Source organism: Electrona antarctica (genome assembly GCF_951216825.1).
Source record: "Electrona antarctica genome assembly, chromosome: 11".
NCBI lineage: Eukaryota > Metazoa > Chordata > Actinopteri > Myctophiformes > Myctophidae > Electrona > Electrona antarctica.
The window spans coordinates 4,768,929-4,823,091 of NC_136792.1; the positions used below are offsets into that span (position 1 = coordinate 4,768,929).

At 43.8% G+C, this 54,163-nt stretch overlaps 3 protein-coding genes across 5 annotated transcripts in view; 1 reads left to right on the plus strand and 2 right to left on the minus strand.

Annotated features, from left to right (window-relative positions):
• Positions 1-8,304: 8,304 nt before the first annotated feature.
• LOC306932750 (high-affinity choline transporter 1-like) lies at positions 8,305-34,108 on the plus strand. 3 transcript variants are annotated; one of them, XM_079514661.1, is made up of 9 exons: positions 8,305-8,528; positions 19,745-19,935; positions 26,825-26,938; positions 27,115-27,270; positions 27,900-28,048; positions 28,400-28,555; positions 29,630-29,783; positions 30,967-31,199; positions 32,572-34,108. In XM_079514661.1, exons 2-9 carry the CDS (start codon positions 19,752-19,754, stop codon positions 33,127-33,129), a joined length of 1,704 nt encoding a protein of 567 aa, XP_079370787.1. In that variant the 5' UTR covers positions 8,305-8,528; positions 19,745-19,751; the 3' UTR covers positions 33,130-34,108. The 3 variants fall into 3 exon arrangements, with proteins under 3 accessions (XP_079370787.1, XP_079370786.1, XP_079370788.1); XM_079514660.1 differs by lacking the exon at positions 8,305-8,528 and adding an exon at positions 14,575-14,804; XM_079514662.1 differs by lacking the exon at positions 8,305-8,528 and adding an exon at positions 14,575-14,804 and having other exon boundaries at positions 30,967-31,184.
• Positions 34,109-37,711: 3,603 nt separating this feature from the next.
• On the minus strand, positions 37,712-39,523 carry LOC306932999 (interferon-inducible GTPase 5-like; the record flags this gene model as incomplete). Its single annotated transcript, XM_079514969.1, has 2 exons — positions 37,712-38,469; positions 39,136-39,523. The coding sequence occupies 2 exons, from the start codon at positions 39,521-39,523 to the stop codon at positions 37,844-37,846; spliced, it is 1,014 nt and encodes a 337-aa protein (XP_079371095.1). The 3' UTR covers positions 37,712-37,843.
• An 11,415-nt stretch (positions 39,524-50,938) lies between these two features.
• The window catches only part of arrb1 (arrestin, beta 1), a gene marked incomplete at both ends in the record, with an annotated part of 31,007 nt that continues 27,782 nt past the window's right edge, over positions 50,939-54,163 (minus strand). The window contains 3 exons of the mRNA XM_079514314.1: positions 50,939-51,044; positions 52,857-52,905; positions 54,075-54,145. Of these exons, the coding sequence (XP_079370440.1) occupies positions 50,939-51,044; positions 52,857-52,905; positions 54,075-54,145 (226 nt within the window). The remainder of the gene's footprint in view (positions 51,045-52,856; positions 52,906-54,074; positions 54,146-54,163) is intronic.

Below are 54,163 nucleotides of genomic sequence, written 5' to 3' on the forward strand. Positions count from 1 at the left end.
CGATGGGGAATACAAGCTAATAGAAACTGCAGGCTTTCTATTCCTGAAAAGTTGCAATGCGAAAATGGAAGCCGTCGTTCTCACGATAATGAAAATCTAAACATTTTTGTAAAAAAAATCTTGTTTAAAAAGAAATTTGCCTAATGATGATGTCTCTGGAGGACGGTTTCTAAACTGCCCACAGCCCTCCTATGAGACACAGACTGAGTAGAATAAAATCGTGCCATTTTATCATGAATATTAGTGAGGGCCTATTATATGAAGATAGGTTGAAAGTGGTGAAGTGGTCCTTTAAGCAACTTTAGGCACAGGGGCTAACATTGGCACAGGGGAGGCCTATAGCCACTTCCCTTTGCAGTATCAGTGTATTGGTATGTCTCAGCAGCACCAATTCAACCATGAACATTTGATGCACATTTTAGAGCCCTTAATGGTTAATGTGGTTAAACGCTAACGTGACATGGATGCGTTCCAGGTCTCAATGGATTAAGTTGACAGAATGTTTGGACAGTGCTTATACAGTACACAGCTCCTTGGTGGTTGAGCAACAGTGATAGGAAGGGATATTGTTTCTTTTCATATTTATAACCCCAAAGCACTGCATTTGGTGTTCATTACAGAAATGACAGTCAAATCCTCAGTATTAATTTAACTGTGAGAATGTTCAAAATTTAGTACGTTTTTTTCCCTTACTCCAATATTCCAACAAAGTGACATGTTGTCAATTTCAATTCAATGTTGTATGTCACTCCCATCCATTGATAACCAAGCTGTTGACATTCCATGACAGGCAAAGAAAAGATACAAGACTTTAGTATTATGAAAGGAATTAGATGTCAGCACTTTGCCTTCCATAAGCAGCTTGGGTTTGCTAACATAAACCCTGGAGTGAGACTTCTAGGCAACCCTGGGCTGGCATGGTTCCAGGGGTTATAAGGGCGTCCAGGCAACCCTGGGCTGGCATGGTTCCAGGGGTTATAAGGGCGTCCAGGCAACCCTGGGCTGGCATGGTTCCAGGGGTTTTAACCCATTTTGGGGCGGGAACCTAGGTGTTAGCATTATGTTATGCTTTAGCTATTGAAAAATAGCAGATCTACAAGCTCATATCGCGCCACCGAGTGGCACGCTACGAGCTTGTAGGTCTGCTATTTTTTTTAATCGAAGAACGACTGACATATAAACATAGCTTTTTCAGAAAACTGTCAGGATGTAGAAGACATTTTTAGAATCTGATCTCAGGTCAAAATGGGATAAGGGCGTCCAGGCAACCCTGGGCTGGCATGGTTCCAGGGGTTATAAGGGCGTCCAGGCAACCCTGGGCTGGCATGGTTCCAGGGGTTATAAGGGCATCCATGCGCTAATTGGAACGATGAGAGCTATAGGGACCCCCGTCTCTCTCTCGGCCTCTACAGGTTTTTTCCCCCAGACCTCTGGCTGCTTCTTCCTGTCCCACAATGGGATTACAGGTTGTGCTGCGCTGAGAGAGGAGAACCAGGGGTCTCACATCAGAGACGGTGCCCTGGGGGTCTTACACAAACCCACAAGCCCCTTTGGAAGAGCCCTAATCAGCCAAATCAGGGAGGGTAAGCAGGGGGTGACGGAGGAGAGGAAGGGGAGAAAGGAGATCAGTTTTATTAAAACTCTGATCCCTTTGATGACACCTGCCTGTCTTATAGCATAGTATAGTATCTGTACTGCTGTGTTATAATATCGTGCACCCTTATTTTGAAGTGTTTCCTGTTGTCCTTGTAACCCTGTTACCTCTGTTGTCTCACGTCACCCTGCCCTGTGATTATTGATTATGATCGGCTCACCTGGCTGTGTTGAGTTAGTTCCCGAGTGAAATTACCCTCATGTGTTCTGCTCCTCTTTGCCTGAGTGTGTGTGTGTGTGTGTGTGTGTGACTGTGTGTGTGTGTGTGTGTGTGTGTGTGTGTGTGTGTGTGTGTGTGTGTGTGTGTGTAATAGTGTAGTAAAGGAGTGCAATAAAACAGTAAAAAAGAAAGAAGAGTAGAGCTCCGAGACTTACTTTATTTTAAGACTACAATTTTGCAACGTTTCGACCGTCTAGGTCTTCATCAGAGAAAATGAAGACCTAGACGGTCGAACGCTGCAAATGTGGATCATTGGATTAACGGAGCTTGCCATAGCTCTAACCTTAAGTCACCTACACTAGTATGTGAAGTGTGAAACCTTGAAACGCTCTGTCACCCCTTTCCCTGAATAACAGAGCCTAAACAATTTAAAAAAGGAGACCTGTTCTTGCTGGAATACTACCAGCCCCCCCCCCCCCCCCCCCCCCCCCCTCGCACAGAGAAGTTATGTTGTGACTTGCGATGGTCATAACACTGATAAACCCAGCGGATCCTCGTGTGAACACTGCCCCACAGAAAACAATACAGAACTGTATATTGAATTCTAAATCTTGATATGCCTGTTTTGTTTTTCGGAGCTTGTCAATTGATGATGGTTATTTTAATAATAAACCCAGTTGTGGGCAATTAGGCCGTTGCTCAAAACAAAAAAATAACAATCAGGTGGTGATATAGAGGTCGATAACGGACTTTTCCTACATAGTAAAAATACATGTGCGTTTCTTGTTATGGTTTACTTTGTCCTTGGAGCAGCTACAGTATAAGGCGCGATTCATACTCCTATTTTAGAGCCGAATAAAAGTCGGTTAGGCTCTGTAGAGCCTACAATGTGACGTAATTTGAGGTTCGGGTGGCGGGTACCGTCCTAAAGTCGGCTCTTCGGTGCTACTGAAAATTTCTGACGAGCCGAAATCATTTCGGCACTACAGCGGTAAAATAGGAGTATGAATCGGCCCTTAGTGTGATTCTGCCCTGTGCTCTGGGCAGAACTAACTTAACACTGACCTGAGTGTTATTGGACTTCTCTCCATGATATCATGTTTACATAAAGTATACATCAGCACCTGAGAATATTGTCTTGACTCCTTATATATTGCCTATTATTGATTGATCGAGAATTCCACGAGAGCAGACATGGTTGTTTCAGGTTGACCACCCAACTTAGCTGATCTGATGGATCAAATCACTACATCTCGATCCCTTCTATACACACTCTGGCTTCTCCCCTCTCTTCTTATCCGGTCTGTCTGCTATTCAACCAGGCATCGTCGGACAGCATGGGTCAATCTTTCCGCATGCAAGGGGAGGCCGCCCCCCCCTTGCATGCCGAAAGAGGGACCCATGCTATCCGACGAACTCACGCTCGTAAGAGGGTAAGAGGCCACCTCTTACCATTTATCCCTAATATTTTGCCATATTTTACTCTTGAAAAACATTTTAAAATAGTTCAACTAGCCGATCTACATTGACACATTGTGAACTTGTAGATCGGCTATTTGAACTATTTTAAAATGTTTTTCAAAATAGTAAAAAATAACAAATACGTTTAGGGATAAGGCGTAAGGGCAAGTTATAGCTCGTTATACCAGATAGCACACCTGCCATGGGTGGGCAGGCGTGAATTCAGGAAGCTGCGTCCATTGAGAACCCAACTTAGAACAGGCATATTGACCATTAAATGGTCAATATGCCTGTTAGGGGAGAGCTGGGAAGCTGCAGCTCACGGTTTAAAACAAATTAAACCGTGAGATGCAGCTTCCCCTCTCCCCTAGTCTCGGAGACAGACTGACCCATACCACAACTGAAGACAATGGCGAGAGATTTACAAAGCCGTTAAAGTTCCCTTTAAATCCCTCAGCTTAGGCTAAGCAAATATGTAACTACCTTGGGATTAGCTGGGATGTCTAATCAAGCCGCAGTGTGAGTGAGCTGCATGGGACTGGAAGTACTAATCAATCCACAGTGTGAGTGAGCTGCATGGGACTGGAAGTACTAATCAATCCACAGTGTGAGTGAGCTGCATGGGACTGGAAGTAGTAGACTAGACTATTGGACTCAAATGATGTCTTATCTTCATAGGCTGTGCAGACTTAACAGGAAGGTCAAATCAACGTATACATTTAAACCGGTTACTATTCTCGGGTTAATATTTGGTGAAAATAGCAGATCTACAAGCTCATAACACATCACAACGAGACACATTGTGTCCTTGTAGATTCGGTGTAATTTTTTGGAGATTTGGTGTAAACAAAATAAGGGTCCTCCCTGGGGGACCAGTCAATGAAGGGTTAAGGGTCCTCCCTGGGGGACCAGTCAATGAAGGGTTAAGGGTCCTCCCTGGGGGACCAGTCAATGAAGGGTTAAGGGTCCTCCCTGGGGGACCAGTCAATGAAGGGTTAAGGGTCCTCCCTGGGGGACCAGTCAATGAAGGGTTAAGGGTCCTCCCTGGGGGACCAGTCAATGAAGGGTTAAGGGTCCTCCCTGGGGGACCAGTCAATGAAGGGTTAAGGGTCCTCCCTGGGGGACCAGTCAATGAAGGGTTAAGGGTCCTCCCTGGGGGACCAGTCAATGAAGGGTTAAGGGTCCTCCCTGGGAGACCAGTCAATGAAGGGTTAAGGGTCCTCCCTGGGGGACCAGTCAATGAAGGGTTAAGGGTCCTCCCTGGGGGACCAGTCAATGAAGGGTTAAGGGTCCTCCCTGGGGGACCAGTCAATGAAGGGTTAAGGGTCCTCCCTGGGGGACCAGTCAATGAAGGGTTAAGGGTCCTCCCTGGGGGACCAGTCAATGAAGGGTTAAGGGTCCTCCCTGGGGGACCAGTCAATGAAGGGTTAAGGGTCCTCCCTGGGGGACCAGTCAATGAAGGGTTAAGGGTCCTCCCTGGGGGACCAGTCAATGAAGGGTTAAGGGTCCTCCCTGGGGGACCAGTCAATGAAGGGTTAAGGGTCCTCCCTGGGAGACCAGTCAATGAAGGGTTAAGGGTCCTCCCTGGGGGACCAGTCAATGAAGGGTTAAGGGTCCTCCCTGGGGGACCAGTCAATGAAGGGTTAAGGGTCCTCCCTGGGGGACCAGTCAATGAAGGGTTAAGGGTCCTCCCTGGGGGACCAGTCAATGAAGGGTTAAGGGTCCTCCCTGGGGGACCAGTCAATGAAGGGTTAAGGGTCCTCCCTGGGGGACCAGTCAATGAAGGGTTAAGGGTCCTCCCTGGGGGACCAGTCAATGAAGGGTTAAGGGTCCTCCCTGGGGGACCAGTCAATGAAGGGTTAAGGGTCCTCCCTGGGGGACCAGTCAATGAAGGGTTAAGGGTCCTCCCTGGGGGACCAGTCAATGAAGGGTTAAGGGTCCTCCCTGGGGGACCAGTCAATGAAGGGTTAAGGGTCCTCCCTGGGGGACCAGTCAATGAAGGGTTAAGGGTCCTCCCTGGGGGACCAGTCAATGAAGGGTTAAGGGTCCTCCCTGGGGGACCAGTCAATGAAGGGTTAAGGGTCCTCCCTGGGGGACCAGTCAATGAAGGGTTAAGGGTCCTCCCTGGGGGACCAGTCAATGAAGGGTTAAGGGTCCTCCCTGGGGGACCAGTCAATGAAGGGTTAAGGGTCCTCCCTGGGGGACCAGTCAATGAAGGGTTAAGGGTCCTCCCTGGGGGACCAGTCAATGAAGGGTTAAGGGTCCTCCCTGGGGGACCAGTCAATGAAGGGTTAAGGGTCCTCCCTGGGGGACCAGTCAATGAAGGGTTAAGGGTCCTCCCTGGGGGTCCAGTCAATGAAGGGTTAAGGGTCCTCCCTGGGGGACCAGTCAATGAAGGGTTAAGGGTCCTCCCTGGGGGTCCAGTCAATGAAGGGTTTTGAGTGGCAGCTCATTGGAGCAGTATTTCTCAACCAGTGCGTTGAAAATGTGTTGCACGATGTTCTGACATGGAAACACTATTTCCATGTTTGAGCAATAAGGGTCAAAGAAGGATCTACTTTGCTTCGCTCCACTGGGAAAGATGGTCTATAGTCTATACTCTCCACGTTTTAGATTTTTTTCCTTTTTGTTTTTTTCTAAATTTTTATCCCACGATTTTGCAACACATTTTTTCACCCAGTGCTATTCCTCTGCCAACCTGGGGGGGGACAGCGGACTGGCCTCATGCTTCCTGCTATGCATGAGGCCAGTCCCTGGGGGACCAGTCAATGAAGGGTTAAGGGTCCTCCCTGGGGGACCAGTCAATGAAGGGTTAAGGGTCCTCCCTGGGGGACCAGTCAATGAAGGGTTAAGGGTCCTCCCTGGGGGACCAGTCAATGAAGGGTTAAGGGTCCTCCCTGGGGGACCAGTCAATGAAGGGTTAAGGGTCCTCCCTGGGGGACCAGTCAATGAAGGGTTAAGGGTCCTCCCTGGGGGACCAGTCAATGAAGGGTTAAGGGTCCTCCCTGGGGGACCAGTCAATGAAGGGTTAAGGGTCCTCCCTGGGGGACCAGTCAATGAAGGGTTAAGGGTCCTCCCTGGGGGACCAGTCAATGAAGGGTTAAGGGTCCTCCCTGGGGGACCAGTCAATGAAGGGTTAAGGGTCCTCCCTGGGGGACCAGTCAATGAAGGGTTAAGGGTCCTCCCTGGGGGACCAGTCAATGAAGGGTTAAGGGTCCTCCCTGGGGGACCAGTCAATGAAGGGTTAAGGGTCCTCCCTGGGGGACCAGTCAATGAAGGGTTAAGGGTCCTCCCTGGGGGACCAGTCAATGAAGGGTTAAGGGTCCTCCCTGGGGTCCAAGCTGCTTCTTTTCACCTTACAGGGGAGCATTTCCCCGGCCAGACATAGTACGTGGAAGGACCAGTTCCTTATTTCCCCTCCATCAGGTCGCCCAGGCTGGCCAGGGGGCGGGGGTTTAGAGACCAGGATTACTGCATGTTTTTTGTGAGGGTACCTACCCTAGGGGACACGGGGAGAACATGCAAACTCCACACAGAAAGGCCCTTTCGCCAACCCTAGCTGTGAGGCGACAGCACTACCGACTGTGCCACCGTGCCCCCTGATCTTTGTCTGTTTCTGACAGTGAAAACGTAACATTCAAACAATGGAAAATGGAACCATGAATTAATCTAGAAATGCCTATAGAATCAAATGTAACGGGTGCATACAGAAATATTCTTTTGCAGCCCCACCCTTGAATGGGGCACATTTGGTAGCTATTTGATTAATAAATAACAGAGAGAAACAATGGAATGGTTAAGGTTAAACACAGTTTTGATGTTTTTGAGTGGTGCAACCACTCCAAGGAACAGCAATGTCCGTGTTCACCACCTATGTGACTCGTGTTAACCTATGTGACTCGTGTTAATGTGTGTGACTCATGTGTGACTCATGAGTACCAGTAGGGGCGCTGTTGTGGCAGAAACAGAGACAGAGAGATGCACTGTTGCCTGCTAATGAGAGAGAGAGGGGGGGGGGGGATTTGCACCACTCAGTTCACACGGGTGTGATTTTTTTATCTTTCTCATCCAAAAGAGGAAAGTTGACAGTGAAAACATAACATTCAAAGAATGAAACTATAACTATGAATTCATCCTGGAGGTTTCATTTATGCAAAGTCATTGCTGTCCATACAGTAGAGTACAGTATGTGGGATGTTTGGTCATGCTTCAGTAGACTGAAGCATTCAGCAGTGTTGCCATGTCTGCTTATTATAATCGACTTTGGGCTTGTTTTTCTGTAAAGTTGCTTCTAATTAGTATATACTTTTTTTGGCTTGTTTTTAAAGTGTAGTTGCTTATTTGGGCTTGGATTATTTTTTATTTTTTATCTAATTAATATGGTTTGTCTACAGACCCCCATCTGACCATATTTTGTGCCAGGGATCCCACCCCTGTACCAGATGTTTTCAAATGTTTCAAAAATCATTCCACATTTTCCCCCCTTTCAAGATTTCTTTTTCTTTTTTCCCCTTTTTTATAGCAGATCGATCACATAGAGTATATAAAAGGATAGAGACTGAACTGGCGCGAAGCTCCGCCCCCCCAGCTATTCATGTCAGTGGAAGTTGCTCAGTGGCGTTTTGAAGCACCCGGAAGACTGCCAGAAGTACCGTCTCAGAACGTCTACTTCCGCATTTGACCACCAAATTTTGGTGGTCAAATGCGGAAGTGCAACCGAGCGCTCAATGTTAAAGCCCAGCTGCACGGGGTTTCCCGGTCATGAATCCACGGGTCCGCCTGTAGTCCCTCCTCCTACCACTAGGGCCCAGAGCTTCAACGTTGAATAGCCTCACTGGCCCCTTGATCGATCAGCTTGTAGATCAGATACACTAAAGTGCTCAAGTATTCCGACCTTGTTGTCATAGACCTAGTTGCTTATTCCTCATGCAAAATCTGGCAACACTGGCAATCATTCTTCAGCCTGTTCTAGGGTAGCCTCAGTAGCCTACCCATGCAGGCTTTTATCTTTGGTGTCCTCGTTGTTATTATTAGTCCAAACTAAATATATGCTGGACGGTTAATTTCAGATATTTTTTCTCGTATAATAGTATTAATGAATTTGGTTAAATATGTGCCTAGTGTAGTGTTTTCATCGGTCTGTGAAACATTAAGCAGACTGGAGCTGTAACTACTGAGGCCAGTGTATCCCTGATCACACCTGGACTTTTTGACAACGAGATCTACACATCTTCTGGATTTCAGACCAAACAAGGTTATCTTATCTTGTCTATTTGTATGATACTATATTATAGATCACTTGTTTGTGTATATACTGTACATTATGTTTGAAAGGAAGCTATAGAATTAGAGAGGATGTCAAAGTTTTGAAGGTCCGGGAACCCCAGGGTCTGTCAGAAGGTTTCCTGGAGGTCTAAAAAAGATTCTAAAAATGTCTTCTACATCCTGACAGTTTTCTGAAAAAGCTATGTTTCTATGTCAGTCGTTCTTCGATTTTTCAAAAATAGCAGACCTACAAGCTCGTAGCGCGCCACTCTGTGGCGCGCTATGAGCTTGTAGATCTGCTATTTTTCAATAGCTAAAGCATAACATAATGCTAACACCAAAAGGGGTTAATTATCCGTTTCTCAGACATTGTATGTCAACCCCCCATATATAGTATGAAGTGCATGTGGCAGCGAACCCACCATATATAGTATGAAGTGCATGTGGCAGCGAACCCACCATATATAGTATGAAGTGCATGTGGCAGCGAACCCACCATTTGAAAATATGTTGTGCCAGAGACAAGATAAGAGATAAGAGAGGATCTGACAAATCAAGCTCACAACACATTGCATCGAAAAGCTCACAAATGTGCAAGCTCACCAGCTTCTAGAGATAGAAAAAATGTAATAGGAAACTATTCTTCATTTTGTTGGGGGCCCCTGGAGGCTGGAACCCCAAGGACCCCACTTTGAGAACCCCTGGACTATAGAAAATGCACCCGGTAGAGAGTGCTATGGAGGCATGTAGTTAGTGTTGCGCTTCACCACATGTACATTAGCAGGTTTACATTAACTAGACACTCTATAATCAGGCCATTACCTTTCCATAAAACATGAATCAAAGGTCTTCAATAGACAGATTTCACTGCATCCACTGGAGGAGGAGCTTGTAGATCTGCTATTTTTCAATAGCTAAAGCATATCATAAATTATGCTAACACCAACGGTTGTTCCCGCCCAAAATGGGTTAATACAGCATCACAATCTGTTTAACCACTTTAACACATGTTGGTTACTCAAAGCCAATCTGTTTAACCGCTTTAACACATGTTGGTTACTCAAAGCCAATCTGTGATGCAAGATGTTGTGAGCTTGTAGTAGATTGACATTTTTTTGAAAAATGTTGAAAATAATGTTTTTTTTTAATTTCTTCTCTTCTGGGGGTCCCTGGCACAGGATATTTTCAGACGGGGGTCCCTGGCACAGGATATTTTCAGACGGGGGTCCCTGGCACAGGATATTTTCAGACGGGGGTCCCTGGCCAAATACATATCAATATGAGAGTCGTTGGCATGAGAACGTTTTGAGAACCACTGTCTGGAATGCAAAACAAAATCCCAGCTGCTTGGTTGTATATTATGGTGATAAGCAGTGGTGTAAAGTAACTAAGTACATTTACTTGGTTGTATGGTGATAAGCAGTGGTGTAAAGTAACTAAATACATTTACTTGGTTGTATGGTGATAAGCAGTGGTGTAAAGTAACTAAGTACATTTACTCAAGTACTGTGCTTAAGTTCAATTTGTATGTATTTTTACTTTACTGGAGTATTTCTCATTATCAGTACTTTTACTTCTACTCCACTACATTTGAGAGGCAAATATTGTACTTTTACTTCTACTCCACTACAAGTTTTGGTTACTAGTAACTTTGTAGATTTTGATTATTATTACAAAACATAGCCTACATTAACCCCTTCAGACATATACATTTCGGCTATTTCAAAATAGCCGATCTACAAGCTCTCATTTTCAAAAGATGATTGTATATGATGGAAATAAAATTCCGGCGACCCCAAGGATCGTATTAATGGATAAAAATAAATTATATCTATTCTGTAATGCTAATTAGAAAGGACTGTAAATATATACCTTCAATAACCCAGCAGGGAGACCAAATACCGTGCTGTATTTACCTTAAAAATGAGTGAGTAGCCCTTTAAATCTTGAATGACAGTCACTCTACCATAAAAAAATAGAAGGATACCTTAAAAACGAATTGGAGACAGACGAAATAAAGTTCTGAGAGGAAGTTTAAGGTTTTAACTGTAATTTTTAGTAGGTAATAAAGTCAATTTACATAGAGAATGTGCTACATGGTTCAGATAATAATAATAATAGTACAATACATCACTATAATTTAGAGTATTCAATTGTTCCCATATGGATCCGAACTGAACCTGAACTCCTCTTCACAGTATGTTCCTGGCTTATACTGCATCTGACGTCAGTTGTTGATAAACGTTCATTGGCTGAATAGATAGTTCATTTCCGCAATATCCAACGGTGGCGCTGGTTGTCGAGCGCTCATTGGACCAGCACATGGATGATGAGACTGGTATCATGTCATCTTCCTTGGTTCCGTCATTGAGGGCCATAGGCCGGGAAAGCACAGAGGCTGGCGTTGCTATGGCAACCTGAAGATAACATTCTTTCCCTGCTAGCTGTGAACTCTTTCGACAGAGAGAAATACTCCTATCTACTTTCTCACTAGGCACCAAGGTCAAATACATGTCTCAAATCAAAATAGGCCTCTCAGTATGCGAGTTAACTTGCCTGGGGACAGACAGTATGGAGACCGAATAAGGAATCAACAAGATATATGATATTAAATCTGAATGTGGCATCAGGAAATCCATAATATAAGTATGATAAAATAATATAAAGGATAATATAGGGCTGAGATGATTAGGCACGTGGATGGTGACATGACATAAATAGGATAAGGAGAACAACCCGGAGTAAACAGGCCGTAGGCTAAGAGTAAAATGATGATAAAAAGGGCAAGATGACAAAATATGACCTATATGGAACACAGGCTGGGCCAAAGTTCTATATGTGTTGAACAACAGAATATGATGGAGTGGCCAACTTGACATGACGTGTAAACAACATGTCAGAATTTATCTAACAAGGACTTGAAACAGGACTCTGCATAATGAGTAGCCTACTTTAACCTTTTGTACTTTTAAGCACATTTTTATGTCAATACTGGAGCTGTAACTACTGAGGCCAGTGTATCCCTGATCACACCTGGACTTTTTGACAACGAGATCTACACATCTTCTGGATTTCAGACCAAATAAGGTTATCTTATCTTGTCTATTTGTATTATACTGATATTATAGATCACTTGTTTGTTTATGTACATTATGTTTGACAGGAAGCTATAGAATTAGAGAGGATGTCAAAGTTTTGAAGGTCCGGGAATCCCAGGGTCTGTCAGAAGGTTTCCTGGAGGTCTAAAAAAAGATTCTAAAAATGTCTTCTACATCCTGACAGTTTTCTGAAAAAGCTATGTTTCTATGTCAGTCGTTCTTCGATTTTTCAAAAATAGCAGACCTACAAGCTCGTAGCGCGCCACTCTGTGGCGCGCTATGAGCTTGTAGATCTGCTATTTTTCAATAGCTAAAGCATAACATAATGCTAACACCAAAAGGGGTTAATTATCCGTTTCTCAGACATTTTATGTCAACCCCATATATAGTATGAAGTGCATGTGGCAGCGAACCACCATTTGAAAATATGTTGTGCCAAGGACAAGATAAGAGATAAGAGAGGATCTGACAAATCAAGCTCACAACACATTGCATCGAAAAGCTCACAAATGTGCAAGCTCACCAGCTTCTAGAGATAGAAAAAATGTAATAGGAAACTATTCTTCATTTTGTTGGGGGCCCCTGGAGGCTGGAACCCCAAGGACCCCACTTTGAGAACCCCTGGACTAGAAAATGCGGTAGAGAGTGCTATGGAGGCATGTAGTCAGTGTTGCGCTTCACCACATGTACACTATGGAGGCATGTAGTCAGTGTTGCGCTTCACCACATGTACACTATGGAGGCATGTAGTCAGTGTTGCGCTTCACCACATGTACATTAGCAGGTTTACATTAACTAGACACTCTATAATCAGGCCATATCCAAAACATGAATGAAAGGTCTTCAATAGACAGATTTCACTGCATCCACTGGAGGAGGAGCTTGTAGATCTGCTATTTTTCAATAGCTAAAGCATATCATAAATTATGCTAACACCAACGGTTGTTCCCGCCCAAAATGGGTTAATACAGCATCACAATCTGTTTAACCACTTTAACACATGTTGGTTACTCAAAGCCAATCTGTTTAACCACTTTAACACATGTTGGTTACTCAAAGCCAATCTGTTTAACCACTTTAACACATGTTGGTTACTCAAAGCCAATCTGTGATGCAAGATGTTGTGAGCTTGTAGTAGATTGACATTTTTTTGAAAAATGTTGAAAATAATGTTTTTTTTTAATTTCTTCTCTTCTGGGGGTCCCTGGCACAGGATATTTTCAGACGGGGGTCCCTGGCACAGGATATTTTCAGACGGGGGTCCCTGGCACAGGATATTTTCAGACGGGGGTCCCTGGCCAAATACATATCAATATGAGAGTCGTTGGCATGAGAACGTTTTGAGAACCACTGTCTGGAATGCAAAACAAAATCCCAGCTGCTTGGTTGTATATTATGGTGATAAGCAGTGGTGTAAAGTAACTAAGTACATTTACTTGGTTGTATGGTGATAAGCAGTGGTGTAAAGTAACTAAGTACATTTACTTGGTTGTATGGTGATAAGCAGTGGTGTAAAGTAACTAAGTACATTTACTTGGTTGTATGGTGATAAGCAGTGGTGTAAAGTAACTAAGTACATTTACTCAAGTACTGTGCTTAAGTTCAATTTGTATGTATTTTTACTTTACTGGAGTATTTCTCATTATCAGTACTTTTACTTCTACTCCACTACATTTGAGAGGCAAATATTGTACTTTTACTCCACTCCACTACAAGTTTTGGTTACTAGTAACTTTGTAGATTTTGATTATTATTACAAAACATAGCCTACATTAACCCCTTCAGACATATACATTTCGGCTATTTCAAAATAGCCGATCTACAAGCTCTCATTTTCAAAAGATTATTGTATATGATGGAAATAAAATTCCGGCGACCCCAAGGATCGTATTAATGGATAAAAATAAATTATATCTATTCTGTAATGCTAATTAGAAAGGACTGTAAATATATACCTTCAATAACCCAGCAGGGAGACCAAATACCGTGCTGTATTTACCTTAAAAATGAGTGAGTAGCCCTTTAAATCTTGAATGACAGTCACTCTACCATAACAAAATAGAAGGATACCTTAAAAACGAATTGGAGACAGACGAAATAAAGTTCTGAGAGGAAGTTTAAGGTTTTAACTGTAATTTTTAGTAGGTAATAAAGTCAATTTACATAGAGAATGTGCTACATGGTTCAGATAATAATAATAATAGTACAATACATCACTATAATTTAGAGTATTCAATTGTTCCCATATGGATCCGAACTGAACCTGAACTCCTCTTCACAGTATGTTCCTGGCTTATACTGCATCTGACGTCAGTTGTTGATAAACTGTTCATTGGCTGAATAGATAGTTCATTTCCGCAATATCCCACGGTGGCGCTGGTTGTCGAGCGCTCATTGGACCAGCACATGGATGATGAGACTGGTATCATGTCATCTTTCTTGGTTCCGTCATTGAGGGCCATAGACCGGGAAAGCACAGAGGCTGGCGTTGCTATGGCAACCTGAAGATAACATTCTTTCCCTGCTAGCTGTGAACTCTTTCGACAGAGAGAAATACTCCTATCTACTTTCTCACTAGGCACCAAGGTCAAATACATGTCTCAAATCAAAATAGGCCTCTCAGTATGCGAGTTAACTTGCCTGGGGACAGACAGTATGGAGACGAATAAGGAATCAACAAGATATATGATATTAAATCTGAATGTGGCATCAGGAAATCCATAATATAAGTATGATAAAATATAAAGGATAATATAGGGCTGAGATGATTAGGCACGTGGATGGTGACATGACATAAATAGGATAAGGAGAACAACCCGGAGTAAACAGGCCGTAGGCTAAGAGTAAAATGATGATAAAAAGGGCAAGATGACAAAATATGACCTATATGGAACACAGGCTGGGCCAAAGTTCTATATGTGTTGAACAACAGAATATGATGGAGTGGCCAACTTGACATGACGTGTAAACAACATGTCAGAATTTATCTAACAAGGACTTGAAACAGGACTCTGCATAATGAGTAGCCTACTTTAACCTTTTGTACTTTTAAGCACATTTTTATGTCAATACTGGAGCTGTAACTACTGAGGCCAGTGTATCCCTGATCACACCTGGACTTTTTGACAACGAGATCTACACATCTTCTGGATTTCAGACCAAATAAGGTTATCTTATCTTGTCTATTTGTATTATACTGATATTATAGATCACTTGTTTGTTTATGTACATTATGTTTGACAGGAAGCTATAGAATTAGAGAGGATGTCAATGTTTGAAGGTCCGGGAACCCCAGGGTCTGTCAGAAGGTTTCCTGGAGGTCTAAAAAAAGATTCTAAAAATGTCTTCTACATCCTGACAGTTTTCTGAAAAAGCTATGTTTCTATGTCAGTCGTTCTTCGATTTAAAAAAAATAGAAGATCTACAAGCTCACATATCTACAAGCTCAGTGGCGCGCTATGAGCATGTAGATCTGCTATTTTTCAATAGCTAAAGCATAACATAATGCTAACACCAAAAGGGGTTCATTATCCGTTTCTCAGACATTTTATGTCAACCCCATATATAGTATGAAGTGCATGTGGCAGCGAACCCACCATATATAGTATGAAGTGCATGTGGCAGCGAACCCACCATATATAGTATGAAGTGCATGTGGCAGCGAACCCACCATTTGAAAATATGTTGTGCCAAGGACAAGATAAGAGATAAGAGAGGATCTGACAAATCAAGCTCACAGTTCAGTTTCAGTTTATTTTATTTATAGTACAAAATCACCCCAGGGGGTCTCTGTGCACTTTACAGCATTTATACAAAACAAATCATACACAAATGGCAATAAAAACATAGTAAAACATGGTAAAATGTGCATAAAAACTAAGCGGAACTGTAATGTATAGAGAAAAGGTGTGTTTTTAGCCTTGACTTAAAAATTTCCAGGGAGTGTGAATTTCTGACATCCTGAGGGAGAGCGTTCCAGAGACAGGGGGCACGGTGTGTGAAAGCTCTGCCCCCAACCGTTATTTTATTATGTGTTGTGACTGTGAGTTTTCCAGCATCCTGAGAGCGTAGTGGTCTTGGGGGGATGTATATATTTATTAAACTGGACATGTAAGGTGGTGCGAGTCCATTTAAGGTTTTATAGGTCAGGAGGAGTATCTTGAAGTCGGCTCTAGCCTGTATGGGTAGCCAGTGAAGTTCTATTAGTGTTGGTGTGATGTGGTCAAATTTCTTTTTTCTGGTGAGTACTCTAGCTGCTGCGTTTTGTACTAATCTGAGGCCATTTGTTGCTGTTGATGGTAAACCGGAGAAGAGGGCATTGCAGTAGTCTATTCTTGAGGTGATGAAGGCGTGGACCAGGGTTTCGGCGTCGGGAAGTGAGAGTATTGGACGGATTCTAGCAACGTTGCGCAGATGGAAGAAGGCAGATTTTGTAATGCTTTTTATGTGGTGTGTGAAAGATAAAGATGTGTCAAAAATGACTCCTAGATTACGGACTGTTGGTTTGTGGGTTATTGGGCAGCCATCGAGGTTAAGGGTTATGTTATTGAACAGATGAGTATGCTTGACTGGACCGACTAGTAGCATCTCTGATTTGGCAGAGTTCAGGAGTAGGAAGGAGCTGTTCATCCATTTCTTTACCTCGGCTAGACAGATTTCAAGTTTGTGAATGTTGGATGGGTCACAACACATTGCATCGAAAAGCTCACAAATGTGCAAGCTCACCAGCTTCTAGAGATAGAAAAAATGTAATAGGAAACTATTCTTCATTTTGTTGGGGGCCCCTGGAGGCTGGAACCCCAAGGACCCCACTTTGAGAACCCCTGGACTAGAAAATGCGGTAGAGAGTGCTATGGAGGCATGTAGTCAGTGTTGCGCTTCACCACATGTACATTAGCAGGTTTACATTAACTAGACACTCTATAATCAGGCCATTACCTTTCCATAAAACATGAATGAAAGGTCTTCAATAGACAGATTTCACTGCATCCACTGGAGGAGGAGCTTGTAGATCTGCTATTTTTCAATAGCTAAAGCATATCATAAATTATGCTAACACCAACGGTTGTTCCCGCCCAAAATGGGTTAATATAGCATCACAATCTGTTTAACCACTTTAACACATGTTGGTTACTCAAAGACAATCTGTGATGCAAGATGTTGTGAGCTTGTAGTAGATTGACATTTTTTTGAAAAATGTTGAAAATAATGTTTTTTTTTAATTTCTTCTCTTCTGGGGGTCCCTGGCACAGGATATTTTCAGACGGGGGTCCCTGGCACAGGATATTTTCAGACGGGGGTCCCTGGCACAGGATATTTTCAGACGGGGGTCCCTGGCCAAATACATATCAATTTGAGAGTCGTTGGCATGAGAACGTTTTGAGAACCACTGTCTGGAATGCAAAACAAAATCCCAGCTGCTTGGTTGTATATTATGGTGATAAGCAGTGGTGTAAAGTAACTAAATACATTTACTCAAGTATACTGTGCTTAAGTTCAATTTGTCATGTATTTTTACTTTACTGGAGTATTTCTCATTATCAGTACTTTTACTTCTACTCCACTACATTTGAGAGGCAAATATTGTACTTTTACTTCTACTCCACTACATTTGAGAGGCAAATATTGTACTTTTACTTCTACTCCACTACATTTGAGAGGCAAATATTGTACTTTTATGCCACTCCACTACAAGTTTTGTTTACTAGTAACTTTGTAGATTTTGATTATTATTACAAAACATAGCCTACATTAACACCTTCAGACATATACATTTCGGCTATTTCAAAATAGCCGATCTACAAGCTCACAATGCATCGCATTTTCAAAAGATTATTGTATACATTCAAAAACTTGAAACAGGACTTGAAACAGGACTCTGCATAATGAGTAGCCTACTTTAACCTTTTGTACTTTTAAGCACATTTTTATGTCAATACTTGTACTTTTACTCAAGTAAAAATTGCCTCGACAGTGTTGTGTGATATTAGTCTGGCTTATTAGCCAGGCTAATGTCACCCACCTGTCATAGGCAGATTTGTCACCTTGTTTGCGAAAAATGGGATAGGCCCCATAAAATATAAATGCTCAAGACACAACAAGGCTCAACAAGAAACACAAAAAAAAAAAAAAAAAAAGTGCTACGTTTGTGTTGTGTATTTCACACGCTCCCTGACAATACATGCATGCGGTCATTGCAGCAGCCCCCATACCATTTTCTCCTGCCCCCCCCCCCCCCCCATCATCCGGGCCTGATGATGACTTCTCTTTATTAATTTTACCTTTTTATTTTACCAAAGTCACTTTAGATCAAAAATCTCTTTATCAAGCATGCCCTTGCCAAAAGGCAGCATTTAAAAAGGCAGGGGCCATAATGAGCTGGCAACATCCATGCATGTCTATTGTCTGTGGTAAGAATGGAACACCCAGTGCCAACACATGGGTTATTAAATAACTCTTCACACCACTCAACTATGTCAGCAGTGTTGGCCTGTTGGGGAAGCTATACTTCATAGCTTGCAAAAAGTAGCTTGATCAAGCTGCATTTCTGCTACTGGAGAGCAGAAACTTGTCTTAGGTCTCCTGACAAAAGCCTTCTTATTATCCCTGCTAACAAGCTGAGAACATAAGGTGATTCTTCTCATGTATAGCACCTACTCTTTGGAATGATTTACCTCTTTAATTGAAAAATGTCAGTCCATACATTCAAAAAGCTGCTAACTCATCTGTATCGTAAATATTTTGGTTTAGTTCTGGTGATTTCTATGTACTGTTGTTCTGTTTTTGTTGTCTATGTACTGCTTTTGTTGTTTCTTATTTTATTGCCGCTTTATTTTTGACTGCATGTGTGTTCTTCTTTTATTCTATTATTTTATTGTACCGCACCTTATAACAATAAGTACCACAGATGAAAAACAGTCTAAGTCCAAATTTCATTCTGACCCCTCCACGAAAAGGCCTCGTTGTCCTGAACCCTTATCTATCATTTATACATTATGGATCAATAGTGTGGACTTAGACTGTTTTTCGTCTGTGGTATTCATTAATGTTTTGTAAGCCCCTTTATAAATACAATGACCTTACCTCTTATCATCGTACATCATCCATTTATTGTCAATGGAAATTAAATCTTTGTGTAGGACAAAAATAGCAGATTTGCTCGTGTTTAGTGTTCTAGGGCAGTGGTTCCCAAAGTGGGGTCCGGGGACCCCCAGGGGTCCTTGAGGGAGTTCCAGGGGGTCCCCAGCTAAATGATAGTTAGGAACCAACTGGACCCTTATGGGTCTGTAACTCTGAGAGTGTACAAATGGAACCAAATGGACCCGTTAGGGTCAATTTGGAAATGGACCCGTTAGGGTCCATTTGGTTCCATTTGTACACTCTGAGTTAAATTAGCATTGAATTTACAATATAAATTGGGGGTCCCAGAGATAGAAATGCCATTAAATGGGGGTCCGTAGACTAATGCATGTCAAACTGGGGGTCCTTGAAATGAAACGGGTTGAAAATCACTGCATGAGCCGTAAAAAAATCTTCTCTTATGGGGGTCCTTGACATGAAAAAGTTTGGGAACCACAGGGTTAAAGAGAGGCGTTGGAGGGACTAGCACCCCTCAAAAATAGTTATGTACTTTTGACTCAGTGGCAGTGCCACAGTCCCATGCCTTCTCCAGATAAACAGTCCTTTGACTCAGTGGCAGTGCCACAGTCCCATGCCTTCTCCAGATAAACAGTCCTTTGACTCAGTGGCAGTGCCACAGTCCCATGCCTTCTCCAGATAAACAGTCCTTTGACTCAGTGGCAGTGCCACAGTCCCATGCCTTCTCCAGATAAACAGTCCTTTTGACTCAGTGGCAGTGCCACAGTCCCATGCATTCTCCAGATAAACAGTCCTTTTGCACCTCAGGGGAAAAGAAACAGTAAATAGACGTGGAATTTACTGCTTTTATCAGCATTAATTATGACAATGCTGTGATAAATAATCAATGTTATCATTACACTCACCTGGTGGCAGTGGCAGCAACAGGAGCAGCTATGGATTAAATATCTTGCTCAAGGACATTTCAATATGTTAACACATCCTGTCTGCTTGCCTTTGTGTGTTACAGTTTCACGATGGCTCTAAACATAGCTGGGTTGGTGGCAGTGTTGTTCTTCTATGCCTTGATCCTGGGGATGGGGGTCTGGGCTTCTAGGAAGTCCAGGAGGGAGGAGAAGAAATGTGTGGGATCCAAAACTGAAGTGACCTTGATAGGAGGACGCAACATGAACATTTGGATTGGCATCTTCACAATGACAGGTGAGAAAATGCAATTTATATGACGATGTTTATGGCATAAATCAGGGATTCACAAACCCTTTGATGTCAAGGGCCTCCAAATTGATGTGGACCCTCAATCCGAAAGATGTACCAGGGAAACTTTCACAATTGAGTACCACAGACGAAAAACAGTCTAAGTCCACACTATTGATCCATAATATATAAATGATAGATAAGGGTTCAGGACAACGAGGCCTTTTCGTGGAGGGGTCAGTCTGAAATTTGGACTTAGACTGTTTTTCGTCTGTGGTACTCAATTATTGAAACTTTTCACGATTTTTCTAAATCTATCCTATACTATAAATGCGCCACGCCTCTGCGCGTGTGTGTGTGCGCGGTTGTAATGCACGTAACTCGAGAACCGTTTGCCCCCCCCGACTTCATATTCGACACACGCGTTCCACACCCCCGCAGGGAGTGCAGTGCCCGGACCCACGGTTCTCCAGAACCACCACAAAAGGCTCTGCTCAGGCTCTGCCAGTGGGTCTAATCAGCCTAAATCCCCTCACCTGTGCAATTTCCAGCCTCTGCCTCAGCCAATTGATTGCCATGGCAACCCCACACTTGACAACTGATTAGCCTTTCATAGCACCCGTTTTAACTATCTGTCTGTGTCCCTTTTGTGCCCATACTGTATATGGAGATCTCCGTATCTGCCTGTCTGCCTGTGTGTGAGGGCAAACTGATTGACTGTGAAAAGTGTAATTATAGCTGTCATACATTTACACCGATTGCTCCATCATCTCTCTTATGCTGTGTAATGTGTTGTGCATGCTCTGAATGAAGAAATAACACTAATACCATATGTCATATTAACCATGTTTATTAAAATGGTTTTAGAATGACACAGATTGCTCCAGGGGCAAACGGTTCTCGAGTTACGTGCATTACAACCATACACACACGCAGAGACGTGGCGCATTCATAGTAGGATGGTTTGCCACCGCAGTTTCTTTTCAAAAACCATCTCATCATTAATCCTAAAGCCTATCTTGCTGCCTTTATTACCTGATCCTATCCTGGGTTTTCCAGAGCTTTTTTGTGTTGCCTTTGTTCCCCATTAACTGATTTTTATAGTGGGTTAGTTGTGTCTTATCTTTGAGCCTCTGAGTCATTTCTCAGCTTCTAAAAAGAGCAAAAACTTCTGAGTTTTGCTGTAACTATTATGGGCTTTCTCTCTGGCCCTGATAGACTCCAATATTGTCAGAATGTCAGAATGACAAATAATGATCACTAAAGCCATACGCACGATGGTTCCATATTTTTGTGACATCTGAGACTAAGAGATCTATTATGGTTATTGGAAAGTTTGTTTGTTCTGTTAAATTGCTGACCACCCAAAAGTTATCCAGTTAAAGAGCTGACATCGACAAGGTTCAAAGTGATTGTTGTATTTATTTTTCCACAATTCCAGAGACCATGGTTCTGACAAAAGATACTAAGCAGTTAACAATGATCAAATATAGCAATAAATCAAGTGCATCAAAACATAACTCAAAGCATAATATAAGACAATAAAGAAACAAGAGCTTACATGTGGGCAGTGACGCATGGCTTGGGTCTGGAGTGGAGAACTGGGTGAGTGAACTGTGTGTGGAGTGAGTGTGTGTTTGTAGGTGAGCACACCTGAACTGACAATGGCAATCAGCCCAGAGTGCTGATGGCCGACACCTGTGAGTGATTGGTGATGCAGGGAAGGGGAACTGTGAATGGTTTTGTCCAGCAGAGGCTGCCATTTAACCTGACTCCGCCAGATGGGGCAGCAGAGAGTACACTGGAGGGGGGAACCCAGTGTACTCTCTGCTGCCCCATCTGGCGGAGTCAGGTTAGCTGCCATTTAGAGGGCATGGGAAATTCACAACATGGTTTTTGATATGTTTCGCTTACTCTAGTAGGTTGTTTGATTAGTTGCTTAAAATTATAGGCGTTACACAAATTTTCAAACACTTTAAACATATAGGGCAGTATTATGCGTGTCTTAAGTACCAGGTCTTATGACTTAACTTAAGACCTGGAGGCGTGGTCAATACTGTTTGGCCACTCAGAATAGCCAAATGGCATTGATCACGCCTCCAGGTCTTAAGTTAAGTAATAAGACCTGGTACTTAAGACACACATAATACTGCCCTATAGGGTGTGTAGGTTTAGAGACATAATACATCGGTATTCATGTCTCCCATCAGATAAACATATAGGGTGCGTAGGTTTAGAGACATAATACATCGGTATTCATGTCTCCCATCAGATAAACATATTGGTCCTCATTCACAACGGCGTTTACGCTCATAAAGTGACGTTACGTGAGCGGAGCGTGAGCGGACAGGCATTTACGTGGATTCCCACATTACGTGGGAATTCATGAACTTGAACGTGAACTTGACGGTGACGTGGGTTGGTCGGAAATTCCGCTGAAAGCTGCGCCACCTCTCATGGTCGTGTACGGCTTGCGTAGATTTATTAAGAAGGCTTTAGTCTTCATGCTGAATCAATTAAAAGTCCCCAAATCTCAGATAAAATATGTAGGCATGTGTCCCCAACATTGGTCGCACATAAAAAAATTATAGCCTATATAAAAGCCAAGTATCACTTGTATGCCTAAATGCATGCATTCTAGAGGCAGGTTAGCCTCGAGTGCCATACAGAAACTGCCCCTGCAAGCCCGACACCTTTTTTATTTATTTATTAGGATATTTCTAGCATGCGCGATTGCGCTGCTCACTTGACAGCTTTCTACTCGCAGTGCAACGCGCTGTGAGCTTGTAGATCGGCTCTCGCAGTCTCGCGGACTCGCGCTGCATGTTAAAAAACAAACTCACAATTATAATAAGAACATACACTTATCTGCATTCTGCACTGTACGAATCCAACGTTGTTTAGTGTAGTAATGTCTGCAGTATAGGCCTATTTAAATTGTTTCGTTATGGAGCTCCTTTGAGTCAGTCTGACTGTCGGTGCGTGTGTGTGTGTGTGTGTGTGGGGGGGGGATTAGCCCTATATAAAAAATAGAAGACCACATTAGCCTATTTGAATGAATGGCATCAGCGTGTTTGAAAGTCGGCCAGTCATATCATAGTTTTAAGCCAGCTCACCTCCACTCGCGCTTGTTCACAAACATGACGGACAGACAGACAAGAAAGGCTGTTGATGATGATTATTATTACCACTGTAACTCGCTGATCAGCATGTTGACAGAGACTCGTCACTCAGCCAATTAAAGTTTCACGTAGGCCTAAATGCATTTGCTGCAAGCACATATCTGCCTCCATTTGCGTCGTGGTATTAATTTATAATATGTATATTGATCACATGCGGACGCCACACAGAATAGCCAACTCTTACCTGCAGCTGAGGAAACATACAACGTAGTTGGATCGGATGAAATATAGCCTTAAGTCCAAATTCCACAAGAAAAAAAAGAAAGAAAATATGTCCTGTGTCCATGCTTGTCCATATATTTGCTTTCCAAATCCGACAGTGCAGGGCAGGGAATCAATCACCGCAGTAGACTAATCAATAGGGCCTTTTATCATTGCCGAGTTTTAATATAGCATTTGGTTGTGGTGTGAACAGTACAAATTAACTTCTTTCTCATTATGTGAAAGTAACTGTAACATCAGTTAACTTATTAACGTTCTGACATTTAACAAGGAGTGAAGCAATGCGTGCCAAGTTGGCAAGTTTCGTTTATAATTATATACAAAACTCGCGCTGTTTGCTTGAAGATCTGTCCGTGCAGAGACCCGCCTGTCAAAATTAACTGCTCTACAAGCTCATCGCGGCTGTTGTATAATAATTTAAAGCCCGGTGCAGGCTATGATGACGTATTTCGATATTTCCTGTTGCCTTATATGGTGTGGGATGGGCGTTCTAACCAGGCGACACCAGGCGAATCGCTTGGGAAAAATGCGGAAAGGCTACACTTTGCGATCCGCACAAATGAAGTGATTACACCAGCTTCCCTGAATAAGACGGGAGCAAATCGCAGCGTGATCGGACAGAGAAATACGATGATATTTAGTATCTGTATACGCTTCCGTTACGCACTGGCGTATTTCTCCTTTGTGAATGAGGACCATTGGGTGCGTAGGTTTAGAGACATAATACATCGGTATTCATGTCTCCCATCAGATAAACATATAGGGTGCGTAGGTTTAGAGACATAATACATCGGTATTCATGTCTCCCATCAGATAAACATATAGGTCCTCATTCACAAAGGAGAAATACACCGCAGTGTAACGTATGCGTAAACAGATACTAAATATCATCGTATTTCTCTGTCCGATCACGCTGCGATTTGCTCCCGTCGTATTCAGGGAAGCTGGTGTAATCACTTCATTTGTGCGGATCGCAGAGTGTAGCCTTTCCGCATTTTTCCCAAGCGATTCGCCTGGTGTCGCCTGGTTAGAACGCCCATCCCACACCATATAAGGCAACAGGAAATATCGAAATACGTCATCATAGCCTGCACCGGGCTTTAAATTATATACAACAGCCGCGATGAGCTTGTAGAGCAGTTAATTTTGACAGGCGGGTCTCTGCATGGACAGATCTTCAAGCAAACAGCGCAAGTTTTGTATATAATTATAAACGAAACTTGCCAACTTGGCACGCATTGCTTCACTCCTTGTTAAATGTCAGAACGTTAATAAGTTAACTGATGTTACAGTTACTTTCACATAATGAGAAAGAAGTTAATTTGTATTGTTCACCACACAACCAAATGCTATATTAAAACTCGGCAATGATAAAAGGCCCTATTGATTAGTCTACTGCGGTGATTGATTCCCTGCCCTGCACTGTCGGATTTGGAAAGCAAATATATCCAGGACATGCATGGACACAGGACATATTTTCTTTCTTTTTTTTCTTGTGGGATTTGGACTTAAGGCTATATTTCATCCGACCCAACTACGTTGTATGTTTCCTCAGCTGCAGGTAAGAGTTGGCTATTCTGTGTGGCGTCCGCATGTGATCAATATACATATTATAAATTAATACCACGACGCAAATGGAGGCAGATAGGTGCTTGCAGCAAATGCATTTAGGCCTACGTGAAACTTTAATTGGCTGAGTCTCTGTCAACATGCTGATCAGCGAGTTACAGTGGTAATAATAATCATCATCAACAGCCTTTCTTGTCTGTCTGTCCGTCATGTTTGTGAACAAGCGCGAGTGGAGGTGAGCTGGCTTAAAACTATGATATGACTGGCCGACTTTCAAACACGCTGATGCCATTCATTCAAATAGGCTAATGTGGTCTTCTATTTTTTTTATATAGGGCTAATCCCCCCTCACACACACACACACACGCACCGACAGTCAGACTGACTCAAAGGAGCTCCATAACGAAACAATTTAAATAGGCCTATACTGCAGACATTACTACACTAAACAACGTTGGATTCGTACAGTGCAGAATGCAGATAAGTGTATGTTCTTATTATAATTGTGAGTTTGTTTTTTAACATGCAGCGCGAGTCTGCGAGACTGCGAGAGCCGATCTACAAGCTCACAGCGCGTTGCACTGCGAGTAGAAAGCTGTCAAGTGAGCAGCGCAATCGCGCATGCTAGAAATATCCTAATAAATAAATAAAAAAGGTGTCGGGCTTGCAGGGGCAGTTTCTGTATGGCACTCTAGGCTAACCTGCCTCTAGAATGCATGCATTTAGGCATACAAGTGATACTTGGCTTTTATATAGGCTATATTTTTTTTATGTGCGACCAATGTTGGGGACACATGCCTACATATTTTATCTGAGATTTGGGGACTTTTAATTGATTCAGCATGAAGACTAAAGCCTTCTTAATAAATCTACGCAAGCCGTACACGACCATGAGAGGTGGCGCAGCTTTCAGCGGAATTTCCGACCAACCCACGTCACCGTCAAGTTCACGTTCAAGTTCATGAATTCCCACGTAATGTGGGAATCCACGTAAATGCCTGTCCGCTCACGCTCCGCTCACGTAACGTCACTTTATGAGCGTAAACGCCGTTGTGAATGAGGACCATAGGGTGCGTAGGTTTAGAGACATAATACATCAGTATTTATGTCTCTCATCAGATAAACATATAGGGTGCGTAGGTTTAGAGACATAATACATCAGTATTCATGTCTCCCATCAGATAAACATATAGGGTGCGTAGGTTTAGAGACATAATACATCAGTATTCATGTCTCCCATCAGATAAATCTCGGTTGAATCAGCCACGTTGGATAAGAGTCCAAAGAGTCATAAAACTCTGGACTGTGTTAACTTCTGTATCTTCTAAAGAGTTAAGTCTTAAAAAGACAAGAGTGGCTGCACACCCTGATAGCCAAAGTGCCGATTATTTATTAGGATGCAGAGTAAAGAGTAAAGATATACCCTGAAGAAGGCAGTTGTACTGCCGAAACGTTGGTTTTTACTCTGCATCCTAATACATAATCGGCACTTTGGCTTTCAACCAGCTCAGTGGCCTTGTGGTTAGAGTGTCCGCCCTGAGTCTGGGAGGTCGGGGTTCAATCCCCGGCCGGGTCATACCAAAGACTCTAAAAATGGGACCCAATGTCTCCCTGCTTGACACTCAGCATCAAGGGTTGGATTGGGGGTAAGTCCCTGCGACATACTAGCGTCATGTCCAGGGGGTGTACTTGTACATCAAGCTGCCTCACGCTACAGAAACAGGAGATAGGCTCCTGCCCCTATGGGCCTCATGGCTCGGCAAGGCTACTTTACTTTGGCTATCAGTGTGTGCGGCCACTCTTTTGTCTTTTTAAGACTTAACTCTTTAGATGTTTCTGCCGTGAGCTGGCAGCACTACTAAGACTGGTGTGCGTTTAGCATCCTCCTGCACAGTATTAAACCTCTTTATCTTCACCACCAGCCACCTGGGTTGGAGGAGGCTACATCATGGGTACTGCCGAGGCCGTCTACACTCCCTCCCGTGGCGTCATCTGGGCCATAGGGCCCCCTTCATATTTTATGAACTTCCTCGTAGGTAAGAAGCAACATGTGTATTCTTTCTAATATTCTTTCACCGATATTGGACGATATTTCTTTCACCAATATTGAGTTTTAAGATGTTTCGCGAGACATGGCCAAAGCATTTCCGGGGGTCCCTATAGCCAAAAAACCCTTAGTCTAATCCATCACCTTCACGTTGTGTCCCAACAGGAGGCTTGTTCTTTGCTAAACAAATGAGGTCGAAGCGCTACGTGACGATGATGGATCCATTTCAGCATCGCTACGGCAACGCATTCACCACAGCCCTCCTGCTTCCCAGTCTGCTCAGTGACATTCTGTGGGTGACCTGCATCCTGGGTGCCTTGGGTCAGTCATACTTTATACTGTAGCTCTGCTTATCAACATCAGGTCCTCCAGGGACCACCTGGGGTCCAATTGGACTACATTACATGGGGCGACTGTGGCTCAAGAGGTAGAGCAGGTCGTCCAATGATCCATGGGTCGGCGGTTCGAATCCCGGCTCCTCCTGTCTACATGTCGAAGTGTCCTTGGGCAAGACACTGAACCCCAAATTGCTCCCGATGTGCTGGTTGGTACCTTGCATGGCTTCCGCCACAATCGGTGTATGAATGTGTGTGTGAATGGGTGAATGTAATGCACAATCTATGTAAAGCGCCTTGGATAAAGGCGCTATATAATTACCATTTTACATTGATTTTACTAGGAGCAGAGACCAAAATGGAAATGTCATCATCTTTAATTGTTTAATCTTCGTTACTGGTTAAGTAACTTTTTTTTCCATTCCTACAATATCTTAACAACTACAAAAGTGTGCTCCGTGGAATGCATGTGAGCTTGTAAATCTGATATCTTCACTGAAAGATGGCATATGGTTCACCTAAAAGGATGACCTATTTTTCTACTACAATGAGGATGATGTGCAGAGGAGGGAGTCTAGGGACACTAGGGTTCAACTGGTTCCATTGTTTCTGCAGGCGGGACAGTCAGTGTGATTCTTGACCTTCATTCGTCCTACGCCATCGTCCTGTCTGCAGGGGTTGCCATCACCTACACACTGCTGGGAGGCCTGTACTCAGTAGCCTACACCGATGTCATCCAGCTGTTGATCATCTTCATCAGTCTGGTGAGAGCAGGCGTGAATGTCAGGGGTGGCATAGTTAAATGGGTAGAGACAAGAGCCTGATTAGAGCGTCTTGGGTTCGATTCCCATTTCGACATATAGCGAGGTGCCCTGAGAGAGTTTCTCAAAAACTTGAGATTTTCCCAATTTTATTTTTTTTTATTTTCGAAATATTTTGGAAGATGATGATTTTTCTTTCTTATTTTTAAGAGTCTGGCAAGTTTTGGTACATTTTGATACATTTTGGAAAGTGGGTGCAACCTCCATCCCCCCCATCCCTTCTTCGCTGGCGGTGAATATAATTTATGTTTTTGTTTGCATTTCCTTGTTCTGTTGTATCTTGCCCTTTCCCAGTGGCTGTGTGTTCCCTTTGTAATTCTCCACCCATCATCATCATCATTATCATCATCATCTAATGTGACTCTCACACCTCTACACTCACCGCCCGCCTGGCTGGGGGAGCTCAAGACAGAGGATGTTGGAAAATGGATTGATGAATTCCTCGTATTGGTTAGTTGTTGTTTCCCACCAAATCCTATTCATGTGCATCTGTGTTTACATTATCTGCATTGTCAGGCAGAAACCTTCAATGTCCATATTTCATCTTTGTATGTTAGGACAGTCCTCCCAGGGACTGCAGTGCCTCAGCTACATCGGTAACGATGGAAGTTGGAGATCCATTGTACCTGATGTGTCAGAGTACGCGTTCCATCTGTCTGTATCCCTTTTATGCCCTTATATTTCTGTATCTTTCTCTCTGTGTCCCTTTATTCGTATATGGAGTTCTGTGTCAGCCTTTTGTGGCGGTTCTGGACAACCGTAGGTCCGACCGACTCAACAGAGACTTCCGCCCAAAAGCTATGATGAGTGATGTGTGTGGGCGGTGGCCGTGGGCACGCACACCTAGTAGGAACAGATGAGACGGAAGAGACAGACAGACATAAGGATATTGACCTGGGTTCGATTCCCGCTCTGGGCGCTGTGGGTGCTGGCGGCGTGTTTCCTCCTCCGCGTCATCAGTGCCCATACCCGAGGCGGGGTTGGCGAAAGGGCCTTTCTGTGTGGAGTTTGCATGTTCTCCCCGTGTCCCCTAGGATAGGTACCCTCACAAAAAACATGCAGTAATCCTGGTCTCTAAACTGCCTCCCCCTGGCCAGCCGGGGCGCCTGATGGAGGGGAAAGGAACTGGTTGGAATAACGTGTTCCTCCCACACGCTACGTCCAACCAGGGAAACTTCCCCCTGTCAGGTGTAAAGGAGCAACTTGGACACTCAGGCATGAAGGAAGCATGAGTTCAAGTCCGTTGCTCTCCCCATGTCCCCCATATATGGGGACTAGGTTGGTGGAGGGTGTGTAGAGCCCAGGATCACATTAGATAATTGACACAGGGGTGAAAAATGGGTTACAAAATCGTGGGATAAAAATTATAAAAAAAAAGAAGGATATTGACCTGGAGGGAAACGTTTTCCACGGTTTTGACATGGTGTGTGTGTGTGTGTGTGTGTGTGTGTGTGTGTGTGTGTGTGTGTGTGTGTGTGTGTGTGTGTGTGTGTGTGTGTGTGTGTGTGTGTGCGCGCGCTGCAGTCCCTCGGAGCACTGTCCTACCAGGCATTCTACCAGAGGGTCCTTTCTGCTGCATCACCTGCCCAGGCCCAAATCACGTGCTTCGCGTCAATGATCATTTGCGTCATCTTGGGCATTCCCTCAGTCATTATAGGAGCGGTGGCTGTTTCTGCAGGTACTTCCACAAACTCACACCTTGCGCACACTGTTAGTGTTAAAGCTGCAATCCACAACTTTTGTCCTACACACGGTTCGGACGCCGATGTGCTAAGACAGTGAGAATATTGCCCTTATATGAGCTTCATGCAGTACCACTTGTCAACCAGAAGGTGTCCTACCTGACACCTGGTTCTAACCACAGCAGATGTAGCCTACTAGTTATAAACATACTCTGCAATACAGATTGGTTCAAATAATGTTTACAAGTTTTTGATTGCAGCTTTAAACTCACTCAATCTGTAATCTAAATACTGTTTGTTTGTTTGTTTGTTTATTTGACAGGGACAATTTGCACATTAATCAACACGTGCATTGTTTTTATTTGCGAGTGTCTGCTCCTATATTCCTGGGAACTCCACTGAGCTTTTGTCCTCATCAGATAAATAGCCTATATTAGTATGTTACTGCTTGCACAGGAAATGATGCATGTAAGACACAACAAATGCAACAATGCATATGGTTTGAATTTTATGAGGAGCTATCTATCTTTATAATAAATCAAACTGAGCATTTTATTCCAAACATACTCCTGCGTCAGTGAGAAAGCCCTGAGAATTATAGAAGCAACCTCGCCCTTTGAGGTTTGATTAGGTCAGATCAACATATGGAATGTCAGAACAGGTCAGCTCCATATATGGAGATCTAAGGGTGGCAGCGGGGGCAGTGTCTTGAGTGTACAGGGTTTGGCCCAGGTAGGGCCAGGCCTTAATGTTCGGGCCTGTTGAATGGACAGGTATCAGTCAAAAGGGAGACGTCGAAGAGGAAGGACAGGTGGGGAGGGATCAACATATGGAACTCTAGATGGGCCTGCCCCAAAGTTATTTGTGCAGCCGTGCCCGGCAGCCGGCGAAAACCAAGGAATTATTAATAGTATAAATATGACGTCCTGAATGTCCTATTAAACGGGATCATTATTACAGAACACTGGAATTTGTACTAAATTAAATCACATGTGATGTGTCCACTAGTCACCATAGGGTGTCGCCAAACTACCAAAGAGAATATAGATCACATGTTGCCATCTTGCTGATCAATGATGAAACATTTGTCATTGAGCTGCCCTCTGCTGGTCCACTGACAAAACAACATGTTCAAGTTCATTTTCTCATCACTTTGGATGTCCGGTTCCCCCCTCTCAGACTGGAACCAGACAGAGTATGGTCTTCCACCTCCGTTTGAGCGCGGGGAGGCAGGGAATGTGCTTCCACTGGTCCTGCAAAACCTCACCCCGTCCTGGGTGTCGGTGTTGGGCATCGGGGCATTGGCTGCAGCCGTCATGTCCTCCGTGGACTCTGCCATGCTTTCTTCAGCGTCCATGTTCACTCAGAATATCTACAAGAGCTACCTCAGGAAACAGGTTGGAAACTTTGCTGTATGTACTTTTGATCTTTGTTCGTTGAGTCCATCACCTGCCTCCAATGTTTTTCCATGTATGCGACTTATTTTGATCTTGTTCGAATCCCAGGTAGGATATGAAAGTTATGTATTGCAGCTTTACTGAACTAGACATGTACGTGCCCGTCGCAGTCGGCCACCGGCCACCGGCCTACTTGGTAACGATGCAACTTGGGAACCTAATGATATACGTTGTCATAGCACCCGTTTTAACTGTCAGCCAGTGTTCCACTTGGAGATCTGTGTATGTGCCTGTGCCCACTGGCAGAGCCTGATTGGTTGAGCCTCAATTGGCTGAGGCAGAGGCTGGAAATTGCACAGGTGAAAGGAGTTGGCCTCATTAGGCCCACTGGCAGAGCCTGGCCCAGGTGAAAGGAGTTGGCCTCATTAGGCCCACTGGCAGAGCCTGACCAGAGCCTTTTGTGGTGGTTCTGGAGAACCGTGGGTCCGACCGACTCGATACCGGGCACTGCACTCCCTGTGGGGGTGTGGAACGCGTGTGTCGAATGTGAAGTCGGTGGGTGAAACGGTTCTGGAGTTACGTGCATTACACACACACACACGCACACGCACAGATGTGGCGCATTTATAGTAGGATTAAAGAAAAACATTTGGGACCTTTATCAATGACTATGATGGGGCATACTGTCGTGTTATTTATGGGTGTGCGAGATGTATTCTCAGAAATTGGGGAAGAAAATATATATAGATTATGGGGTCTAGGTGTATTTCCAAAGAAGAGAGAATTACAGCTCATTTGTGAGTTAAGGAGAGCCTGGGAGGTCATCGATGCCAGGCCACTTCCTTGCTGGGGGGTTGGCTGCTTGTCAGCATTCCAGCTGTGAAGGGTCTATAGTTTATGGCACCTCCCAGAGCAGTGTCAACTCACACAAGTAGAACATGGCAATGTGGAATAAGTAACTTTAGTCTTTAATTCCTCTTCACTTGTTTAAATGTGTTCTAATAACCTATCATATATTGGGTTGGTAAAAAGCCTAAATAATAAATATGTGATAGTCTAACAGCTAAGGTCAGCTGTTTGATTAATGATTAATATGAATTAATAAAAACCCTATAAAATGCACGTTTGAGTTCATCAAATATAAGCTATTATTGGAACATTTAGTTCACCCTGTGCGTGTTAGTCTCTATAAATCTGCCTACTGCAGGGCTGGTCGGAGCCCCGGCATAACATCGCCAAATAACCGAACACATACATTCTGTATTAGGCACAAGAAGGAGATCAGACGGCCAACAGTCATGACGCAAATACTTTGATTTAATGATGCATCTATGTCGTCATAATCGTCATTCTGTAACAACGAGTCTTTTCCACTGTCTCTCTCAAGGCATCAGAGGTGGAGTGTGCATGGGTGATCCGGCTAAGTGTGCTGTTAGTGGGCTTGGCTGGCACCGGCCTGGCCTTGACTGGGGAAGGCGTCATAGCGTTCTGGCTGCTGAGTGCAGACGTGCTGTACTGCATGGTCTTCCCGCAGATCATCTGTGTCGTGCATTGTCCCTTCGCTAACGGATACGGTGCGAGCGCTGGCCTCTTCCTGGGGACCTTTCTGAGATTTCTGAGCGGGGAGCCTGCACTCCACATCCCCCCCGTCCTGATGTTTCCCGGTTGGAGGGAGGATGAGTTAACGGGGGACATCCACCAGTATTTTCCCTTCAAGTCTTTCATAATGTTGCTCACCGTGCTCATCATTCCCTCTGCCTCCTTGCTGGCACGTCTGGTGTTCACCCGCCACATGCTGCCTCCTTCCTGGGACGTCTTTGGTGTCTTGAGGGAGACTGGGAATGCTGTAAAGGATGTAAATGGAGCGGGGAGAGCAGATGTAATCTTACCTGCTGCTACTGAGACTACTGAGAATCTGCTGGTAACCTCCACCTCCAGCTGCTAGAGCCCTACCATAATAATATGAAAGAGACTGGAGACTATACTAGACCACAAACATTGACCAATGTGGTCTTTGATTGATTGATTGAGTATTTTATTAGACAACACACAAATGCAAACAGCACAATGTACAGCCAAGCATCTTGTCCAAACGGGACATGTAATATCGCTGAGAGAGTTTATTTATTTTTGGACCACAATGCTTATATGAGACCATTTAAAATGAAACTTTGGCCTTGGAGGACCAGGGGATGAGCGAGTGACATCAGGACTTCGGTAGAGATTTCGCCGTCTGTCTGCTCCGCTGTAGTGCTGACATAATGAAGTGACATTCCGGTAGTGTAACTTAATGCGTCTTACTGGTAGTACTCTATGGCAGGGGTTCTCAACCCGTGGGTCGCGACCCCTCGGGGGGTTGCCAAATTATTTTAGGGGGTCCCCAAATTATAAAAAAAAAAAAAATAGCAGACCTACAAGCTCGTAGCGCGCCACTCGGTGGCGCGCTATGAGCGTGTAGATCTGCTATTTTTAAATAGCTAAATTATAACAATGCTTAAAACACCAAAAGGGGTTCCCGCCCCCCAAAATGGTTTAAGGTTATTGTAGCAGTCAATTTATATTGGGGGTCGGGAGGGGGCGGGGCGGGGGTCCCGAGACGTTGCCAAAGCATTTCCGGGGGTCCCCGGACAAAAACGTTGAGAACCCCTGCTCTATGGTAGAATAGAAATGTCTCTCACTGAAATGTTTGACACAGGTGTTGACACATTTACTAATCAAGTGATGAACCTATATATATATTCTGTCCTATTCACTGGTTGATGTATGCCTGAAGAAGGTCTAACGACCGAAATCTTGCTATCTTATAAACAAACAAATAAATAAATACGATTTTGCACAGCTTTGAGTGTGCAGAGCCTCCCTTTATTTTTCCATATATACTTCATTGTGACTCCAGCACCTCACCTAAGTTTACTGGCAGATGAGCGGTGTTTTTCCCTTTTTGAGTGGTGCAACCACTCCCTTACGGAGCTATGTGTGTTGGTGGGTGGCTGGGTAGCTGGGTGGCTGGGTAGCTGGGTGGCTGGGTATGAGCACGAAAACAACATGGTTGTTTTTCACCACCTGTGCGCAACCTAACGCACACAAAAACACACACGCACATATGATCAAGATCGTTTGTTCCCATAAGTATAGGACTTATGAACAAGCAGGCCCCATCTCAGTTCCGTGCATAAAGTGTGATGTGATGCCTCTTGGAACTATGACTGATGGCCTTCTGTTGGCATTGTTTCTTTATTGTCTATGTACTGTTTGTTTGCATATGTTTTGTGTATATCCTGATGACTGCTGTGCACAAAACAAATTTCCGAAAGGACGAATAAAGTATCTATCTAACTGTATATATGATGCTTTCGGGTGTACCAGTATAGTACAGTGACAGTACAGTACAGTACAGTACAGTAGAGGGTACAGTAGAGGGACTGCCGCACGGTAACTCTGTCATTTCTCAACCATTTTGGACGCGGGGCGGCACGCCGGAACCGGGCCGGCACCCTGGGTGCGTTCCTGTGGGTTTGGAACTCCCCCCCCCCCCCCAAAACCCCCACACAGAGTTGCACCACTCACTTCACACGGGTGTGATTTTCCATTTCTTGTAAGAAAGAAAAAGAAAGAAAGAAATCTTTGATTTAATTCAAGTTCTACTAATTATACAATGAACAAGCAATAATACATTTAAAATACTGTATACACATAAACTGGACTTCATTTAACCGCTTAAGGAATGGTTCAGAAGCTGTGTTCACGTTCATTCTCCCATTGGAAATGAATAGACTCCAACATTCTTCCCGTCTCCTAATAATGTTACCGCCCACCTCACGCAGATACGGGAAGTAAAGCAAAGTTGGCCTCTCTTGCTAATTCTCCTCTTGGGTTGAACTCAACAAGATGCTTCACAACGTCTTTAATCACAAGTGATTTCAGTTGTTAAAATGTTTTACAAATAGGCTATAGCACATTTGAGACATGATGCCTTTTGGCCTACACTGCCTACAGGGCAATAACTGACAACATGTTTCTGACCTGAACAACTGAAGGCCTTCATTCTGACGACATGGCTTTTACTGTGATAAATGAGAACTCACATTTATGGAGTTTTATTTGTATTGATTTTAAACAGAAAAACATACATGTACATGCTGCTGGCATCATTACAATAACACCCAGATACTAGGAAGTTGGAACAAATGTTACATCAAATAGATTTCCTCCATATTGTTCTGTTCACAGACCTATTGATTAGTGCAGTAATATACAGTCTAATCATCACAGACCTATTGATTAGTGCAGTAATATACAGTCTAATCATCACAGACCTATTGATTAGTGCAGTAATATACAGTCTAATCATCACAGACCTATTGATTAGTGCAGTAATATACAGTCTAATCATCACATCATTGAGTCACATCAAGATAATAGTCAACAGAATTTAAGCAAGTAGATAGAATAATTTGGGCTCTATATTCGTCCATGTCTAAACCCCTTATCCCTAAACTTATTTTCCTTTTTTACTATTTTGAAAAACATTTTTGAATAGTTAAACACGGCCAGTCTACAAGCTCACAACCTGTCGATTTAGATCGGCTAGTTGAACTATTCAAAAAAGGACAAAAAGACTCTTATCAGTCTGTTCTGGATGAGAATTGCAAGGAGTATCATTGGCTCATCACCAGCATTAACCCATCAGTCAATTTCCCAGATGGCAGTACCCGATTCTTCCCTCTGAAATAATTTCAGTCTGCTGATTAATCTACTGTATATAGTACATATGCCAGGAATTTGCCTTGCCAGAGATTTAAAACAACATTATGCACAATAACAATATCCTGAGTATCACATCTTGTCTAAACATTGTATCTTGTTGACCTCTTGGTAAAGGTCTCCCATTTTGAACTGAGATCAGATTCTAAAAATGTCTTCTACATCCTGACAGTTTTCTGAAAAAGCTGTTTCTATGTCAGTCGTTCTTCGATTTTTCAAAAATAGCAGATCTACAAGCTCGTGGCGCGCCACTCGGTGGCACGCTATGAGCTTGTAGATCTGCTATTTTTCAATAGCTAAAGCATAACATAATGCTAACACCAAAAGGGGTTCCCGCCCAAAATGGGTTAAGCCTCTCCAGAAAAAGTGATATTCTGTATTCCTTCAAGGCGAGACAAGGTATGTGCAATTAAAAGCAAGGCATGCACAATGCAATTAAATGTGCTCTACAAGATTTAAGAAGCAATTAATGAAATAAAATAGAATCAGCAGGTGGTTACCTCCACCTCCAGCTGCTAGAGCCCTACCATAATAATATGAAATATTGAAATAAAACCTACATACTGAAGGTTTAATTCCAATCCCGATTCTGGAGACTATACTAGACCACAAACATTGACCAATGTGGTCTTTGATTGATTGATTGAATATTTTATTAGACAACACACAAATGCAAACAGCACAATGTACAGCCAAGCATCTTGTCCAAACGGGACATTGAATATCGCTGAGAGAGTTTATTTATTTTTGGACCACAATGCTTATATGAGACCATTTAAAATGAAACTTTGGCCTTGGAGGACCAGGGGATGAGCGAGTGACATCAGGACTTCGGTAGAGATTTCGCCGTCTGTCCGCTCCGCTGTAGTGCTGACATAATGAAGTGACATTATTCCGGTAGTGTCTCAGCCCTGCGGTCGCTTCTCGCCTTTAACTTAAGGCGTCTTACTGGTAGTACTCTATGGTAGAATAGAAATGTCTCTCACTGAAATGTTTGACACAGGTGTTGACACATTTACTAATCAAGTGATGAACCTATATATATATTCTGTCCTATTCACTGGTTGATGTATGCCTGAAGAAGGTCTAACGACCGAAATCTTGCTATCTTATAAACAAACAAATAAATAAATACGATTTTGCACAGATTTGAGTGTGCAGAGCCTCCCTTTATTTTTCCTTATATACTTCATTGTGACTCCAGCACCTCACCTAAGTTTACTGGCAGATGAGCGGTGTTTTTCCCTTTTTGAGTGGTGCAACCATTATGTGTGTGGGTGGGTGGCTGGGTAGCTGGGTGGCTGGGTATGAGCACGAAAACAACATGGTTGTTCTATAAAATAGAATCAGCAAATTAAACGCAATGTAAAAGTACTTTTGAATTCAGTAAGAATCGTATATATATGTGATGTATTCCCATGCTTTTTGTTCTTGCTTAATGTAAGTCGCTCTGGATTAAGAGCGTCTGCTAAATGCCTAAATTGTAAATTGTAAATTGTAATGGTATATGATCGCTGTGCCCCAGTTGCAAGTATTATCATGGGTTTATGTATTGCATTTTGAAGAAAGCTTTTTATTTTACTGCTCGGGTCTCTCTTGAAAGATATATTGTTTTCATCTCAATGTGACCACCTGATTAACTAAAGGTATTAAAGTGATAATGTGGTGACATACTCTTACCAAGCACTTATATATTGAAAACAGAATATGTATTTTAAGGTCATTAAAGCACCTACTAACTGACATAATAAACTAACAATGAATGTGCTAATCACCAAGCGTTTCCTGTTGTTCAGGTTGTTACAATCATGAACAACAAGGTTTATTTCAGCATTTACAAGAATTCAGATTGTCATGCTAGCTAAGTTTGTATTCCCCACTGACAGCCATCATTTTCACACTGCAGTAGCCAGTGCCTTCATCAGAACATTGTTGGCATCAGTTGCCAGCTCCTTCAGACATTTATTCAACATATAGTATGTGGTGCTAAAGGACATTCCAGCTGCTATAGCGGAACCCACGACAGGGATCAGGCTGAATAGAAACTCAGCAGAACCTTCCAAAACTGCAAGTCGTGAAAAGAGACTAAGAAGATGTACAACCCCTGCGGCATTAAACTGAATATGTGGTGCATATTTCATTTCAGCCTTCAACTCCTCCACTGGTACACCTGATCTCTCTGCAAGTTTCTGCAGGCTCTTATTATCAAGGTGGAAAGCTATATAATACCTCTTAATCTCTGACAGCAAAATGGCCACATCCACAGAGAATGAGAGGCCTGGGACTGGCACTGCAGCCACAGCACCAGACAGCAATGATACCATCCAGATGCGTGTGTGCAGGGCTTCCTTCTTCTTCTGGAGGATCTTCATGGTGATGGTGGGCACAGCGAGGAGAAACGCATGTCTCTTCTCGTTAGGGAGATCCTTTTCTATGGCGTGAAGAAGCCGGTTGAAGTCGTAGAGACCAAGGTCATGGCAGGAGATCAGGAAGACATCGGCTGCATTGGTTTGTCCAAGCCCTAAAATAAATGAAACATTAGACAAAAAATAGAAATATATTTTTTAGACAGTAAACAAAGTAAACACACTTATTCACATTCTAATCAGACTTGCCGACCCCTTTCATTATTGTATTTATAAAATTGTGTTTTGAAAACTGTTTTTGTTTGCACAGTTCTGTTTTGTTTTGTTTTGGGTGTTAACATTTGAGTGGGCCGCAATGGAATCAAGGTGTGTGTGTGTGTGTGTGTGTGTGTGTGTGTGTGTGTGTGTGTGTGTGTGTGTGACTGTGTGCGTGTGTGTGGGGCATCAAAAGATGTTGCCGTTTCATCAGCGCTCCACCAGAGGGCAGTGTGTGAACATTTTGTGGGGTGGATTGTTGATCTTAATTCTTAACTGAAACACAGAACAGCAGACTAGAGTGGTACGCCTATACCAAACCAAAAACCACTTTAGGAGCTCGCCCCTTATATCTGGTGCAGCTGCAGCTGCCGATTTTAAATAATAGCATACTTGTGCTAGTGTAATCTAAGAGAATTTGAGTAAAACGAGTAAAACAGCCAAACCTTTGATGCAGTCTTGTCAGATGGCTTCCAGTACACTTCTCTCATTGAATTCACGTTTCCTTTTCTCAGCCCTAATGTCGCTGTCAATCTTATTACGTAAAAAGTAGAGCTCAACATTACATTCTCTGAAGTGGTGCGATGCGACAATGATGAAAAAGTCATATCGTTCAAATTCAACATCAGCAAGGTATTTGTCTGCTTTGAATGTAGGTGTACCAATGCCAGGGAGATCCCACAATGTGACATTTGGGTAGTCAGGGTGGGGATATGCTTTTGGCTCCATGGTGCACTCCACAACATCAGTCTGGGCAGAGCCGGGGTCATCATCCCTCAAATGTCGTATGGCATTGATGAATGATGACTTTCCAGAGCCTGACTCCCCTGTGACAGCGATGTTCAGCGGCACTTTGTCTATCTTTGTTAAATAATCCTGAATCTTTCCCACTGCTGAGGTCAAGTCCTGATTCTCCAAGGTGTCTTTGATGGCTTTTAATTCATCCGCATTCATTTTGCTATAGTCTTGTTCTAAGTTAGCCATAATTGTGTGTTGAAAAAAAAGAAAAAAAAGGAAAAGTTGAATAAAGTTGAAAAATATAATTTCCCTTGTGGAGGTGCAGGAGTAACCAGACTGGAGACAGAAGAGAAGTTATTCTGTGAAGTCTAGATGTGCTATAAATCAACCCTGAGGCTTTAGGTCTGTGGAGTTGCACCAGTCTCAGATTCTCCTTACATACTCGAGGGGCAGTCCTTCATGGATCCACCCAGTGGAGGAAAGTACATTTACTTACTGTACTGAAGTACAATTTGAAGGTATTTGCACTTTACTTGAGTATTTCCATTTTCCAATACTTGTCCAATACTCCACTACATTTATTTGATACATTTTGGTTACTATAGTTACTTTTATTATTATTATTACAAAACACTTCAGCCCGATATACATTTCGGCCATTTGAAAATAGCCGATCTACAAGCTCACAATGTGATGCATTGTGAGCTTGTAGATCTGCTATTTAATTTCAAAAGCTTTGTATACATTGGAAAACTTGAAGTGGGACATTCTGCATAGTGAGTATTTTCTACTTTCAGTACTTTAAGTATATACATTTTGATGCGAAAACCTTTGTGCTTTTACTCAAGTACATTTTTGAATTCCTTTTTCTTGTAACGGAGTAGTTCTACATTGCAGTATGTAGCCTGACGTTGGGAGAGACTACATACCGGTTGAACCACGGCGCGCGCCGCTGCGCTGGCCATTAAAGTGGCGTTCTTTTTTTTCCGGGCTTAATCGGGCCTAACATTATGGTATTTTTTAGGGTCGGTCCGAGCTTCAGGCCGACCCGCTAACCCACTAACCCGACTCCGAGAGAGAGAGGGGAGAGGGACAGTGCATGGTGATGATGGTTTCAATTAAACAAATTTTGGTTCATGCTTGGTGGTGCGCCTTTCCAAAAAAATAATTAGCCTACTCCATTAATACACTGTGCCATGGCGCAGTGTATAATAGCCGCATTTTATAATTATAGTTATAATAGTTATAATAGCCGCATTTTCCTAAATGTGCTGTCACGGGTAATCAAATAATTCTAAAAAAAATATAAAACATATGGCAAGATGGCTGAAATTCTCTAGATGATGCTGAGATAAAAATATTAATTTAATTATGACATTTTTATATTTAAAAAGGCTTTAGGAAAAACGGGGTAGCTTCTAAATTCATTCATGCAGGAGGCCTTATGACACGTAAGGCTGTGCTCTATAGGTATTCTATGTTTCCCAAAAAAGGACATGGTGTCTGATTCGCTGCCATGCAGCCAATTAGGCAGCAGACAGGCTTCTGTGTGCGGCCTAGAGGGCATCTGCGCATGTGCTGCACTACAACTCTTACGCATGTGTTCTTTGAGAAACCCGGCCAATGCCAGAGCATCTGCTCTGAAAAATATCTTGTCTTTTGTCTTTTCCCATGCACTCTACATTTCAAAGGGAGAGGAGAGGGCACAGATGGTCTGTTGCCTGGGAGGAGATGCATTTGAATTGATTTTCATATAATTCAAAATGGCGGGTGATCTAGAGGTCAGTGGTCAAAAGTAAGAGCACGAGACGCATATGTGTGTCGAGGTTTCATTGATGACGGTCAAACGGTTCATGAGCTATGCGTGGTCAAAGTTTGCATTTTCAATATAGCGCCACCCTTTGGCCAATGGTTGTGGGCTTCGCATCCTCACCGTTTGGCATGGCCCTCTACCATATCTCCAAATCTCCAATATCTCCTCTACCATATCTCCAAAGTGGTCCTTGAGGGGGTTCCAGGTGGTCCCCAGCTAAATGATGGAGAGTCGGTAACCAAATGGACTCTTTAATATAGAGTTAAACTCTTGAATGTAAAATGAAATCAAATGGACCCTTACTAGTCCATTTGGGTTTCATGTTATGCTCTTAAGTTCTTAACATTGAGTGACTGCAGTTCCTTCCAGCGGTGAAATGTCCCTTTAACGGTTAAAGGTGTTTAGGGGTTAAAGTTGAACCCCTAAACAGCTGAGTAGCTAAACTCAGCTAAATGAAACAGAAGATATAATTTATAAAACACAACTACACAGTGAACATGGGCTCAACTGGAGAGGTCTCGAAAGAACGGCCAAAAGCCGAGTGAAATGGAGGTCAATTTTGTCAACGGACTATGCACCCTAGCAAATGGCTTAAGTCCAGTAAGTCAAGACACAGTGAACATCTGATGAAACTGCTGCATGGTACGAGGGACCTCCAGAGCCTGGTACGAGGTACTGCATGGTACGAGGGACCTCCAGAGCCTGGTACGAGGTACTGCATGGTACGAGGGACCTCCAGAGCCTGCCTGGGATGGGCTTTTCATGGTGATTTGCCATATTAGGGAGAACAACAGGCAGCGGCTTCCCTGATTGGCCAATCCAAACCATCATCCCCGTGGACTGGCCGAGGTTCGAATGACATTTGTGTCTACGTAACGACATAAGTAGCAGTAGGGGGAGCGACAGAACCCCATTTTACACAGGAGGAAGACGTCAATCCGTTTCGATCCGCTGGTGTGTGAAATGTTGCGCTGGGCGATATATCTGAAAGGAGGACCAAATAAGACGCTCCATGCTGCTGTGGCAGTGGGGCATAAGGTGTACTCCTTTGGAGGGTACTCTATCGGGGAGACCTACATGTACAACATGGGCCAGATTGATGTGCACGTCTTCAACTCGTTGTCTTTGCGCTGGACAAAGTTGCCCCGAGTGATAACTGCAGGAGGAGAGGTTCCCCTGGAGGTTCCCTCCACGCGCGTGTGCCACACAGCTGTGCTGATAGAAGACATCATCTACATCTGGGGGGGAATAGTTAACATCGAGACGGAGGAAACCGGCAATGGGGTTATTACTATCAGTGGGAATAAGTGCAACGTGCTTTATGCATTTGATGTGGAGACCCACCGATGGTTCAATCCCCGGATCGTTCCCAAGACTGTCCCGGAGGCGAGGTGCGGCCACTCGGCCTGTTCCCTGGGGAAGGTCATGTACATCTTTGGAGGATTCAACCTGCTGACCGGACGTACTAATGACATCTACAAGCTCGACACCGGCTCGATGGTCTGGTCTTTCATCGATACCAATGGCATGGCCACGCTGGTTTCAGACTGCCATTCTGCCACCATCATCGGGACAAAGATGTTTGTATATGGGGGGCGAGGGGACGAGGACGAGGTCAACTACAACAACATCAGAGTGTTTGACACCGAGAGCAACTGTTGGCTGAGCACGCCTTCTGCACAGTTTCTTCCGGAAGCGTGCAGGGGTCATTCTGTATTTGCCTACAACGGAGAGCTGTACATATTTGGCGGTGAGAAAAACTATCCTCTGCAGGACCGCTCCTTCAATGATGTGTGGAAGTTCAATCCAGAAAGCTTCTCCTGGACGAAGGTTAAGCCCAAGGGGACGGGCCCAAATACAATGAATTCTAGAATGTGCTGTTGCATGGTTGGAGAACGTATCATCCTCTTCGGAGGGTACACACCCGATGACCTGTACATCTTAGACTTAAGTCCCAGTCTAAAGACGATATGCAAGCTCGCAGTTATTCAGCACGGCCTACAGCAGTCGGAACTCCCACACGACATCAGGTGGGAACTCGCATCGATGATTCTACCACCAGCAACAGAAAAGAACACGGAGCAGAGAGAGAAGAGAGAAGAGTGTCCAGGCAATGGAACAGAAGAAGGGACAACATGTCATCGCCTTCCTTAGAAACCCTCCCTTCATTCAGTTGGGAAGAAAAGAAGAGCACATGAATGTGCTCAATGATACACACCAAGAACTAAGCACCATACAGGAGAATAGAAGAACTAAGCAGCATCGTACAGGAGAATAGAAGAACTAAGCAGCGTCATACAGGAGAATAGAGCACTCTACTACCTGCACCAGGTCATCATACAGGAGAATAGAGCACTCTACTACCTGGAACTAAGCAGCATCATACAGGAGAATAGAGCACTCTACTACCTGGAACTAAGCAGCATCATACAGGAGAATAGAGCACTCTACTACCTGCACCAGGAGAATAGAGCACTCTACTACCTGCACCAGGAACTAAGCAGCATCATACAGGAGAATAGAGCACTCTACTACCTGCACCAGGGCATCATACAGGAGAATAGAGCACTCTACTACCAACGAACCTGCACCAGGGCAGACTGCAGAGAAGATCATACAGGAGAATAGAGCACTCTACTACCTGCACCAGAACTAAGCAGCATCATACAGGAGAATAGAGCACTAAGAACTAAGCAGCGTCATACAGGAGAATAGAGCACTCTACTACCTGCACCAGGGCAGACTGCAGCATCATACAGGAGAATAGAGCACTCTACTACCTGCACCAGGGCAGACTGCAGCATCATACAGGAGAATAGAGCACTCTACTACCTAAGAACTAAGCAGCATCATACAGGAGAATAGAGCACTCTACTACCTGCATCAGGGCAGCATCATACAGGAGAATAGAGCGCTCTACTACCTGCACCAGAACTAAGCAGCATCATACAGGAGAATAGAGCACTCTACTACCTGCACCAGGAACTAAGCAGCATCATACAGGAGAATAGAGCGCTCTACTACCTGCACCAGGAACTAAGCAGCATCATACAGGAGAATAGAGCACTCTACTACCTGCACCAGGGCAGCATCATACAGGAGAATAGAGCACTCTACTACCTGCACCAGGGCAGCATCATACAGGAGAATAGAGCACTCTACTACCTGCACCAGGGCAGCATCATACAGGAGAATAGAGCACTCTACTACCTGCACCAGGGCAGCATCATACAGGAGAATAGAGCACTCTACTACCTGCACCAGGGCAGCATCATACAGGAGAATAGAGCACTCTACTACCTGCACCAGGGCAGCATCATACAGGAGAATAGAGCACTCTACTACCTGCACCAGGGCATCATACAGGAGAATAGAGCACTCTACTACCTGCACCAGGGCATCATACAGGAGAATAGAGCACTCTACTACCTGCACCAGGGCATCATACAGGAGAATAGAGCACTCTACTACCTGCACCAGGGCATCATACAGGAGAATAGAGCACTCTACTACCTGCACCAGGGCAGACCGAATAGAGCGCTCTACTACCTGCACCAGGGCAGACTGCAGAGAAGATCTCTACGAATAGAAACTTCTACACCCAGTTGATACCTATAAGGAATGTAGAAACAAACAGAATCTTTGGGCAAAGGAATTGACAGTTACGGCAGAGGAGACTTCAGGAAACAGATATTTGTAAATAAGAAGAACTGGGAGTGGCAGAGAAATGACTGCAGGGGTGGAGACCTTTGTGTTTTTTTATGTTTTTTTTCTCCTTTACTATGATTTTTTTTCTTTCCTTTTTTTGCTACTTTGTCATTTAGAGGCAAACAATTGGCAAGAATTGCCTGTTTTTCTCAATTATTTTCAGTGGTGTCCATCCAAGCAAATCTACCCTGACACACCCCTTCCTGTAATCACGGTTTGTACATGGCAGCAAATAAGTGTGACTGCTGCCCAAAAACTAAAGTTGCTCACTTAAGTAACTAGAATAATGTTTCACACTAGGCTACTCTTCACCTCGCACCAGAAGTCTCACACCCCAAGAAAGTAGACAACCAGTGCAACACCATGTACCATGATTTCATTGATATTACTCATAGTTGAGCATGCCTGACAAGGAACTCCATAATGGGCACAAAAGGGACACAGATGGGCACATACAGACATCTCTGTATATGGGCATGAAAAGGGACACAGGGACAAAGGGACACATACAGACAGAAAACAGGAACTGTGACAACAGGTTGTATGTGTATGTTGAGGGTATTCTTTCACTGTCCTTCTTTCAAAAGGATAAAGGTTTGAGCGTTCCCGAGTAGGCTGATGCCCGGTTTAGTTACTGTCACTGAGGAACATGGTAGATGCTTCCGGTGGGGGAGGCATATTTTGGTTAGACATAGCATTGGTCCGACTGGATTAAGGTTGGTGAGGGGTGCGTTAAGGGTTGGGAGAGGGTTAAGGTTAGGTTTAGGTGTGCTGCCCCGTGGGAGGTTAGGGTTAGGGTGAGGGTTTGAGATATCGGACCAATGATGGTATGTCTATCCAAAAGCATGCACCCTTCTGGTAGGCCTCATCCATGTTTTTATGTATGAACCCACCCTGCAAGACCTACGCTGAAAAGACTATCATCGGAAGTTGCGGGATTTTAGCGGAAGTATCGCCAAAGGAAATTATGTTGATGCTTTACAAATCAGTTTACATTCTCCGCGAATGAAACAAGTGTTGTGATTGGTCGGGAAAATATCGTATCCGGGGGAAATACAGCTGACGGATGTTCCGGAGGATACATCTGCCGATAGCTTCTCTGCCTTACGTTGTGACCAGGCTTTTCTATTCGCAGATAAGTAAGCCTGGGACCGAGGCTAATATGAACCATAGTAGGTCACTGAAGTGTTATTATGGATCCCACCGCAGCTCCAGGCATACCCCACCCCCCCCCGGTGCTCATAACCCCCGCAGGAAAACCATCCCCCCTGCTGCTCTGGCCTTGCGTCCAGCTGATTTATCCCATGGTCCCACCTGTGAACTGCAAAGACACACGCCTTCCATAGAAGAATAATTACATTCTCATGGCAAATTCCTAATTTACGCTTGACTTCAGCAATGCCTTCGACTGAAGAGAAACGGTATATATTACGGTATGTATTTTCAATAACAAGCAGACCTACAAGCTCAAAATATTCCCGAGAGTGAGTTCTAAGGAGGAGTGGGCACCTGATGTAAAATTGGCCATTTGTTCCAAAATGTTAATAATAATAAAAATCACACTTTTGTGTGAAGTAAGGGGCACTCTTATCATCATGCATCATTATACAGTACATCACATTCCGTGCTCAGCCAATCGAATCAACACAAATATGGTACACACATTCCGTGGTCAGCCAATCAAATCATCACTATGTGGAACACACAAACACACAAAACTGGCCAATCAAATCATCAAAAATGTGGTACCGACAAACACAAAGCTGGGCATAGGAGGGGCTAGCGCCCCTCAAAAACTTCTGAGCAGCGGGGGTGGGGTTTTCCTGGAGCTGTGGTGGGATCCATAATAACCATAGTAGGTCACTGCAGTTTTCCAGTGTCCTTTGAGGCAAACATCACACGCATTATTTTATTGTGGTTTCCTACTAGGGGGATATTAATACAATCTGGGAATACATTTCTTACCAAGAATTTTCTTCACCAATGTGTTTGTAAAGGTATCTACTAACATATCCCACATTGGTTTATATTCAACCACCCTAGGGGGGTCTATGGCCAAACTAGGGGTCAAACTAGGGGGTTTTCATGATTCTGAATCCATTCCAAGCATTAGTTTTGCACGGAAAACACTCCTTGGGCTTAAAAAGGCCATAGCTATACCCTCCGGTGGCGTTCAGGACTAGGCCAGATCTCAGCCCATATGGGGATGATCTTTACGTCATTTCCACGACGTCTTCACCAGTTGAAATAATATAGCATATTCTGGGCCAGATCTGACTAGTTATGAATTATGATATGACTTAATTAATGATGATTTAATGATAGTTCATGATAACTAATGCATCACCTAAGGCTTAATTAAGCCTTAATTAAGGCCTAATTAAGCCTTAATTACGTGTATGAATTTGTCCCTTAGAGTAAAGTGTTACCCCGTTTATTTGGCCTCGTTCGGACTCTCTCAGAATTTATATTGGTTGAAATCAGTTGATATTCTGGGCCAGATATGACTAGTCTTGGTTTGACTTGAGGCCTCATTCACACGTACCAAACACCAATCAAGCAATGTTTGGTCGTTTCTTTGGGCCACTACAATGCTTTTCCAATGGGAGTCACATGGTTTGATCAAACATTTGTGATTGCTGATTGCTCCCCCCTCATCAAACACAAATGTTTGGTCAAACCATGTGACTCCCATTGAAAATGAATTGGAGCAGCAATCAAAAAGCAATCAGGCATCACACACGGACCAAATATTTGTTGTGTACGTGTGAATGAGGCCTGAGCTGGCCCCAATCAAGACGATTTGTCCAGGTCCTGACCGTGCTTGGCTGGGATAGAGGCAAGGCAGGAAGCTGGCTGGGATAGAGGCACGCCAGGCAGCTGGCTGGATAGAGGCAAGGCAGGCAGCTGCCTCCTGAACTCCATTTGAAAAACACAAGAGAGGAAAAACACCAATCCAGAACTATTAGTTGGCAGTGAATTGGCTCCTCACCCGTTCCGCGCAGCGCAAGCCTCACCCATAGGAATGCAAATGCATGCCTTTGTCTCATGGGGTGCTATAGGTGAGGGGTTCTGTTCTGTCTCATGGGGTGCTAGGTGAGGGGTTCTGTTCTGTCTCATGGGGTGCTAGGTGAGGGGTTCTGTCTCATGGGGTGCTACAGGTGAGGGGTTCTGTCTCATGGGGTGCTACAGGTGAGGGGTTCTGTCTCATGGGGTGCTATAGGTGAGGGGTTCTGTCTCATGGGGTGCTATAGGTGAGGGGTTCTGTTCTGTCTCATGGGGTGATATAGGTGAGGGGTTCTGTCTCATGGGGTGCTATAGGTGAGGGGTTCTGTCTCATGGGGTGCTACAGGTGAGGGGTTCTGTCTCATGGGGTGCTACAGGTGAGGGGTTCTGTCTCATGGGGTGCTATAGGTGAGGGGTTCTGTCTCATGGGGTGCTACAGGTGAGGGGTTCTGTCTCATGGGGTGCTAGGTGAGGGGTTCTGTCTCATGGGGTGCTATAGGTGAGGGGGTCTGTCTCATGGGGTGCTATAGGTGAGGGGTTCTGTCTCATGGGGTGCTATAGGTGAGGGGTTCTGTCTCATGGGGTGCTACAGGTGAGGGGTTCTGTCTCATGGGGTGCTATAGGTGAGGGGTTCTGACTCATGGGGTGCTATAGGTGAGGGGTTCTGTCTCATGGGGTGCTATAGGTGAGGGGTTCTGACTGAGTGTCTCATGGGGTGCTAGGTGAGGGGTTCTGTCTCATGGGGTGCTACAGGTGAGGGGTTCTGTCTCATGGGGTGCTATAGGTGAGGGGTTCTGTCTCATGGGGTGCTATAGGTGAGGGGTTCTGACTGAGTGTCTCATGGGGTGCTAGGTGAGGGGTTCTGTCTCATGGGGTGCTATAGGTGAGGGGTTCTGACTGAGTGTCTCATGGGGTGCTAGGTGAGGGGTTCTGTCTCATGGGGTGCTACAGGTGAGGGGTTCTGTCTCATGGGGTGCTATAGGTGAGGGGTTCTGTCTCATGGGGTGCTATAGGTGAGGGGTTCTGTCTCATGGGGTGCTATAGGTGAGGGGTTCTGTCTCATGGGGTGCTATAGGTGAGGGGTTCTGTCTCATGTTTTGTCTCATGGGGTGCTATAGGTGAGGGGTTCTGTCTCATGGGGTGCTATAGGTGAGGGGTTCTGTCTCATGGGGTGCTACAGGTGAGGGGTTCTGTTCTGAGTGGACCATCCATCACCTGTACTCGCCTGGCAGGAACAATCTCTTTGAAAACCTGTTTAGTGTTTCTGAGTGTTCAAGTTCAACCACAAAATGCACTTGAAAAGTGGGACGCAAATGGAGTTAGTACAGCCCGACAACGCATAGGGACTGGGTTGGCTTTTCATAGCGCTGACTTAGCTCTGGTCCATAGCTCGCCTCTAATGCGTTGCATTTAGAGCTATGTTACTCTCAACTTCCGCCGCTCCCATGAATGCAGACCAGCCTCTCCTCTTTAGCGTAAATGAAAAGAACGTTTTTGCTACTCACCAAAACAAAGACGGGTCGTGTCATTAGAAAGCCTACTTTCCTTAGTGGGAGCACTCTGAGCCCCACACCACACGTATAAACTGTACTTCGCGGGGAGACGACAATTAACACATGATCTTGCCTGCCCAAAACGTAATTCCTGGATACGCCACTGATCCTAACACTGGTTTCCACAAATATCCTTTTTATTAAAGATGAAATTGAATATACAGCTTTCCTTCAGATAAAACAGTATACCAATAATATCTATAATCGCTATAATAAATACAGTATGTTTTTCATTTCTTTTTTCAGACAGCTGTAAAAGGTGATAAATCAGACATTGTTAATCGTGATTCACACTCGCACACACAGAGGACCAACATGGGGTTAAAAACTACTGGCTCATTACATCATGTTCTAATGCCCTACAAGTAGTCTTCAATCTATACAGTGTCCTGACAAGACAACGCTCTAACATGGTATTCATGGTAAGGTTGTGTATCTACCTTAGGCCCGACTCACACCTTTACATCTAGCATACAACATTGATGCATGCTTGTTGTATGAGATGTATAGCTGATGCAAGCTCGCAATGCATTTCCAATGGGAGTCACATGGTTTGACACAACAGTTGTGTTGTATGGCTTTCGGCTGTGTTTCGACTGCCCACCTCCCCCTCATACAACACAAATGTTGTGTCAAACCATGTGACTCCCATTGGAAATGCATTGCGAGCTTGCATCAGCTATACATCTCATACAACAAGCATACATCAATCTGTTGTGCACGTGTGAGTCGCCCCTTACACGGCAGGCTAATTAATTTACCTACAGTTTCCTAGCTTTAACACTCACTGTCGGCTAGGGGTGTTTCTGTAAAGCATCCAGTCCACAAAATAATGAATGTCCAATAAACGAAGTGTACTCGCAAAACATATGAATGAATGATTGCCGTGTATCCATGCAGACAATCCCACCCATTGATATAAACAGTTAAGCAAGATGTTCTGTTGCTATACAGTCTTTACATCACATTCTCTCCTCCAATGGGATTCACTCACGGAATGAGTCATGTGACTCCCACTTTGAAACAAATCCTGATTGGTTGGTTGGCCTGCCTGTTGAGAATCCGCCAAGTCCGATCGTGATACGATTAACCACCTAAAAACCACCAAATATATACTTTGTTGACCAGGACCGTGTCTATATATACTTGGTCCTCTCCTTCCTCCCCCATTACCCCTAAATCTATCACTAAATGCATAAGCTCACCGTGTGAGCTTGTAGATCTGCTATTATAACAGAATAGGAGACGCTAGGGTTCATGTGCGTGAAAGCAGGTAAAACAAAAGGGTGAATTGAAGCATGCTCTCTCCAAGCTCTACCAGCAGCGGGACCACTAGCCTCTTTAACAACTTTGAAACTCGCTGCCGCCGCCGCTCAGGCCGGGAAACACAAGCCGAAACAGCGTCTCCCCATGAGAACATGAACACTGGCATCCCTGGGAGTCCAGATTCCTCAAACAAAACAGCAGCACAAGAGGCTCTCCGTCCGTCCGTCCGTCCGTCCGTCCTTCTGTACATGTGTATGTATGTCTGTGTTGTTGTGTGTCTGAGGTCTATCTGGTGTTGAGCATGGGTGACTCTGGCCCCTCCTCGTCCTCCTCGTCCTTGGCGTCGATCAGCCTCTGCCGTGCAAAGTCCTCGAAAACGATGTCGTCATCGCTGAAGAGAGAGGGGGGGGGGGGGGGGGGCAGCATAATGTCAGTGCTGTGCTGTGCTTTAAAGTTCATAGTGTCAATACTGGATATAGGGCAACAACGATGCCCCAAAATTACATGTATTTGCTGCTGACGCACATATCAAAATATTGTGTTACAGACCGCCCAGAAGCAAAGATTTAAAGATCTACAAGCGTGTAGCGTGGCACGACGTGAGCTTGTATATCTGCATTTGTTTTGAATAGCCAAAATATAAAATATGAATTGGTTAAATTCTAAAATGACACACAGATGCTTTCCAGGTCTTAAAGGAGCATTCAGTGATTTGGTTGATTTGGAAAAAAACCTTGTCCGCCCCGGTAACAAGATGTGCACATGCACGCTCTACAGTGGGGGGACACGCGACAGGCCAACAGCACGCCAACAGCAGCCAAGGTTTTTTTTACCCCAGGGGTTAACTGGGGACAGGGAGGAACTCCTTATATGGTCAGCACACTCTATATAGTAGGGTGGATTATCACAACAAAACAAAAAAAGAAGTGATATTTGAATGAAGTGAAATCACTGAATATACCTTTAACCCTAGGCCTAGAACACTAAACACGGGTGATTTTCACCTGGACAATTATATTTTTGTAATGTTCATAATGTTGTCTGAGGTGGGTGGGTCTTTCTAACCTGACTCCGCCCCATCTGGCGGAGTCAGGTTAGGGTCTTTCAGTACCTTGGGTGAATTTCACCCGAGTTTAGTGATAGAGTCATAGAGAAAAATTAGAGCCACAATGTTTTTTTTTTTTTTTTTTTTTCATTTTGTTCCCAGCTCCCAGTTTTGTATTAAGAATATTTTTTTAAATCTATTTTTCACTTTTTGTGTGAAAAGTCATGATGAAATATTAAAGAAGAGTACCTCAAGTTGCCATGTATTGCTGCACTTCAATATATGATGAGAAATATTTTGTATGGAATATTTTACATTGTGTATGTATATGGTTTGACAAAAAGGATGTTTAGTGTTCTAGGGTCAATCGGTTAAAACAACAACAACAACAAAGAGATTGGGTGATAGAAAATGAATCATGAATGAAAAATAAATAATTAATAATAAAACATTGAGAGAGAGAGAGAGAGAGAGAGAGAGAGAGAGAGAGAGAGAGAGAGAGAGAGAGAGAGAGAGAGAGAGAGTGAGAGAGAGAGAGTGAGAGAGAGAGAGAGAGAGAGAGAGAGAGAGAGAGAGAGAGAGCTGGCTGGCTGCGTTATTGATGTAGTTATAAAGCACTGACTTGCACAACAGATTTATAAAGCACTGACTGCACAACAGATTTCTCACATCACTGTGGATGAATTATTAAACTGCTGTTACTGACAGGAAGACAAACAACAGGAAGTCTGACATGTATTATTGACAAGGACCAACGGCAGCCAGACAGAGAGAGAGAGAGAGAGATAGATAGAGAGAGAGAGAGAGAGAGAGAGAGAGAGAGAGAGAGAGAGAGAGAGAGAACCAGCTAGGGCTGGGCAATTAATTGATAATATATCGAAACCAATGACCAACTTAATCTTGGCTAATTGATTATTCGAGAAGCAGTTTTCTTTTTTTCTTTTTATTGACTAAATCGATTATACTGATTAACCACTTAACTCTGTATTATACTTAGTTTGTTGTACATCGGAGGCGTACACACAGTGTTTTCACCATTTTCTTCCGTTTTTAAATCCCCCTGACATTGATTGGAAGTCATATTATGGTACTGCTACAGGCAGTACTATTCTCTCAGTCATATTATGGCCCAGCACTGAAATAGAGTTGGTTACTTACTTTGTGTCGAACTCTATGAGGTTTGCGTCAATAGGATCTTCATCTGGAGCTGCAGATAAAACATCATATTACATAATGGTAAAATAATAATAATAACAACAAAACAACAACAATAATAATCATCCAGTGCCACCTGGTGGATACCACGTTTGGGTAGGCCTGCTGCCTTCCTCGGGGTAATCACTACCCTGAGAAAGGCAGGCAGCACGTGATGTATAGCCAGACAACTATTCCTCAATCTCTGAATGCTACATAGAGACAGTCTGGAACTACACCTCTCTGAATGCTACATAGAGACAGTCTGGAACTACACCTCTCTGAATGCTACATAGAGACAGTCTGGAACTACACCTCTCTGAATGCTACATAGAGACAGTCTGGAACTACACCTCTCTGAATGCTACATAGAGACAGTCTGGAACTACACCTCTCTGAATGCTACATAGAGACAGTCTGGAACTACACCTCTCTGAATGCTACATAGAGACAGTCTGGAACTACACCTCTCTGAATGCTACATAGAGACAGTCTGGAACTACACCTCTCTGAATGCTACATAGAGACAGTCTGGAACTACACCTCTCTGAATGCTACATAGAGACAGTCTGGAACTACACCTCTCTGAATGCTACATAGAGACAGTCTGGAACTACACCTCTCTGAATGCTACATAGAGACAGTCTGGAACTACACCTCTCTGAATGCTACATAGAGACAGTCTGGAACTACACCTCTCTGAATGCTACATAGAGACAGTCTGGAACTACACCTCTAGAAACGCCCAGAACTGAAGCAAGCTGTCTTATATGTTTGCGTCCCCAAAAATACATTTAAAATTGTCAGTTTGACCCACCAGTTTTGGAGATATGGCTTATAGAGTAATGTCTTGCAGAAAACAGCGAGTTGAGAAAACAGGCTTGAAAGGTTCACTTCTGTGGTCTCGACTCTAACATTACACCTATAGCTACATGTTTAAGCATTTATTTCATTTACATGTCGATTTCAGCTCTGACACTTATTTCAGACATGCTCTAGTATGTGAAGAGTCTGCCTGTGCTATTAACTAAAAAAAGAAAAACTCCTCTGGTGAAAAGCTGGAGTTTGCGCGATGGCAGGCTCTCAGTCAAATCTGGTCACATTTGAACATTGCTTTCCAAAGGCTTTGGTGTGTGTAGCACTTCTCTGAAATATGGACTATACAAACCGTCAGTAACATACCGTCTCTGTAGAGAGAGTCCTCTGAAGGTTTGGGTTGCATCAGGGTGAAAGGCAGCTCCACTGACACATCACTGAAATCAGAGTGTTAT

Excerpts from the sequence above, each read along its gene's own strand:
- LOC306932750 (XM_079514661.1), top strand. The coding sequence starts at position 19,752 with ATGGCTCTAAACATAGCTGGGTTGGTGGCAGTGTTGTTCTTCTATGCC. Across the intron at positions 26,939-27,114 it reads TTTTATGAACTTCCTCGTAG|GAGGCTTGTTCTTTGCTAAA; the intron begins GTAAGAAGCAAC and ends GTGTCCCAACAG. Across the intron at positions 29,784-30,966 it reads AGCGGTGGCTGTTTCTGCAG|ACTGGAACCAGACAGAGTAT; the intron begins GTACTTCCACAA and ends CCCCCCTCTCAG.